Raw genomic sequence first — 72,089 nt, 5'->3', positions numbered from 1 at the left:
CCTACTGTACTTGTTTTAAGGCCAATCTAGATCCAGCATAGAGCTAAGCCCCGCCCATATTGCAGGCTGAGGCAGGCAATGCTTTAGATTCAACAACAGAAGGAAGAGCATAAGATTGATAGTTAAAATTTGTCTACAATACTAAAATTACTTGCAAATTTACGTATTTCGTGCGGCTCAGCTTCTTCACACAAAGAACGAAAAAAATAGAAGGAAAAGGAGTGGGACAAAGCCAAATTAGAAGTTCCCAACATGGAGGCAATAACTGAAAACCAATTCCACAGACGACACCCACATACTACAATGGCTAGCTTGTTTTGTTTGCAATCGTTGGGGTATTACAAGTATTTGATCAGAAGGTAAATGGCAACAACCAGAATCACGATACCGATAACAGCTAATAGCATGCACATACAGGAACAACCACCTTTTGTTCGCTTGTTCAAAATTGCCAGGTTTTTCTGCACTCTCTGTTATCAAAGAACACATAATTCTTAGAATCCACCATTATTGTATAATTTCATTTTGTTAGGAAACTCATGTGTATACTGTATAGTGTTAAAGAGCTAGAAAGTTAAACTTCTCTAGACTTTAAGCAGCAAGGAAAAACAAGAATCCATTTGAACAAGCAAATTGCAAGTAATCCATCATTTCTCACACCTCGGACTGAAACTCTTAACATTATCAGACATTCCATCTTGCTTTAATTTGCTTCAAGTCACAGTAGTCAAAGAATGCTACACAAACAGATTGGTTCTAACATAATTCAGTGGTTAAAAGTCATCTAATTCTTAGTTTACTTGAGGAGATCTTTATCTATTCAAACACACAGCTTGAATGACCATGAATTCTATCATTCCTCCCTGACGAGATTCATCACCAAAGATTTCCCACCAAATGACATGTTTGGTAGATTCTGAGGCTTAAATTCGTTACCATGAAGTGAAAAAAAAAAAAAAAAAGAGACGCATACCACTTTACAGGAATGCCTATTTCTAGTAGGGGTACCGGATAAATATATTAAACAGCAGTCATTGGATTTTGTTTCATACAAAAAGAAAAGGAAGATATTCTGCTGTGCATTTAAAATGTTAATTAATTATAAGTGTTTTACCCGTAGGCGAGAATCGGTAACATCCACATGTTGGTCCAGGTCATCCTGCATAGAGGGAGTAGACATATAAGGTAAAATTCACAAAAGATGAGTAATCTTCACTAAGCACTTATTTTAGAGGCAAAAGAGTAGAAGAAAAAAACAGTAAAATACGATGAGTCTGGTATGCAGATCAAGTTCTTCATTGACTGCCAATGCAATATGCTTTGTACTTGTAACTGTCTCCTCCAACTTCTCAAGACCCTCATCTTGCTCTGCTTCAAAAAGACACCTTCATAAGTAAAGGAACTAAAGCCACTTCACAAATTAGCAGGGATGCCATTTGAAACTAAAATACTTGCCTTTCATTATTTGTCGTTGAAGACCAACAAGGCCAGAGTTATCCAAACCTACTGTTCTACTCATGGCATCTTCCTTCGTTTCTGGCCCCAACAGGCTATCTCGGTTCGCAAAATTTGACATATTGAATGCAGAAGCCATCTGATTTGCTTTTGATCTCAAATTTGCAACCATATCCTTGCGACGGTTCATCTCCTTCTCTGTTCTGTGACCAAAAATATGAAGCATTGACAAAAAGACAGTTTATTCCTCATACTATAGCATATTCAATTTGCAAAGAACATCAAATTGACATATTAAAACCCCAGAGGTCATATGATCAAAATCAAATGCACCTCAATGAAGATGACTTACAAGGGCTTCCCAGTAGGTCTAGACATAAGGGACTGCAATCCATCAAGTCTAGTCCCTAAAATCGTAATCTTTCTTCTTATAGCCGATGCATGACGCTGAGTTTCTGGTCCGGATGCAGGCAAGGAAATTCTTTCAGATATCATGCCATTGATATCATCAGCAATTTTTACTGCTTCGTTATATTCTTTTATCCAAGGGTCTGATGAAGCTGCCATTGACCTTGAATGGTAATCAGGTTAAAAGATTATTTAAAGGACCAAAAAAGCATAAAGTATACACACAATCAGAGAATGAAAGAACAACAAATAAGAGCTAACAGAAGCTGAATTGAGCTTTCAAAATTAACCAGGAATGATTATGAGAAGAACCTTTCCCTTTTATTTTATCCCTTCAACGGCTTCTGTTGAAGAATTAGAGCATTACTCGCAAGAAAAAAAGTAAAAATTTCTTCTACAACTAGATATGATCTTCTATTGAAAACAGGATAAATATCAATAAAATCCAAAAAGAATTAAGCAATCAAATTATGCCCAATTGTTCACCTTGTAAAATTAACTTTACTTGGGCCATCGACAGAATTCCGCTTTTCCTTTAGATCATGCTAAAATAAGTCGAATTCAAAGAAAAATCTATATGTAATGGGTTCTTAAGAGACCTTAATTAAACTTTAAGAAAAAAAACCCTTTTTCGAACAGGGTATGCTCCCAATTATTCACAGCTGGATGAATATTTATATAAAAGAAATGAAAAACTTAGCAACCGAATTAACCTCAATAGAATAAATAAAAGACACAGAGGGAAACTTGAAGCAAAACCCAGCAATAAATTCCCAAATTCCGATGAAATTAAACAATGACCCATAGCATAAAATGAGAATTTAATGAAAAATAAACGAAATTCATCAGTAACTTACAACGAGGAGAAGTGAAATTGAATGAGCAGCTAATCAAACCCCAAAGAAAACGAAAAGCTTGAAAGATCGGGTCAAGAGAGGGAGATTGGATTGAATATAAGTAACAAAACAAAAATTGAAATTTCCTGAATTTGATTGAAATTTTGATTGTTGAATTGGGGAATTAAACGACAGCGTAGAGCCAAAGTAACCTCAGCGTCGTTTAGCACATTATTAGGGGCATTTTCTTTCCGTTAAATAAAAAAGTAGCCCTCCTCCACCCCCCACCCCTCCCAAATAAAAAGGAAATTGTCCATTTTCTTATTTTTCTAGTATTTATTACATAATGGGAGGGAGAGGTTGGATTCGAATGGCATTGTTTAAGATTGTTTTGATGACTTAAGAGAAGTATAGAAGATTCTTTGGATACTTTGAAAGTATTTTAAAGTAATTTCATCAAGTGGAGAAGATTTATTTGCTTCTCCAAACATGTGTTTTGAGGAGTAATTAAGGCTTGGTGGGTTTCCTGCATGTGTATTTGGATGTAATCACAGTGCTAGTTGTTTTGTTTTGAAATCTCAAGTGGATTCAATATGATTTGGAGTGTTGCCTACATGTTGCCCATACAAGAGATAAGTGTTGAGTATGATGATCATACAATGTCTGAAAGTGATTCCTTTGGGTGAAATAGTTCCTCAATTATAAGAAGCATGATCTCCTTATTCTCTTTTCTAGTTTGGGTTGTTGACTCGAACGAAGTGGTCATACTATAATTACTCGAACGAAGTGGTCACACTATAATTTCTCCCTAATCGATAGAAATTATAAATTACCCATAAAAGTTCATGGATATGTAACATACCCCTTACCCGTCTCAGTCGCTGGATTAGGGTTACGGAGCATTATTGTACAATTAGAAATATTAAAACATCATAACATTTAAGAACATAAATATATCATAAACCATTCAATATCATACATTTCGTCCCTAAATCGAGCCTTCGAGGCCTAAGAAATAGCTTGGAAACAATTCAGGACTAATTTGAAACAAATTGGAAAGTTTAGGAAAATTTTGTAAAAATTAAAAAACAGGGATCACACGGCCGTGTGACATAGCCCCAAGCAGTGTAACTTTCGAACAAGGGACACACGACTGTGTCCCAACCCCTGTCTTCACCCGTGTAACTCACTAAGTAAGGTCATACGGCTATGTTACACGCTCGTGTGCCAGGCTGTGACTCACTAACTTGAACCCTAAGTGATCCTTATATGAAATACGGCCGTGTCGCCAGATCGTGCTCCTCACACGGCCGTGTGGCAACTCGTGTTCTAGGCCGTGTGAACCCAAAATTTACCTAAAATCAAGCCACTTCAAAACCATTTCTTACCTAACCATTCTTACCATTTGGGCACACAAGCAAGAGGTTCAAATATTATCCAAACATACTGTTAGAATTAAATGGCTCGAATCCTTATTTAAATAAAATACAGTGGTAAAATAAAATAAAAGTAAAATCTATATAGAACTACACTTCTTTTATTTTATTTTAGAATAAGGTTTTTTAAACCTTATTAAAAACTCCATCTATTTTATATTGATTAGAATAAGGTGTTTCAATCTTACTACACTCCTATTAGAATATGGCTTTACAAGCCTATAAATAGACATAGTCTATTCCTCTTGTAATGATTCGAATTCGACATAGTGAATTTTCTTCTCCTCTACTCGTGGTTTTTTCCTGAAAAAGTTTTCACGTAAAATCTGTGTATTCATTATTATTTTATTTTATTTTATTTTCACAAATTGATATCAAAGCTTCCAGGTTATTTATCTTGATCACGGTAATGGCATCTTTGAAGTATGAAATTTCACTGTTGGATCAGAACACCAGATTTTCTTTGTGGCAGATAAAGATGCAATCATTTCTTGCGCAGATGGATCTAGAGGATGCCCTGCTAGGGATAGATAAGATGCTGCAGATGGATCTAGAATATGCCTTGCTAGGGATAGATAAGATGCTTTCTACATTAATAAATGAAGAGAAGAAGCGTAAGGATCGAAAGGCGTTAACACAATTACATCTACATTTGTCCAATGAAATTTTGTAGGATGTGATGAAGGAGAAGACCGCCGCTGTATTATGGAAGAGGCTAGAACAAATATATATGTCGAAAACTCTAACAAGCAAGTTGCATATGAAACAACTTCTTTATGCTCGTCGTTTGGAGGAAGGTGCGTCTGTATACAAAAATTTAACAGTGTTTAAAGAAATTTTCTCAAATTTAGAGGCCATGGAGTTTCAGTATGATAAGGAAGATCTAAGGTTGATTTTACTTTGTTCATTGCCACCGTCTTATTCAACCTTTAGAGACACAAATTTATATAGCCGCGAGTCTCTCACAGTTGATAAGGTTTATGATTCATTGACCTCGTATGATAAGATGAAACATATTGTGGTTAAACCCGACTCTTAGGGAGAGGGTTTCATTGTTTGTGAGAGACAAGATCAGAATGCTGATGATGATCGTGGAAGGACATAAGAACAAAATCCTCGCGGTAAATCTAAGGGTAGATCGAAGTCTTCAAACAGAGGTAAAACTTGTAACTTCTACAAGAAGAAATGACACATTAAATTTGAGTGCTATAAGCTAAAGAACAAAATTAAAAGGGAGGTTGGGAATCAAAAGAGAAAACAATCAAAAAATTTCGATGAAGCTGATGTTGTAGAAGATTACAGTGATGGTGAACTTCTAGTCGCTTCTGTCAACAATTCTAAAGTGAGCAATGAGTGGATACTTGATTCAGGCTGCACCTTCCATATGAGTCCCAATCGGGATTGGTTTACAACTAACAAAACAGTGTCTGAAGGTGTTGTTTTGATGGAAAAAAGACTTTCTGTAAAATCGCAGGTGTTGGAACAATTAAAGTTAAAATGTTTGATGGAATTTTCAAAACACTTAGTGACGTACTACATGTTCTAGAATTGAAGAGAAATTTAATTTCTTTGAGCACTTTTGATGCAAAAGGGTACAGATACACAGCTGAAAGTAAGGTTTTAAAGATTTTCAAAGGTTCCTTTGTTGTGATGAAAGGGCAGAGAAAGACTGCCAAGTTATATGTTTTGCAAGGTTCTACTATTACTGGTGATACAGCTGCCGCTTCCTCTTCCTTGTCAGATAATGATATTGCTAAACTTTGGCATATGCGCCTAGGGCATATGAGTGAGAATGGCATGGTAGAATTGAACAAAGGATGACTTCTTGATAGGCAAGAAATTTGCAAACTGAAGTTCTGTGAGCACTGTGTTTTTGGGAAGCAAAAGAGAGTTCGATTCACCAGAGGAATCCATAACATGAAGGGAACATTGGAGTATACTCATTCTGATCTGTGGGGGCCATCTATAGTGCCTTCGAAAGGTGGAGCTAATTATATGCTAACTTTTATTGATGCTTTTTCTAGAAAAGTTTGGGCGTTATTCTTGAAGCAGAAAAGCGATGTGTTTTTTGTATTTAAGTCTTGAAAAATTATGATTGAAAAACATATAGGAAAACAAATAAAATATCTCCGTACAGATAATGGCTTAGAGTTCTGTTTTGATGAGTTTAATAGACTGTACAAGTTAGAAGGGATTGTGAGACACTTGACAGTTTGTCATACTCCACAGCAAAATGGCGTTACAGAAAGAATGAATAGAACGATCATGGAGAAGGTTCGATGTATAATGTCAAATGCCAACTTACCAAAGTCATTTTGGGCAGAAGCAGCCTCTACTGCATTTTTTTGATCAACCGATCTCCACTCGTTGCCATTGAGAAAAAGACTCCACAAGAGACATGGTCTGGTAATCCTGCTAATTATTTTGATTTAAAAATCTTTGGGTGTCCTGCGTATGCTCATGTTGATAATGAAAAATTGGAACTGAGATCCATTAAATGTGTTTTTCTTGGTTATAAAGCTGGTGTAAAATAGTATAAGTTATGATGTCCTTAAAATAGAAAAGTTGTGATTAGCAGAGATGTTGTTTTTGATGAAATTACTATGCTACCTAACTTATCTCTTAAAGATTCTTCCAATAAAGAAAATCAAAAGCAGTTGGAGCATCAAATTAATACAGAGTCGACTCCTCAAGCCAGTACAAAAATTGAGAATAGAGTTGCTTCTTCACCACAATACTCTATCGCCAAAAACAGAACTAGAAGAGAAATTAAACCTTCAAAGAAGTATGCCGACGCTGATCTAGTAGCTTATGCTTTAAATGTGGCTGAAGATATAGATGGAAACCAAGAGCTATCTAATTATTCTAAGGCGGTTAGTTATGAAGACTCAGAAAAGTGAATGTTTGCTATGCAAGAGGAGATGAAATCACAGAACATGAGATCTTGTGAAACTTCCTAAAGGTAAAAAGGTTGTTCGTTGTAAATGGGTGTTTAAAAAGAAAGAAGGGACTCTAGGAGTTGAAGAACCAAGATATAAAGCAAGGCTTGTTGCAAAGGGTTACAGCCAAATTTCAAGAGTGGAGTTCACAGATTTGTTCTCCCCAATTGTGAAGCGTAGTTCTATTCGAGCTTTACTTGGTATTGTGGTTATGCATGATTTGGAGCTTGAGGAGTTAGATGTAAAAATTACATTTTTACATGGAGAACTTGAGGAGGATATTTACATGCAACAACCAGAGGGTTTTACAGTCTCAGAAAAAGAGGACTATGTTTGCTTACTGAAAAAGTCCCTTTACGGTTTGAAATAGTCACCAAGAAAGTGGTACAAGAGGTTTGATTCCTTTATGACTTCTCATGATTTCAAAAGAAGTAGTTTTGACAGTTGTGTTTACTTTAAGAAAAACAGTGATGGTTTTTTTGTATATCTACTTCTTTATGTTGATGACATATTGATAGCAGTAAAAGATAAATGAGAGATAAGAAAGGTCAAAGCCCAACTAAGTGAAGAATTTGAGATGAAAGATTTGGAACTAGCAAAGAAGATACTTGGTATGGAGATTTTTAGAGATAGAAAGCAAGTAAATTGTACTTAATTCAGAAGGAGTACATTGAGAAAGTTCTTTGCAGGTTTAATATGCAGAGTGCTAAGCCTGTTAGTACTCCTTTAGCAGCCCATTTCAGACTTTCATCGGCTTTGTCTCCACAATCAGATGATGAGATTGAGTATATGTCACATGTTTCATACTCTAGTGCAATGAGGTCTCTCATGTATGCTATGGTTTATTCACGTCCAAATTTATCATATGCAGTCAGAGCAGTTAGCAGATACATGGTGAATCCCGGTAAAGAACATTGGAAAGCGGATTTTAAGATACTTACGAGGTACTACTAATGTTTGCTTACAGTTTGGAAGAACTAGAGATGGAGTTATTGGGTATGTTGATGCTAATTTTGCTGGAGACCTTGATAGAATAAGATCTCTCACAGGTTATGTCTTTACAATCGGAGGTTGTGCAATCAGTTGGAAAGCCACTTTGCAAACTACAGTCGCTTTGTTACCACTGAAGCTGAGTACATGGCGATTATTGAGGCTTGTAAAGAAGCTATTTGGTTGAAGGGACTTTTTAGTAAACTCAATGAAGACCTTCAAACCAGTACAGTATTTTGTGACAGTTAGAGTGTAATCTTCCTTACAAAAGATCAAATGTTTCATGAGAGAACAAAATATATTAATGTTCGGTATCATTTTGTTTGTGATATTATTGCTCGTGGTGATATTGTTGTGAGCAAAATTAGTACTCATGAAAATCTTGTAGATATGATGACTAAGTCACTTCCTATAACCAAGTTTGAGCATTTCTTAGACTTGGTTGGTGTTCATTGTTGAAGTTAAACCCTTAAGGGGTTTTATAGAAGAGGTGGAGAACTTGTTCGTTGAGAGTTCGCGATGAAGAACTTGTTCATTGAGAATTTGTGTCAAGGTGGAGATTGTTAGAATTAAGTGACTCGAATCCTTATTTAAATAAAATAAAGTGGCAAAATAAAATAAAAGTAAAATCTATATAGGATTACACTTCTTTTATTTTATTTTAGAATAAAGTTTTTTAAACCTTATTAAACTCCATCTATTTTATATTGATTAGAATAAGGTGTTTCAATCTTACTACACTCCTTTTAGAATATGGCTTTACAAGCCTATAAATAGATATAGTCTATTCCTCTTGCAATGATTCGAATTCGACATAGTGAATTTTCTTCTCCTTTACCCATGGTTTTTTCCCGAAATGGTTTTCACGTACAATCTGTGTATTCTTTATTAGTTTATTTTATTTTATTTTATTTTCACACATACATAAATATACCATTTCAAACAACCTAATTCACCTAACCAATATGCCATTCAAATGCACCACAAGACTTAATTCCATTATGTGCCTAAAACAAATCACAAAAGACCATTTTCAAGCCAACATCAAGATACCGTATGACCATTGTAACACCCCTAACCCGTATCCTTCGTCGGAACAGGGTTACGGAGCATTACTGGAGTTCACAAATCAAATAAACAGACATTTTATATAATATAACTTTCATGACAAAAACTAATTGAAATCAAACATTTCGTCCCTTATACGAGCCCTCGCGGCCCAAAATACGCGTTAGGAGCAAGTCGGGACTAAATCGGGTACTCAAAGAATTTTTCTGAAAAAGTAGAAAAATTTTAAAGCTATAGGGGTCACACGGCCATGTGGCCAGACCGTGTGACTTACACGGTCAGGAGACAAGCTCATGTCTCAGGCCGTGTGGGCATTCGAAATAGGTACACACGGCTGTGTCCAGCCTATGTCCATACTTGTGTAACTCTCTAACTTAGGTCACATGGCCAAGTCACACGCTCGTGTGCTAGGCCGTGTGAGCATACTGACTTGCATTCCTAAAAGATACAGAGGACACACGGTCGTGTCACCTAGCTGTGTGTCACACATGGCTAGACACATGACCGTGTAGACGAAAATAGGCCATTTTCTAAGCCACATTTCTCATCCAGATTGACACCAACCTAGCCTCAACAAATTGCACATCAACAAGGCATAACAAGGCATTCAACACAAGCTAAAATCAAGTCTTAAATATGTATTATCACCACATACAACTAATAAACCCTTAGACATTTCAAATGAAAACTTAGAAAAATGTCAACCAAGTATCCAACCTTACCTAACTAGTTTATCTAACCAAGTTACTAAAGTTCACTATAACTCAATTACATACATACATACATATATCACTTATACTAACATCACAATCATACCTTAATTTCATACCAATATGTAAGTTGGTTATATAAAAAAAGGATTATTCATAATATTTTCATAAGCTAAACCTTGACTAAGTCCGTACAAAAGCTGATACATGCCATATAAACCGTATTTAATGTTTCAAAAACTACCGAGATAAGCTGGATAGTGTGACTTGAGCGTTGATCTGATCGTCCAACCTTCTAAAAATCTACAAAACATTAAACAATGCAAATAAGCTTAATGAAGCTTAGTAAGTTTAACGGGTTAAATAAAATCTTACTGAACCTACTATAACAAGTCAAATAAATAAAATCATTCATGTCAATTCCTTGTCATTCACCATCAATTTCTTGTCATTCACAACTTCTATTGATAAATACATCCATATTCAAATCAATATAAAAATAAATAACATCTCTTTAAAATTCATTTAATAAATCAGCTTACCGAAATTTTTCCATTCAAAAAACAACTTACAGATAAGAGTACATCGTCAATAGAAGCTCATAAGAGCTGGTCCATCTAAATATGCCAACAGAAGCTTGTAAGAGCTGAACAGAAGTTCGTAAGAGCTGATCCATCCAACTACTCCAAACAGAAAGTAAAACATGAGATTTCACAATAAATGCTAAATCCTGGTTTGCTTGGGTAAAATGTTGGTATCTCCCTCCAATACCATCATACACCAAATTACGAATGTACTTAAATACCGTGTTCAATTCAAACCGAATATCCAATTCAATATTATAATTCCAACAATAATTCATTTCCAAAAATAGAATAAACACATAATACCATTCATCAATTTATACAAATATTAAATTTTTAACAATACGACATTACCTAGATTGGATTGTAGTAATTGTAGAAGTTCAGGGACTATTCTACTATTTTTCCTTTTCACGAATATATACAGGATCTTGATCTAAAATATAAAATTATTCATTTATTAGCATATATTCCATTTCCAATTCATTTTACAATTAATACCCTTTTATTTTTGAATTTATATAATTACCTAAACTTTTACAATTTTTGTAATTTAATCCCTTAATTAGTTAATCTATCAAATTAACTAATTTTCTCAATAAATAATCTATCCAAATATTCTAGGCCTTCATACAGCCCTAAAACCCAAAAATTAACTATCAAACCCTAATATTTTAACCTTTTCACAATTTAATCCTAAAATCAATATTTAACAAAATTACTTTATAAAATCATCATACAACATAATCAAAGCTCTAAATCCATGTTATTCATAAAAAAATCTAATATTTATCAATGACAACTTCCAAAATTTTTAATAAAAAAAGATATCGTTTAGTTGGACCTAATTGTAACAATCTTAAAAAACATAAAAATTACAAGAAACAGGTAATAATTGAACTCACATGAAACAAAAATATGAAGAACCGGCTTAAAATCTCTCTCCTATGCTGTTTAGGCTGGATTTGAAGAAGAAATGTCTAGAAAACCTTTAAATTCAATTTGTTTGTTTTTTATTTCAAGTAAATTACAATTTTTCCATTGAATCATTTTATTTTATTATTTTTCCTTAATATGCCGCCTCATCTTTTTAATTTTGGTATAAATGTTTCTTAAGTCCTCCCTCATTTATTAATCAAGCCATTTAATCACTTAAATATTATAATTAACAAGTTTTGCATAATTTTTAATTTAGTCCTTTTTAATTAATTAACTATCGAAACGTTAAAAATTTTCAACGAAACTTTAATACAACCTTAATGACGTTCTGTAAATATTTATAAAAATATTTACGGCTTAGTTTACAAAAAAGAGGTCCTGATACCTCACTTTCTAAAATCACTTAACCTAATAAATCATTATAAAACACAAATTACCAATTCAAAAACCTTTTTAAAATCATATTTAACTCGTAAAAATTAAATATTAATATTTACGAACTTACTCGTCGGATTTGGTGGCCTCGAAACTACTGTTTGAAACACCACTGAAAAAATCAGGCTGTTATAACCATGCACATCAATTATCTAAAAGTGATCAAAGGAACTTAACATAACAAGCATTACAAGTCCATCAACCATACATAAACATCAAGACACAAACATACCAAATTACCATTTACACATTCTCGAAATATCATAACAAAACATCCTATACATGCTATTATAAATCTTGGTCAAAATGCTTAAAAACTACCAAATTGACCGTTGGATAGTGTGATAGGTCTCTGACGAGCTTCCAACCAAAATGAGATTCCAATGATCTAGAAAATAAAGAAAAGAAACTACGTAAGCAACGTGGGCTTAGTAAGCTCGTATAAACCTTAAACATAACTTACCATTTCTATAACACAATTCATAAAATAATTATAAACCAAAACCAATACCATAAGCTTAGTATAAGCTTATACAACATCATCAAACTCACAAGTTATTATACTTGTTCATGATATATATGAAATCAACCATAAGATATGTGGTTTACCATGTATAAACATAACATTTTACATCATCAATGTTACCATAATGTCATGATTCATTGCATTTGCATACTTACCATTTCCTTTTCCTTTTCTTACCCATTGAACCATCTAGAATTACATCGGATACTCGGGAAAGCTCACACCAAGTGTGCCTTTACATATAATTGTAATCTTTCCTTTACATCAATGCTCACACGAGCTGTGAAATAAGCCTGCTAACACGAGCTGTGGGTCAAAATGTAAACTACATGATGCTGCTCACACGAGCTGTGGAGTATTTGCAACAAATGTACGACCTCAGCCATCGGTAGGACATTCAAGACCAACACCTGAAACATGAAATCCCTAATAACATGTCATTTATATCCTAAGAATTTATAAGGTTCAACCGGGACTCAATTTCCATCAAATTCATCATAGCATTGATGCATTTGTATATATATAAGTTTTTTTTATATCAAATCAACATAATGAACGTTCAATTCAACTAGCATGAATCATTTATAGTTCATACGAACTTACCTCGATAATTAGAGTGTAGAAGTAAGATTGAGCTAATCCGAAACTTTAGCTTTTCTTCGATCTAGGTCCGAACGTGGTTTATTTTGATCTAAATAGATATTTTCAATCAATTAAATACTTAAAATATTCAATTTAATCCATATTTCATATTTATACAAAATTATCAATTTCCCCTAACATTTTAACATTTCACAATTTAGTCCTTAGGTTCATATCTTGCAATTTAACCATCTTAACTTAAATCCAACTTAACCATAATCACAAGGGACCTTGGAACAACTCATATTTACCATCATTTCATAAAAAAACCTATAATTTATACTTTTAACAATTTAATCCCTAATTCCAAAATTTATTAAAAATCACTTAACAAAACTTATTTATTTTTCAATAAAGATTCATAATCTATTAATAACATCAAAAAGCATTCAAAAACCATTCATGGAAAGACCCTCAACCTTTAACGATTTTCCAAATTAACCCCCGGGCTAGCTAAATTAAGCTAAAACGAACTTAAAAACATAAAAATCATTAAAAACAAGGTTTGAATACACTTACATGCAAACAAAAGAGCTTGACGGAATGCCCTAGCTTGTTTCAATGGTGGTTTTCGGTGGAGATGTGAACAAATGAAGAAGATGGACCTTATTTCTTTAGTTATTTTAATTTTATTTATCAAATTACTATTTTAACCTTTAAAATCTATCATATTTTCATCAAAACCATATCCATAACTATCAACTAATTCATTAAATGGTCTAATTACCATTTAATTCCGTTAGATTTCCTTTCCATAGTCTTTTAGCCCTTTTTACTAATAGAACTAAATTTTTACACCTTTTACAATAATTTAGTCATTTTTACATAATTAACTGGTTAAATGTCAAAATTTTTTAACGAAATTTTAATACGACCTTAATATAATCCCATAAACATTAAAATAATAACAAAACAATAACTCGCTCGATAGAACTGTTTTTGACATGTCTGAAAACATGCTGTTACAGATATCCTACGAAAGTTACACACATATGATAAATCATTGGACAAAGATTTTAAAATATAGTTTTTGTAATGGTATAATTTGAGATTTTAATCATGGTACATTTAATAGTCTGGCTCCATGGCTAATAATGAAAGATGGGCGTCAAATCCCTCAAATTTAATTTCTTATGGCAAAAATAAAAATAAACCTATTGTGAGCCAATTTTATTGTCTCGATTTAATTTAGTGAGATCAAGAGATAAATTGAACTAAATCTCCTAATTAGGTAAAATGATGACCAGAAGTTAAAATTGGACCAATTAGGAGTTTGAGTCATTTAGATCCATAATCCAAGAATTAACTAGCAATACAAATGTTAATCAACCACTTTAGCTCATTGAATTGATATTTGTCCACTTTTATCTATTATTCAATTTAATTATCCTAGGTGTAGCTTAGTGTAATTAACCTTTGATGATGATTTGTCATAATGTAATACGTAGTGATTAATTAGCTAAACTTCTTAATTACATGCGCTATATTGTTGGTCACCTTATCATCCAATCTCTCTTGGGTTCAATAATTGGAATGCTCTAAGTGCTCCATTATAACACTTACAAATATTACAACTAACCTGTCACACTTGTAATCAAGTCGTTTCAATTTTTAATATTTTGTGCTAATTCTCTGCTTGGCATTTGTACACAGTGGCGCGGTAACATAGAATGGATCTTGATTGTATTGATGGATGATATTTTATGATGATGTGGAACTTTGAGCTCAATTATCGTGTTTCTAATACAAAATTGATGTATTTCTTATTTATTATGATTGTGCACACATAATTTATTTGAAATTATTTAAAACAAGAAAGCCTTTATAAGATATTATTGTAACCATGATTTGATATGTATCTTACTTAAAAGATATGTTATATTGAGTTGTAATGTTATAGTTCATATAAGTATGAGACTTAAATTTATATATAATTGTCAAAACTCACATTTGTAATTCAATAATAATACAATTTTTGTCCCTAAATTTGACAATTAGATCCACTTTGGTATCTATATTTGTTTTTAATCCATTTTGATACTTAACCATGTTATCTAGATTCATTTTGATCATTAAACTTAAAAAATATAAAAGTTTAATTATGCGGATACTATGAGATTGTGTCACATTATTACTAAAAATTTTAAAAGTTTATATAAATTTTCATGTGATGACATGATATAATTTTAAAGTGCCACATATAATGTTCTAATAATCAAATAAATAATTAAATTAATCAAATTATTAATTCTCGATTCAATAGATTCTTTGACACCAAAGACAGATTCACTATTTATAACGTAGGATTAAAGAAAGTTTAACAGCACAATTGGTTTTTCGTTCAAAAAAAAAAACCCACAGCTGGCTTTTGAGCTTTCACTTCATGCGTAATGTAGTAGCTATACATAAATTAATGTCCAATTTAATTATATTGTACTATGTGGACTATTTATTTCACATGATGATTATAACAATAACAAATAAATGTGAAATCTAAGTTTTGTATATAACTTTTACTATTTGATTAAATTATTTTGACTTTTTTCATTTTTATTTTTAAGTAATAAATAAAGTTGAGGGTTCGATATTAGTCCTAGGTATAGAATAGTTTTAAAACTCGTGATAATATCTACTCTTTTAATGGGCTTACAAGATGTGAATAATTAGTTACTAGGTTAGCTCCAGTAGATACCTTAAAAAATTAAAAAAATTAAATAACTTTAAAAAAGTTAAAAGTTAATCTACTAAGGTTGTGTTTAGCAATACTATAGATAAATATTTTTGGTTTGAAAAACACTTTAAAAAAATTATGCTAAATAACGACTTTTGGTTAAAATTTTTTATTTTTCCAAAAGCACTTTTAGCCAAACGGAGAAATTTATTCTCCCCAAAGTACATTTGAGAGTTTAAATACTTTTTTTATCCCTCATCTCTCATCCCTTTCCTTTTCTTTTTTTTTTTCGCTACAAGAAGTAAGAAACCCATTATTTCGCAATATTATTTTTAAAATAATACAAATGTGTTAATATTTAATTAAAAATATTTAATGATTATATTTAAATATTTAAAATATAATTTATATATTCTAATTAAATTTTATAAGTAATTAATATTAATTGCTTAAAAATATTTAAAATTCATATTTCATATATTAAAATATTAATAACAAATTATAATAAATTATTTTTATATTCATATTAAAATATCATAATATTAACTAATTTAAATATTATTTAAATATATATTTATTACTTTATAATACTATATTTAAATTGAATATTTTATTTTAAAATATTTTTAACAATAATACTAAATATTTAAATCTTAAAAAATTAAAATACTTCTCAAAAATATTCTTCTATAATAGTTATTAAAAGTAATTCTCAAAAACAACACTATCTTCACAATCGATCGACAAGGTCCACCTTAGTTGGGGAAAGAAACGCAAACCTAAGAGAAAAACGTGAAGGGAGACAATATTTTCAGTGGGATATTTTTTTATCCATTAGCTTTTCAATTTCTTTTTCTTAAACGTCAAGTGAGTTAATGCATAAACTAAATAGTGTTAAAAGCTATGGGAAAATTGATACTGTGATACATGGAAATATTATTTACGTGGATGAAAATTTATGACAATAAACTATTAGGCAAATAACATTATGTATATTATTATTTAAGTTTTTATTAAATTAATGTCACGATTTAATTGGGTATCAACTCGGTTAAAAATTATAAAATATTCTTTCACAATTAAAATAAATTTTATTATTTAAGGATTTTTAGTCTTTTATTTGAAAATAAGTTATATTATGCATATAGAAGGATTTGAACCCACCCCAATTGCATTAGTAAAATCTTAAATTTATCACTCAACAAAAATTTTATTTTAATTTTTTTATACATACTTTATTATAAACCTACTCATGGGTCCGGCCACTCGGCCTAGCCCTAAGCCTGCTCGAAATGTGGGGAGATTTGGGCAAAAATAATGGCCCAAAAAATGGGCTTAGATAAAAAAATAAGGCTCGTTTAAAAAATGAGTCGGGCCTCGGGTAAGGCATTTTTGGTTAATATTATTTTTTTGTTGTTCTCTCCTTATTTTGCGACTATTTTACTATTATATTGCTACTATTTTGTTGTTATTGTTTGGATATTGTATAAAACTTTTTTTATTGTTAATTTTGTTATTATTTTAAAGACATTTGTTAAATTTATTATTATTTTAGATACATTTGCTTGTTAAGTTGCATTTATCTTAGTGTTATTTAAGTATACATATTTTTTAAATTTTATTTTTAATTTGTTGGAAGATATTTATTTTGATGTATTATATATATTTTAAAATTATATAAAAATTAATATGGGCCGGGTCGGGCGTGGGCAAAAATTTAGGCCTATTTTTAGGGCCGGGCAAGGCCTGAGCATAGCAAACGGGCCTAAATTTTTAATTGAGCCCGGCCCGGCTCGGCCCATGCACACCTCTACTTTAGTACCACCATCAATTGTATTTATGTACTTACTATTATTTTTTTTTATACAAAAACATTGACTATACCACTAAACCAAAGTGTTTTTTTTTTATACTTACTATTATCTAACTGAGTTGGTGTCACCAACTCGATTAGATAAATTACTTAACATGTCTTTCTGTTATTAAACTAATATTATTTAAATGTATTTGAATCTTTTTATTTAAAAACCAATAAAAAATTTGCATATGGTTGGATGTAAACACATACTGTTTGACTATTTGAGTAAATAGAACATTAACTATACCACTAAACCAAACCTTTGTTTTAACTAATTCTTTACTTTTTACTTTTGTTATGCATACTTCATTTCCTTCGTCAATTTTATACTATACTATTATGTAAGTTTTCAACTGAGTTGATTTTACAAGTTAATTCGATATCAACTCAAGATTAATGATAACGTTATGATAAACAATTGTAGTGCATTCAATATTCTTAATATATTGTTCTTATGTGTTTAATTTTCGTTTTACTCACAATTTAGTCTAAAATTTTCATTTTAATATTTGTACATGGTGCATGTGTTATTATTAATTTTAAACCTTACGTTTTAATTATTTATGATATGTTATATTTAAATGCACACATATATATTCTAAATACATAATTTTCACCCGCATATATAAATATATATGATATGAAAAAATTATAAAACTTATGTTGATCCCTTGAAAAACTCGACAAAAGCATTGTATTCTCTGATAACCTTATCATCAATACCATTTCTCAAGAGTTGTGATGTCACATCCCGAAAATCAGACTAGAAAGAATGGAGTAGTGAAACCAAGAGTGGTCACGTCCTGTTTTTGAATTAAACGTTGTGAAATTATGTTAAAGAATTTGATTTGGTTTAGTGGTTAAATGTTCTTGATTGTGTTGTTGAGGTCCTGTGTTAAAATCCCTTCCCTTGAATCTTTATTAATTTTTTCCCCAACCTTTATCAGTGAACATTTGGTTTATAAATTATTTTTGTTCAATTAATGATAGAATGAGCCTGCTGGTTCAGTGGTAAGGCTTTAGCTTACCTTAGGGTTGTGTATTCAAATCATGTGTGTGCAAAGTGGGAAATATCTTTGTTTATCTTACATTGTGCAGCCCATGTGGCAGAATTTGGGATAAATTCAAATTCTGGGGAAAACTCAATAAGTGGGTAGTTAAGAGATTTAGTGGGAGATGGGTAGTTGTTTGAAATTATTCCAAAATTTCTCTCCAAAAATCTCCCACTCACGTCCCCCATTCCCCACTTCTCTCTTTTCCCTAATTTTTGTTTCCAGTTTATCTATTATTGAAATTTTCTTTTTTGACATCATTTCTTTTGTTTTCTTTCTCTTTTGTGCACATTACCATTTTTTCTTTCCTTATTGGAAAACTTAGGTGTATTGTTTTTCTTTTTATTACTTTGATTTATCATTTGTTTCTACTTTGCTATGGTTATAGACGTTTAGTTTCTACGTTGTGCCATCATTACTGTTGTGCCATTTTTGTGGTGGGCTTCGTATACTATTTTTTTCCTTATTATTTGTTATGAATCGTTCTTTCACGTGAAGGATGGGTGGTTTATTTAAGTTTTTAGATTCAGTTGTAATCGTTTGTAAGATATTTTGTAGGTGACAGATGTGTGACATTTACTCCTTTGGCAAATAGTGAGCTTTAAGAATTGCTACTTTTATTTGTGGTAAGTGATCGAGTGCCTTGTAAAGGTTGTTTTGGGTTGTGTACAGACCGATTGTATTTTTCACTTATGGTCAAAATAGTGTTTGAATTTCATGTACCGATTGTTAATTAGTTCATTTTGAATGTCATTTTTAGGTGTTGGAATCGCAACTGTTGTGTTATTATCGAAAAACGATTAGGTGTGTAACAAAAAATTTGAAAAATAGCAAACGACTCAAAGTAAAAAATTTGACTATCGACACCACACAGTAATGTAATAGGCCGTGTGTCAGACCCTGTGAACACGGTCTGGGTCAATTAGGCTGTGTGGGCCATACGAGTATGTAAACTCATTTTCTGAAATTTCACACTATGGCCTTATCTGTCATGCGAATTGAATTTAGCCCTTCTGTAGGGTCCTATAGTATAAATATGACTATAAATTCTTCTATTTGATGCACTGTTTTTGTTTAATGTAACTTACGATCGCACGAGAGGTATGTTATACATTATAGCATGCTGTGTTTAATGCTAATGTGATCTAAATTTTCTTGTGAATAGCATGTATGACATTCACACATTCGACATCTATTTATTTATTGCAATTTTGGCAATTAAACCACAATATTTTTTGGCAACTCAGCTGCACTTTTATGAGTGGCATACCACCACAACCCGATGTGATTGGATGGAAGAACTTTTGTAGTCCTAATTGGTGTGATTGGTTGGACGGAGTTTGTGTGTAGCGAATGGGGGTAGGATCTGTGATTGCATTTGTTTCCCAATCTGAGTATGCATCTGTATCCGATTATGAAATGCATTTGATACTATATATGAGAATATGTTTATTTGAAAACGTATCTGTTTATTCATGTATATATAACTTGTTGCTTGGGATGTGTTACACACTAAGATTCTAGCTTACCCGTTTGATTAATACATTTCAAGTGATATTCAAACTTAGGAAAAACGGTGTGTAGGAGCTCAGATTGATTTCTCACTTTAAGCTTTCTGGGCTTTTGGGTTTTTGAACTAAATTTTCAGATTTGGTTTGTTTTTAGGTTTTTGCTTTGATCGTTGGGTTTTTTATTTTATTTTAATATGAAACTGCAAAATAATACGATTTACCATAGAATCCGATTTCAAAAATTAAAACTCTAAAATTTTCGTTTCGAAACTAAATAAGTTATTAAGTGATTTCACTGTACAAGAAGTGTTTCAAACATAAGATTTGACTAAAATTTGTAGGAGTTTTTCTGTGAAATAAATTAATATTTTCAAAATAACATGTAAGAGATTTGCTAAAAATTAATAATTTCAAATCATGCGAGTATTAAAGTTAGAGAGCAAATTTATGAAAGTTTTCACTGTTTTATAAGTAAATATTTAAGAGATTGTGTTGTGAAATAGATGTCGTCAAACTTGTGATTTTCTTAAAACCTATATAATCTAAGCTAAATTAAGATTTCAGATCATACGATGTCTAGGCTATAATTTTTAAATTAGTTTTTCATATGAGATGATGTAACTTATCTAGATTCAGCCATAACGTCTAGGCCGAGTTTGGGGTGTTACAAGCAATAAGATAAGCAGCTAACGGTGAATGCTATATTTGCCAAAGCCAAATGTTCTGAAATTGATTTGTGAAGCTGGAACTTCTTGGTGGCCACCAATATTTTCTTCAAAACAATCTCTATATAGACCAAAACTCATTGTAAAATGAAGAACCAAGTAACTTTCCACGTAGGGCTTTTGTAGATTATATTGTAATATATCATTTCATACATCAAACTTGAAGTGACAAATGTTGCAAAAGTAATAGGCAATGAAGCCCATCTGGATCTAATTACTAGTGTAGAAATGGATTTTACAAGACTGCATATGGCCGAATGAAGTATATTTGAGACTCTAAGGTTCAATCTATGTCCCCAAAAGTCTTGTAATGAAGTGGCTCGAACTGGTGCTTTGAACTGTGGCTCCAGTTCCATACTAGCAAGCAAGATCTCAACTGGTATTGTAGCCACAACTAACAAAAATTGAATTGTAAAATAAGTGTGGAAAAAGTGAATGATCAACAAAATATGCCTATAAAAATAATGCTTAAAGCTGTAGGAACAAAACAGTAAAACTAGCAATGTAGCTTTATTCTAGCCTCTCGGATTATAGTAGGAACTTTTGGTTCACTTTCCTAGAATGGGATTCCATCATTTTTAGTATTTACAAAGTATTGTTTGGTTTTGATTGGTAAACAAGCTGTGAGGATGAAAAGATGAGGTTTTGAAGGAAATGATGAAAGGGGAGCTTTATCGAAGGCAAATAAAAGAAGCTTAAAATTGGCCATCCATGAAAGGAAAAACATATGGGAAACTCCAAAATGGAAGGTGTGAATGTTAAAAAGGAGAAATGAAAATAGAATAATGACAGGGAAGATTGAGATAAGTCTTGAGAAGCCCTTTGAGATTTTTGATGAAATATAATATTTGACGATAACGTGGTGTTTGGCATAGGGATCACTTCACAACACGGGAAATTAATTTCATCATTTTGTTTGGTAAGTAGGGATCACTTCACAAAATGAGAAATTAATTTCATCATTTTGTTTGGTAAGTAGTTAATGATACTACATCTGAAAGTCATCAAATAAAGGAAGGTAAGGGAAAGAAATGTAAAAAAGAAAAGCAAGGAAATATTTATTTTTTATTTGGATAGCTAAAATTAATAAAATAAAGAAAAGGAACGTAATTTTAACATTTTCTATGTAGTTAAGGTATAAAAAGTTATTGTCTTTCATCTCACTTTCTTCAGTTTTCTATTTAGTTTTTAAAAATTATAATTTTTTTTTATTTTTAGAATTTGGACTAAGTTGACAAAATGTGCAAATATTGAGTGTGAAATCCCGACCGATAAAGCCCTAGTGCTCGAGTGTTGTTGTAGGAGTAAGTATTTCAGAATAGGTTTCCGGTAAGTAAGGTGTTAAATTTAATTAAGAAGTCTTAGTTAGGCGAATAAGTCATAAGGAAGCAGGGGTGTGGTTCTAACCGCCCAAATGATACTTTGGCGGATAGATTGCTCGAACTATTAACATTAGGATATTGAGTGAAAATGCCTCAGAAAGTAAGACATATCTAGGTGGAACTTTGTAAAATGTTAAGGAATTTCGAGTAATAATGATATCGTCGAAAGGTGTTGTATGCCAAGTTTGGCTAGTTAAGGTGTTGGTTATATTTAATGAGATGTATAAGAGCGAATGATGGATTTGACCCGAAAATATTTATTTATACATGTAACTATGGATTGTTGAACATGTTTCCCTAAAATTGTAAACCACCCATATGACAGATAGAGCAAGATTATGACGTGTGTCAAGTTTTCATAAGGACAAAGTTTGTATATCTAGATAGTCAAAAATTAAAAATGAGAGTTTTTCTTCAACCTTTTTTAGGAATTATTTCCCTGGTCTAGATCTAAACCAATCTGAAGTACTTCATTCCTTCACGAAAGTTGAGGGTTGATATAGATTTCCACCTATGGATGGTTCATGTCAACGTAAGGTTTATAATCTTTCATGCTATGTCGTAAGAGTAAGTCTGTTTCTACTGGATAAGGCTAAGGACCTAAAGCTTTATTTGGGGGATTTTAGCATTTGAAATAATGAAAAAGGGGGATATATGAGTGAGTGATCTTGATGATTTCCATGTTTTGGAATAGTAATTGTTTTTTATTGTTCGATTGAAGTTTGGATCTGGAGTTTGGAGCTAAAAAAGGGGTAAAAGTCAGGTGAGTCTTTAAACTGACTTTCACATGCATGTATGCCTTTTGGAAACTTCTATGCTAAGTGACCAAAGCATGAGACTGAAACTAGTAAAGTGTAATGTGACAAATCTGATAAGAAAAATGAAATTTAGGAATTTGAATGACTATGAGGGGCTTTTTTCTGAAAATAAGAACAAGTTTGATAGGAAGTGCATGTGTGTTTGGTAAGCATAAGAATGTTTGTCATGAGTGAGTCGATGCATGATAAGTCTGTGTTTGTCTCTAGAGTTGTCAAAGGGGTCCATTGGGACTAAAACACGAATATCTAAAAGGACAAGTCCATGGCCATGGCGTTAAAGACCATATCGTGTAAGACCGTGTAACACCTCTAACTTATATCCGTTGTCGAATTAGGATAACGAGGCATTATCGATCAAAAACACAGCTCCGAACAGTCATTTAATACAATTCAAGCATAAAGTTATATCAACTTCTTATAAACACTTCCAAACTTGAATAGCCACAATTGACAAAAACCAATGTTGCATATATGAATCATATAGCCAACCAAAATCAATCATGCTTTATTAATCAAATATCATATACAAAATATACTCCAAAAATCAATCATTTCGCTTATACTAATTATGCTTCAAAATTTAACCATTTCCATATCATTTGTCTATTCTAACTTTTTGAACTAACGATCATACATCAAAGCCATATTCGCATGCTTTATAATTACATCATTCGAACCATATGTTCAACAATTACATAGCAATCGAAAACCTAAATTATAAACAACTATATTTCATTTCATATATTAAGCTTACCTTAAAACATCCATTAGTGCAAATTTATTCCTTTAACTAAATACTAAATGTACCATTTTTGCATATTTTTGTACACTCACTTATTAAACCAATCACCCCATATCACACGGTATAATATTCATTAGCACAATAGGCAGTAGCTAGCATTACGACATGGCTAAATTTACTCTTATACATTACAAATTCATGCGCATTTACCATATCAATATGGACCATTTTTGAATACAAATGTCAAGTCTTATCATACCTAATTCACAAGATAAATAATATGTTTGACCATCATATATTCAACTATCCTATAAGCCATTTCTAAGCATAATTACCGAATCAAAACATACCAAAATTTATATGCTAGAATCATGTCAAAATTACAAGTACACAACTAATTCATTTCTCACCTATTCGGCTATCAAAATTAACCACATAATTTATACCAATTCTACCATTAAATCTTAAGTTAAAAATACCATTTCATAACCGAATGTAAATGTCAACTTGTCACTTTATAACTATCCATTTAGCTAACAAAATATACCTAATATATATTGTCATTATTTACCATTTAAACGCTGTACCAAAATAACCAACCAATATACAATTACCAATATATTCATAACTTAGCTTATAGGAACATATACATTATAGCAAAAACACATCCATCAACTAAATCATTACTCAATGTCGAATAATAAACCAAATACACCACACATATATACCACGAAATATACTTCTCAAATGAGCTTATAACATTACCAAATATACATCATAATTAACATCATGATCAAGCCATTTTCGCATGGCTATATATATACAGAAATTTCAAAACCAAACATATCAAAACTAGCCTATACATGTCATATGTCAAAGTTCAAGCTTTCAAAATACCAAATTAGTGATAGATAGTGTGATGATAATCCTTGACGATCCCCGAACTCGAGCTAGCTTTATATATCTATAAAACAGAAAAAGAATGCACAAAGTAAGCTTTGAAAGCTTAATAAGCCATAAGCAAATAGTTCATCACAAGAACATATATAATTCAATTCGAATATGCCAAATTTAGCTAATCTCATACACATATACAATCACTTTTCTCATATAATTCATATTACTAACATTAAGTAACTTCACTTACCTTATTTTAAATGAACATATAAACTTCATACGTACCTGAATCATTTAGCTCAAATTCACATTTGGTATCGTTTTGATATTGCCCGTTGAACCATTCGAAATCGTTAATGATACTCGAAAACACATATATCACATACGAAGACATATCCCATATATGGTATTATATATGGTGTTATATGTTATCACATATTGATGCCTCTGTCCCAAACAGGGTCTTACACGAATAATATACGATGCCAATGTCCCAGACATGGTCTTACACGAAATCACATCTCGAAAGCCTTATGTCATGACATTAGTTGTAACATCCTGATTTTCGGGTTTTCGCGATTCTTGGTATTTTAAGTAAATTTCTAAAATTTGGTATGTGATTATGGAATTCATAATGTGGGTATGTTAATGGGCTTATGGAAGGCCCATGAGTTGGCCAAAACCCGGTAGAATTTTTAAAATTTTGGACTTAGGAGTTAGGGGTTCTGGCTAGGTGCCCTTATATTAAGTTGTGGGTAAAATGTATCACAAAAAAGAGCTTTGGTAAAGTGGCAAGGGTGACGCCACTAAGCTCCTAAAAAGGTGGCGTGTGGAGCATAAGGGAAGTCTTGGGTTCGATTCCCTGTGTTGGCAAATAAGAGGATTTATTTTTATGTGCAGGAAGGGTAAGTGTTGGAACCTAAGTGGATTCTGTAAGAGGAGAGTTGGATCAAGTCAAATGCATAAATTAAGGAGGGATAAGGGAGAGATTTTAGGATTTGAGAGAAGGATAGAGCTTAGCCGTTTGGAAGGGAGATTTGAGAGGGGATTTTCGGCAGAAGGGTATGAGGCTAGTTAATTTCGGCATTAGGGTCTGAGTGTGCCGATTTCTTCTTTGTAAAAGCCGAACCTATCATTCTTCTCGTTTCTAATCGAATATCAATAAGCCAAATCCCGAAGGAGTCAAAGGAAGTCGATTGCTCTATAAAGTGACCCAAAAGCCAAAAGCACAGCACCCTTGGGTGACTTGGTGGCCGATTCGTAGGATCCTTGTGGTACGGGTTCTGCTAGTGTTTTAGAGCTGCGACTGCGTTGAATCGGAGTTAACACGGGATTGAAACCGTTTGGGTAAGTGAACCTTGGTAAGTGCTCGTAGCTTTAATCAATTCAATATTAGGGAGTTTAAGAAAAGCCGAAACCTCTCTAATTTAGGGAGATGGCCGAATATGGGCATAGACTTTATGGGGTCTTCTTTTAATATTTTTGGTTTATTTATTGAAGGAGCAGCAAGGTGTAGTGTCATTTTGGAGTAGCTTGGATCGCCGGAGTAGCTAGGCCTAGTCGTCAATCGCGACAAAGGTAAGGTGCCTAAGGCCATTATGGATGGTGGCCGAATGTGTAAGTGCTAATATTGGAAAGTTCTTAATTTGGTTCAATTATTGCGAGCTGATCTATTTAACAATTGATTATAGGAGAAATAGTGTAGGAGATCTCGTCAAGGAATATCGCAAATCAGGTGTGTAACGAACCCTTTTTCATAGCTTAAAGCGATAAATGCCGAAAAGCCGAAATGCCGAAATTCTGGCATTTCGAGGACTTGTGAGCAAGCGAACGCTCACTAGTTAGTTAGAATCGATGAGACGATGATCGAGAACGATGGAAACGGTAAGAGTGTGATTTTTGGCGTTCTCGGTAAGTTGGGCCTCGAGGGGTCGAAGTGGGGCCCATTGGGCTTTCGGGCCCATTTGGGTAAAAATTGGTAGTAAACGGAAATCTGTTATATGGCATGATAAGACTGTTAAAACCGTTATGGAATATAGGCTAAATGGGCCGAGATGACGAAATTGGCTAAGTAGGGCCCATTAAGGGTTTTAGGCCCAATAACTCGTTTCGCTAAAAATGGGCCGAATCACTGTTGCACCCATGAATTGTTAAGTAATCATTAATAAACATGGAAACCCTAATTTTGGTAAAATTACAAGATTACCCTTATACCATGAAAATGACCGTTTTGCCCTAGGTAAAATGACCATTATACCCCTAGGGTTTATGTATGATTTTAATACATGGGATTTTGATAAATATGGTATGTATGATATGCATATGAAATGTATGATACGCACATGATATGTATGATATGCACATGAGGTAATCATAAATGCATTGGGTTGGGTTTATATATGGATGGAGGAAGTGAAAAGGGCTTATGCCCCGATTATAAAAGGGCTTATGCCCTGCTTATTGAAAGGGCTTTGGCCCCATTATTAGAAGAGGCTAGGCCTCCGGTTATATGACAAAGCACTATCTTTGCCAGTGGAGAGTTTGGCGGGTGGGTCGAGTTAATCCCACATGGTGTGTTGGTTGGTACGGTGGAGAGTAGCGGATGGTGGGTTGAGTAGTCTCCCAAATGGGTTGCATTCTTTCATTGAAATTATATGTGACATTGAAATGGGCCTAAGGGCCATACCGCTTTCTGATAAAGGCTTCGCCCAAGATTATGAAATATGAAACATGAAAAGGCTTGACCAAAGAATATGAAATATGAAAAGGCTTGACCAAAGATATGAAATATGAAACATGAAAAGGCTTCGCCCAAGATTATGAAATATGAAATATGAAAAGGGCTACTGCCCAAAGGCATGATTGAGATTGGATTTGGGCTTAGACCCAATAGGCCGTTATTGTTTTGGGCTCGAGAGGGCTTGTTGCACACTGAGTTTCCAAACTCACCCCTTCCTTAACCTTGCAGTGAGCCTTGATGTGAGGACTTGGTAGGAGAGGATTCTTGAGTGGCCACGGTGATCATCTTTGGGCTTTTAAACAAGTATTGGTTTTCATTTTAATTACTTTAATTATTATTTACTTTTGGGTTGTAATAAGGCCAATTTTAACTTTCCTTTCATTTTTTTTTCCGGATTATTTTAATTTTAATAACTTTAAAAAATTGGTTAATAATTATTCAAATGGGCTAGACTTAGGGCGTGTTTTCAAAACGATATTTGTTTTAAAATATCTCAACATCTCGATTAATCGATTTATCAAAGACGTCCACTTAAACAAATTTAAACTCGATATAACAAAGTGTGGCTATGGTTGTGGGCATGTCTAGGATTGGTTCCAATCAAAGAGCTTGGTACTTAAGCGACCTTCATGGCTCACCTACTGTCTCGGATACCTACCGGTGCCCAGCTTCCATACACTTTGTTAACTCAATAAAATATATGGTTTTTAAAACATTAAAACGAAACGTGGGTTTTCAACTACAATGTGGCACGCCGATTCGCCATAACGTCTGGCCGGGTTTGGGGTGTTACATTTAGTGGTATCGAGCCTAGGTTGCAACAACTCTACTGTGGATCGGGTCCAAAAAAATGTTTTCGAAAACTTAGGCCTAAGAAGGGTATTTTTGGAAAATAGTTTTTGAAAAGTTCATTTTAAATATGGTTGCGGAGAAATATAGGTAAAAAGGGTACCAAATTTTTTCTGTTTTAAATCAAGAGTTCAAAATAAAGGGAGTTTTCAAATCAAAGTTTTCGAATTTCTATTTTCGATAATCAAAAACATGTTTTTCTAAATGGATTGGAGAAATAAGTGGCGCACTGAATCCCCGGCACCAAGTCTGTAAGTATATTTTCCTTACAATATATGATATTGATATTATGAATAGTGCTGAGACCCTACTATGAGACTTTAGCTAGGGTAGAGCTGTAAATGGTAGGAATGAGACTGTAGCTAGGCTACGATGATACGAAAAATCCTTGAACTGCTATATCTACATAAGACATTTTCTTAATAAACAGTGGAACGTTATACTAATTTCATAAAATTTATAAATCGATAATTCGATATGAGTACTAGAGGAGCTCAGGACGAGGCATGGACGTGGTCGCGAAGGGTGCAAGCTGAATCTTCATCCTCGGGGCATAGGCCAGTTGAGGAGCCAGCTGTGCCGCAAGCAACGGAGACTGGGTCTTATGATCGGGCTGCGGGGGATGACGCTTTATCCCAAGCTATGTTAAGGGTTTTAGAAAGAGTGGCTGGAGCTAGTACTGGGACGGTGAATAATGGGTCTATATCGGAGCGACTCCGGGCCAACAGAGCGGAGGTATTTAGGGGTGTTACATTTAGGCTATGATTCTGTGAAAATAGAAACTTGAAAATACTATCTCTGCATAAGACATGTGAATAAATAGTAAAATTTTTGAGATCTTTGTAGTTAATTGATATGTGTCTGGTAATGTAGAGTATTGATATGGATTCGAGGGTAAGAAAAGTCCACCAACTTGGTAGCGGTAACTCAGATCTTGGTACTGAGGCACTGGCCGAGTTAGTAAGGAAAGTGGTAGAGGAAGTATTGGATACAAAATTTAAGGAAATTAGAGAAGCGCTTCAAGCAGGGTGCTTGGAGTGTAAGAAAAGGAAGGATTCTAGTTCTCGAAAAACCAAGCCTCGCTTCGTGAAACATGTTAAGGCACGACCAAACTATCCAATCTGCAAAGATCGCAACGGACGTCATTCGGTGAATGCCATAGGAAGACAGAGCATGTCGTAGATGTGGGTCCAAGGAGCATCGAGCTCGGGATTGCCAAGTTTATTTTATTTAAACATATGTTACGAGTTGTATGCGTGCACGATAAACGTTTCTTTATTTGTAATTAGATGTTCGGGTCGTATTAAAATTATTTAGATCAGAGTCTTGCAGTATCATAGTAGCATAGTGGTTTGACTTATACAGTTAATTGATAGTTGGAAATTTCGAGGACGAAATTTTTTTTAGGGGGATAGAGTTATAACGCCCCAAAAATTGGGCCTAGAAGAGTTGGGCTTTGAGTCTGGGATTCGGATAGAAGAAAACCTGAATATTGAGAAGTTTTAAATATTACTAGTGTTTAAAAAATATATATATTGATAAAATATTTATGTTATTACTAATATTTTAATTTTTATGAAAATTATTATCATTATAATTATTAGATACAAATATATTTATAAAATTATTGTTGTTAATTTAGTGTTTAAATTAACATATTATTAGAAAATTTTACTGTATCTATTTTTATTGATTTATGGAAATTATAATTATTATTAGGAAAATATATATATATTATCGTATTTGAAATTTTCATTATTATGGTTATTATTATTATTTTTAAATAAATTACAATGTAATTAAAGTGTGGGAAAAATTTGGACCAAGACTTTAGCAAAATTATTATTTTGCTCCTTTAGGGATCTGGGCATTAAGGTTTATTAATAGGTTGGGCTAAACTGGACATAAGGAGGAATCGCCTAGTGGTTAGGCGTGTTAAGCAGTAGGTAGTGACATAATGGACCTTGTGCTATGCATCCAGGAGGGAGTAAGTTGTATCGAGACTTGCGAGAGCAATATTGGTGGCCTGGGCTTAAGCGAGAAGTGACCGAATTTGTTGGGAGATGTTTGACATGTCAACAAGTGAAGGCCGAGCATCAACTACCTTCGGGATTGTTACAGCCGGTAAAGATACCACTTTGGAAGTGGGAAAGGGTAACTATGGACTTTGTAAGTGGGTTGCCGTTGACACCTTCTAGGAAGGATTCGGTTTGGGTGATTGTGGATAGACTCACGAAATCTGCTCATTTCATACCTGTCCGAACCGATTACTCACTTCAGAAGTTGGCCAGATTGTATGTGGCGGAAATAGTGCGATTGCATGGTGTGCCAGTATCGATAATTTCAGACCGAGACCCAAGGTTTACATCTCGGTTTTGGCAGAAGTTGCATGAGGCATTGGGAACGCGATTGGATTTCAGTACGGCTTTTCACCCTCAGTCGGATGGGCAGTCAGAGTGGGTTATTCAGATTTTAGAGGATATGTTGAGGGGTTGTGCTATTGAGTTTAAAGGCAGTTGGGAGGACCATTTGCCCTTAGCGGAGTTCGCGTATAACAATAGTTATCAAGCAAGTATTCAGATGGCTCCATATGAGGCACTATATGGGCGAAGGTGTCGCTCGCCTACTTGTTGGGCAGAATTGGGGGAAAGGCAAATACTTGGACCAGAGTTGGTAGCAGATACTGAAGACAAGATTAAGGTAATCAGGAAGAGGTTAAAAGAGGCAGCGGATCGACAAAAGTCTTATGCCGATCTGAAGCGTAAGGATATTGAATATGCGGTAGGAGACATGGTCTTTTTGAAAGTTTCGCCTTAGAAGAAGATCTTGAGATTTGGTAAGAAGGGTAAGTTGAGCCCACGGTTTATTGGGCCTTACCGAATCATTGCGAATAGGGCGGTGGCTTATCACTAGAGTTACCTCCAGAATCGGATCGCATTCACGATGTCTTCCATGTGTCCATGCTAAGGCGATATCGTTCGACCCAACTCATATCGTGCGATTCACGTAAATTGAGGTACAATGGATTTGACCTTTGAAGAGGAACTCGTGCAAATACTTGATCGTGATGTCAAGGTGTTGAGAAGGAGGTCATCCGTTGGTGAAGGTACTTTGGAGGAACCATGGCAAGGAAGAAGCTACTTGGGAGACCAAGAGGCAATGCGTCGTGATACCCTCAACTGTTTGGACCGAGTAAATTTCGAGGCCGAAATTTCTATAAGGAGGGTAGAGTTGTAACATCCTGATTTTCGGGTTTTCGCGATTCTTGATATTTTAAGTAAATTTCTAAAATTTGGTATGTGATTATGGAATTCATAATGTGGGTATGTTAATGGGCTTATGGAAGGCCCATGAGTTGGCCAAACCCTAGAATTTTTAAAATTTTGGACTTAGGAGTTAGGGGTTCGGCTAGGTGCCCTTATATTAAGTTGTGGGTAAAATGTATCACAAAAAGAGCTTTGGTAAAGTGGCAAGGGTGACGCCACTAAGCTCCTAAAAGGTGGCGTGTGGAGCATAAGGAAGTCCCGGGTTCGATTCCTGTGTTGGCAAATAAGAGGATTTATTTTTATGTGCAGGAAGGGTAAGTGTTGGAACCTAAGTGGATTCTGAAAGAGGAGAGTTGGATCAAGTCAAATGCATAAATTAAGGAGGGATAAGGGGAGAGATTTTAGGGATTTGAGAGAAGGATAGAGCTTAGCCGTTTGGAAGGGAGATTTGAGAGGGGATTTTCGGCAGAAGGGTATGAGGCTAGTTAATTTCGGCATTAGGGTCTGAGTGTGCCGATTTCTTCTTTGTAAAAGCCGAACCTATCATTCTTCTCGTTTCTAACCAAATATCAATAAGCCAAATCCCGAAAGAGTCAAAGGAAGTCGATTGCTCTATAAAGTGACCCAAAAGCCAAAAGCACAGCACTCTTGGGTGACTTGGTGGCCGATTCGTAGGATCCTTGTGGTACGGGTTCTGCTAGTGTTTTAGAGCTGCGACTGCGTTGAATCGAAGTTAACACGGGATTGAAACCGTTTGGGTAAGTGAACCTTGGTAAGTGCTCGTAGCTTTAATCAATTCAATATTAGGGAGTTTAAGAAAAGCCAAAACCTCTCTAATTTAGGGAGATGGCCGAATATGGGCATAGACTTTATGGGGTCTTCTTTTAATATTTTTCGTTTATTTATTGAAGGAGCAGCAAGGTGTAATGTCGTTTTGGAGTAGCTTGGATCGCCGGAGTAGCTAGGCCTAGTCGTCAATCGCGACAAAGGTGAGGTGCCTAAGGCCATTATGGATGGTGGCCGAATGTGTAAGTGCTAATATTGGAAAGTTCTTAATTTGGTTCAATTATTGCGAGCTGATCTATTTAACAATTGATTATAGGAGAAATCGTGTAGGAGATCTCGTCAAGGAATATCGCAAATCAGGTGTGTAACGAACCCTTTTTCATAGCTTAAAGCGATAAATGCCGAAAAGCCGAAATGCCGAAATTCTGGCATTTCGAGGACTTGTGAGCAAGCGAACGCTCACTAGTTAGTTAGAATCGATGAGACGATGATCGAGAACGATGGAAACGGTAAGAGTGTGATTTTTGGCGTTCTCGGTAAGTTGGGCCTTGAGGGGTCGAAGTAGGGCCCATTGGGCTTTCGGGCCCATTTGGGTAAAAATTGGTAGTAAACGGAAATCTGTTATATGGCATGATAAGACTGTTAAAACCGTTATGGAATATAGGCTAAATGGGCCGAGATGACGAAATTGGCTAAGTAGGGCCCATTAAGGGTTTTAGGCCCAATAACTCGTTTTCGCTAAAAATGGGCCAGAATCACTGTTTGCACCCATGAATTGTTAAGTAATCATTAATAAACATGGAAACCCTAATTTTTGGTAAAATTACAAGATTACCCTTATACCATGAAAATGACCGTTTTGCCCCTAGGTAAAAATGACCATTATACCCCTAGGGTTTATGTATGATTTTAATACATGGGATTTTGATAAATATGGTATGTATGATATGCACATGAAATGTATGATACGCACATGATATGTATGATATGCACATGAGGTAATCATAAATGCATTGGGTTGGGTTTTTATATGGATGGAGGAAGTGAAAAAGGGCTTATGCCCCAGTTATAAAAGGGCTTATGCCCCAGTTATTGAAAGGGCTTTGGCCCCAGTTATTAAAAGAGGCTAGGCCTCCAGTTATATGATAAAGCAGCTATGCTGCCAGTGGAGAGTTTGGCGGGGTGGGTCGAGTTAATCCCCACATGGTGTGTTGGTTGGTACGGGTGGAGAGTAGCGGATGGTGGGTTGAGTAGTCTCCCCAAATGGGTTGCATTCTTTCATTGAAATTATATGTGACATTGAAATGGGCCTAAGGGCCATACCGTTTACAGTAAAGGCTTCGGCCCAGTATTATGAAATATGAAACATGAAAAGGCTTCGGCCCAGTAATATGAAATATGAAAAGGCTTCGGCCCAGTATTATGAAATATGAAACATGAAAAGGCTTCGGCCCAGTATTATGAAATATGAAATATGAAAAGGGCTACGGCCCAGTGCATGATTGAGATTGGATTTGGGCTTAGACCCAATAGGCCGTTATTGTTTTAGGCTCGAGAGGGCTTGTTGCACATGAGTTTCCAAACTCACCCCTTCCTTAACCTTGCAGTGAGCCTTGATGTGAGGACTTGGGCGGAGAGGATTTGAGTGGCCACGGTGATCATCTTTGGGCTTTAAACAAGTATTGGTTTTCATTTTAATTACTTTAATTATTATTTACTTTTGGGTTGTAATAAGGCCAATTTTAACTTTCCTTTCATTTTTTTTCCGGGATTATTTTAATTTTAATAACTTTAAAAATTGGTTAATAATTATTCAAATGGGCTAGACTTAGGGCGTGTTTTCAAAACGATATTTGTTTTAAAATATCTCAACATCTCGATTAATCGATTTATCAAAGACGCCCACTTAAACAAATTTAAACTCGATATAACAAAGTGTGGCTATGGTTGTGGGCATGTCTAGGATTGGTTCCAATCAAAGAGCTTGGTACTTAAGCGACCTTCATGGCTCACCTCCTCATCTCGGATACCTACCGGTGCCCACTTCCATACACTTTGTTAACTCAATAAAATATATGGTTTTAAAACATTAAAACGAAACGTGGGTTTTCAACTACAATGTGGCACGTCAGATTCGGCCATAACGTCTGGGCCGGGTTTGGGGTGTTACATTAGTATTCGATACACGTTTGGGGCTTACGACTTCGTAATTAAATCAATTCAAGCTTGAAATAAGTCCTTCAATGCTCAATTAAATTCGGCAACATATATATATATATATATATATATATATATATATATATTTTATAATTCAATTCAACAACATATAATATATACATTTGAATTTAAGAACATTTATTTACTTATGAACTTACCTCGTTCAGAAACGACCGGATCGGAACGACTATTCAACAACTTTTGACTTCCCTTGATCCAGATCCGATTTCTTCTTTTCTTGATCTAAATCAATTCAAATTTAACTTATTTAATGACATATTTATTCAATTTCATCTAAAAACACATAAATGGGCATTTTACATTTTAGCCCCTAACTTTTCACATTTTCACAATTTAGTCTCTATGTCAAAACAACACAAAATACTCAAAATTTCATTTAATCCCTATTTGGCCGAATATTCCTTAGGTCCCTAGCAGCCCATTAATTTCATTTATTTCACAATTTGATCCACTCAATTTACAAATTTGACAATTTAGTCCTTAATAAGCGTTTTTATCAAAAATCACTTAATAGACTATGATAATCCAACAACAAATATTTATTTTTCATCATCAAACAACAAAAACATCAAGCTATCAACAATGGTAAATCAAAAATTCATCAACCAATCCAAAAATTAGGGCATGGGTTAGCTAGATTACGAAGCAACAATCTCATAAATTTAAAAATTATAAAAAACCGAGATCAAAATCACTTACATTTTTAATTATGCAAGGCCGAACCTAAGCGAGCTTCTATGGCTTCTTTTTTCTTCTCAATATTCAGCCAAAAGATGAACATGCATGATGATTTTTTTATGTTTTGTTTTATTTATTTAACTATTATTACTAAATTACCTAATTAACCTTTATAATTAAGTAACAAAACATATAATGGTTGTCCATCTTTGTCCAATCAAATATTCAATGGTCAAATCAAAACATAAGGACATCACATTTAATTAATCAAAGCAAATAAGCACTTTAACTTATAGCATGCTACTTTTACATTTTACACGATTAAATTATTTTATCAAATTAAACAACTAATCGATAAAATTATTTCACGAAACTTTCACACATATTAATTCACATGCTGTGAACATATAAAATAATATACAAATAATTTTACAACCTCGAATTTGTGGTTCCGAAACCACTGTTCTGATTTAGCTAAAATCGGGCTGTTACAGACCGTAAGTGGTGGGTTATGACATCATATGGAAGAATTTAAGGAAGGTTATTTACTTAATATGGTTCCTTATGTGTCCTACGATGATGATGGGAAAACATCACTAAGTATGAGTCTAGGCAAAACCCTATCGCCTAAATCACCAAAATAAGGACAGTCTTTGTGGCAAAACTCTGGATAAGAGAGTCTTCGTAGTGAGTACTGAATGTTAAAGAACGCCTTGTGGTAAAACTCTAGACAGGAAAGCCTTTATAGTGAGTACTGAATGTTAAGGAACGCCTTTGTGGCAAAACTTAGGAAATGTAAGCATATGTGGCGAATCTCTGCAAGGAAATGCCTTTGTGGCAAATCTCTGGACATGGAAGCCTTTGTGGTTATCTCTAAAAAGCAAAGTCTTAGTGGCGCGGTCTAAAGTATGATAATTGTGGCAACCATTTGAAAGAAATGCCTCTGTGGCGGACTCTAAACGAAAAGAAAGGAATCCATGGCGAACTCTAATAAAACAACGTATGAAGTTTTTTGAAGGAACGATAAGTATGGCTAATTCTAAAAAAAAGTTCTATATGAAGTGTTAAGGTGAACCCCATATAGTATCAAGGTAAGAACAGAGAAGCTTGAGAGTGTTAGTGCAAGTGGCGAGCCAAGAGTATTCTATTTGTAAGGTCCTTTGAAGTAGGAATGGTTAACGGAATCATGAGAGGTATGTTATGATCTTAGCGCGTAGCGTGACACCTATGGTATGGTGAATGGAACCTTAGAGATGTATTTGTCAGAGACAAATCAAAGAAATGATACAAGGAGATAGAAGAAAATGGAGTTTTCGAAAAGAAAATGGAGTTTTCGAATATGACTTAGGTAAAAGAAGGTTTTCTCACTAAGTTTGCATGAACTTACTTCTATGCTTTTATGTCATAGGTAAGCTGAGATGGGATTACGCCAAGAAGCCAGGGCTACGCCAAGGGTTTGGCGAGATGAGCTATTATGCAGATAGAGCGAGCTTGGGTTGGGGTGATCAAGTCTGATGGATATAATGTAAACCACTAAGAGAATCGTTTATAAGGCTTAGGATTGTATACATACCATGTCAGTAATACGGTCGAGCCGATAATAGCACCTAAAAATAAATATTAGAACTATGTAACTAAAGCATACTATCATCATGTAAACCCCATCATGGTCAATATAATTATATACTGTGCCTCAGATGCAAATTCAGTTAAAAGATATTTCAATTGAGTTTTAAATTTTATAAGTCAGCAAAAAGTCTGTAATGGAAAATGTAACACCTGAGATTCAAATCTGGAGAATCGGATCAGGTTTAGGGCGTTACATTGAGGGTTAAATTTGTTGAATTTTTTTAGAATTAGGACCAAATTGACAAAATATGCAAAGTGTTAAGGGTTAAATTTTTTATTATACCAATCAAAAGGCTATCACGTCAACATTCTATCTAGTGATCAAAGGCATTTAATGGTAGAATCACTAAAATTGATAGCTTATTTAACAGGAGTGACTAAAATAACAAATTTTTGAAATTGGTGACCAAAATAGGAACACGTGTAAATTTAGGTGACTATATAGATAGTTTCCAAAAGGGTCAAGGTGACCAATATTAACAATTTATTTAACTCAGGTGACTAAAATAACAAAGTTTTAAAATAAATTTGTTTTACGATTAAGGTTCATAATTGTCCCTTTCAAAAATGTCATTTTCAAAATTTAAACTTTGTTCTTCCCTTGGAAATGCGGCTTATTTTTTAAATATGAAAAAAAGGGATGGAACAAAAGCATGGAAGCTGATAATTATTTCCCCGGTTATAAGATTTCTGATGTCACCACACTCTACATTTGGTAGCATTACAATTATCTAACCTCTTAGATGAGTCATGAAGTTATGTGACCAGCATTTCTATTTTCAATTTCAATTGATATCCTTTAACTATGCTCTAAAGCATAACTAATCAAAGAAAGGGAGAAAAGCTGAGTGCAACGTTTGAGAATGGTCGTCAAAGCTCTTTCATCCACATATGGTTTGCTCATAGTGAAGTCAAAAAATTTGTGTGCGTTGAAATTAAATTATATATTTTATTATAGTAAAAATATAATAAGTTATATTTTATAATTTTAAAAAATCAAATCAAGTATTTATTATTTTTAAAAGAGTTAAAAGTGTAAAATTATCATTATTAATTTAAAATTTTGTAAACTATAAAAAATTTAAATTAAAAATTTTCTATTTTATGAACGTTGGATAATGATTTTCTATTTTATATGTAACATGTTTGGTTTCATAAAACAAAAGTCGGATCATTTCATTACTGAATTCCTTTAAATAACACTTTTTTATTATTGTGTAGTGATTATAACACTTTTTTTTTTAAATAAAACTGCAGGATAGAATCATAACTCTGAAATTGGTTATTTAGCATTGATTATAACAAAAAAAGAAAAAAAAAAGCCTAAGTAGTGAAAATGAAAGCTTGTTAGAATGTGGCTTGATTGACAACGACGGAAAAGTATTTGATCTGGAGGTTCATCCATCCACTAATCTTCAAACAAAGTTATACATTCTTTTCATCGATAAAACCATCAATGAAGACATTATAAAACTTACGTTGATCTCTTAAAAAACTCCACAATCGCATTGAATTCTTTGATAACCTTTTCATCCACACCATTTCTCAAGAGTTGCGTATAAGATAACCAACCAGCAGTGAGTGCTATATTTGCCAGGGCCAAGGGTCCTGAAATCGCCTCGTGTAGCCGGAACTTCTCGGTGGCCACCAATTTTTTCTTCAAAAAAATCTCTATATCAACCAAAACTCCTTGTAAAACGAAGAACCAAGTAATTTCCCACGTAGGCTTTTTGCGGATTATATGATAATATATCAGTTCATGCATAAAACCCGAAGTGACAAATGTTGCGAAAACAGCAGGCAATGAAGCCCATCTGGATCCAATTACACGGGAAGAAATGGTTTTTATAGGGCTGTATATGGTCAGACGAAGTGCCTCTGAGACCCTAAGGTTCCATCTACGTCCCCAAAAGTCTTGCAATGAAGTGGCTCGAACTGGTGCATTGAACTGTGGTTCGAGTTCCACACCAGGAAGACAGATCTGAGCTGGGATTGCAGCCACAGCCAACAAAAACTGAATTGTAAGATAAGTATGGAAGAAGTAAAGGATCAACAGGACATGTTTATGAAAGTATTGCTTAAAGTTATAAGAATAAAAAAGTAATGTCAGCAACGAAGCTTTATTTACAGCCTCTAGGATCAAACTGGGAACTACTCTTGGTTCATTTCCCTGAAATGGGGTTTCACACTTCAGAACCTTGACTGATTTTTCTTTGATTTTGAAGGGTGAACAAGCTGCGAGGAGGAAAAGAATAAGGTTTGCAGGAGGGGGTGAAAGGGGACCTCGATCAAAGGCAAATAAAAGAAGCTTGAAATTGGCCATCCATGAAAAGACAAACACATGGGCTGCTCCAAGATGGAAACCATGAATGTTAAAGGGGAGAATTGACAATAGAAAGATGACAGGGAAGATTGAAACAAGCCTTGGGAAGCCCTTTGATATCTTTGCTGAAATATGATAAGAATAAGACAATGAAAATGTTGTTAAGACCCATAACTTAATTAAGTTATTGAGCTCACTCTCCATTTCTCACCCTTTTAGTTTTCTTGATGTATAATACGACAGTATATATAAAGAATTGGACAATTAATTAATATAGTTAATGCTGTCAGAAGAAAAAAAACACCTTTTAAGGTTCTTTTGCTAAAGATGGGAAGCCTGGGAGACGAGGGATGGCCAAATTGCAGAGCAGTCTCATAGGTTGCCAAATTAAACCTAATTTCTGTAAACTATGACCTCCGTTTTTATTTGACAGCTCCATACTAATAAATTAAATATTAAATAGTAATTATAATTGCCAACCGACTCCGTAGATATCAATAATCTTGTTTAGTGGGTTGGAATACGTGTTAATCTTTTTATTTATTCAAGGGTCAGAAAGAGTAGACTCATTCTATCAAAAATAGTAATTATAATTATTATATTTTTTTCCTGTTAGGTGTTTATATTTTTTATTTTTAGTTTAAGATTTATATTTAAATTAGGGACAGTCTATTGTTAAGTATCTATTGAGTAAAAAAAAAATAAGAGTTTAGTTGCTTTATTTAAAAATTTTAAAAATCTTTTGATACATTTTAAAATTCACGTGCTTAACCGAATACATAAAAAAAATAAGAATTTAATTGTCTACATATTTAAACTTAATTCTTTTAGTTATATATTTTTATTGTAACTATATAAGGTAAGTATTGATGATTAAAATCATGATATATATTCAGGGACGAAATTATAAGATTTGCTTAGATAGTTAAAATTAAATTATAATTTTATCATAATAAAATATAACTTTAAAAGATTATGTCAAAATTTTATAAAAAGAAGATTAAAATATAATTTTATACCTATTAATTTAAAATTTTTAGGAGGAGAAGTCACATCCTCAATTCGCTTTTGGATATATCTCTGATGAAATCGTAACTTCCGCAGCTACCTCTGACGCTCTTCACCTACCATAGCTGCCCATTTTTAATGAGAAAACTGTGATATACGAGGCATAGTGCTGCCGCAATAAGTGCCACAGATGCCTTGTCCTTCAATCCTCTCAGACAAAAATGCATTCAAAGGATCATCTACCATCACCTTCACATATTGTCTAATGGTTTAATAGGGTCGAAAACGATTTAAATTTTTGTACTTTTATCATTCTAGTGTTAAATATTTTATCAGTATTTTTAATATTAAAATTTAAGTAAATTACAACGAAAGTCATTAAATTATTAGTGAAGTTATATTTTAGTCATTCATTATGAATTTATCAATCAAAATTTAAATAATTTTTTCTTCGATCTCTAATACTGAATCAAGATAAACTTAAATCTAAAGTATATTTTACTTTTGATGAATCTTGATTTATCAGTATCAATCGTCAAATTATAACTTAAAGTTTATTAGTTAAATTTTAAAAAAATTTAATAACGTAAAGACTCAAATAATTTTTATAAATAATTCAATGACCTAAATGTTATCATGAAAATCATGATAGTGATGGCGAATTGAAATCTGACATCCCTCTCCCATCTTGTATTTGCTAACACAAAAGCTCTTTAGTACCTAATGTTTGAGTTATCTTTCCTTAATTTGTTGTCTTAGCATTTCATTCTAAGTAGTTAGCTTTTAGCTTCTCACTCCGGAACATATTTTTACATTTTATCATTTTAGTTCACATTTTAAACATTTAAATATCAAGCAATACTTCTATCCCAAATAATTGATAAAATTTAAAGTAAAAATAAATTACATTAAATAGATTTTTAAAGCTAAGAAATAATAGTCACTACATAAAAGTTCAATTGATTTATTATATTGACTAAAGTCATAATACTATATACATTCCACATTAGTAAGTACAAAAGTATGATTAAGTACATCTGAATTTTATTAACTACATAGACAAAAAAAAAATGTATTCATCAAGATTATTTGTGTCACATTAAAATCATTTATGTACTTGTGAGTTCATGTATCAAAAGAGTAAGAATAAACATGTATGATGGGTTGTGCCTTATGGAACTTTTGATCTCTCTGCACTCAATCAAGTTTGAGAGTTTTTTTCTCACTTGATATCAAATATCAAAAGTGAACAATGAGAGAGAACATTATGTATGCATCGAATTTCTACAAGATCTACAGTAAATTGTAGTCCAAAGTTCATGACTCAATATGTCTCGAGGCCTGTACTTATTTTATTTACAAATGTATATGAAAACTATTATGTTTATGAATCACAAAATTAGCCAAAGATCCTTAGGTGGTCTTTCTTTTATACAAAACAACTTCCGACAAATAATTTTTGGAAAATTGATTAATTTTTATAAATTTGATATTTTCTAGTGTTTAGATTAATTTGTGTAAAATATTTTTCATTATTTGATAAATTTTCTTAAAATCATTTTTAAAGTTAATTTCCATGAAACAAACAAAACATAAATTATATTTGTTACAAAATAGTATAGAAACATTTCCTTGTGACAAATGAAATTTATTTTATAATAAGATAATACTTCATATCTTATATAGACTGAATAAGAATGAATGATTAATTAAAAGTTACATATATTAAATATATGAGACTAGATAATGGCATATTGAAGTTGGAAGAAATAAACGAAGCTAAAGCATGCTTTCAACTAGAGGTGCTCATGGGTAAGGTCGGGTCGGGTCCAACAAAAATTAAGGCCCGCTTGTTGGCTCGCTCGGCCCTAAAAACGGGCTTAAAAATTTTCTCAAGCTTAACTCAAATAAAAATGCTAAAATCCGGGCCCGACCGACTTGGTATATTAAATTTTTATATTATTTTTATATAATTTTAAAATATATATAATACATCAAAATACTAAAAATATTAAAATAAATATTTCTCAACAAATTGAAAATAAAATTTAAAAATATGTATACTTAAATATTTCAGTGTGTATCTTCCCTATCAGATTATTAGCTTTTTAAAAATAAATTCAAAGGGATAATTTTTGGAAATATTTGACTAATCGGTCTAGATATTTCGCGTTGCCCACATCGTGCAGTGTGTCCCAACCCCGGCAAGTTTGGATTTGTATCCCCTGCATGCGAGGGAGAGTATTAGTTTAGTCATTCAATAACCACCAAGTTGGTTCTCATATATAAACATATTCCACTTTTGATATCTAACCAATGTGAGACTAAGCTTTTCATTTTCCTCAACTTAATTCACAAGTGGCTTACTTTAAGCTTCAATTTCTCATTCATTACTCAACCACTTTGAGCATATGATATACCATTGTAAAGATCTCATAAAGTAGAATATGAAACCATAGTTCTATGATTTAAATATCCACTTTTACTAATTGAAAATATGCCTTAAAGCTTCCAAAGTATCCATTTTTTTCAACAAACTTTTGCTAGAGTAAAACACTCGTCATTATTATCATATTGTAGTGAATTACAGAAGTAAGTTATAACAGTTGTATATATTGCTACCTTAAGTTGCCTATTTGCTTAAAATGACATGAAATGGATGTGTTAAACCACAATGGCCACTATGACTTGACACTGCCAAAAATTGGGCAAACAAAATAGAAACAACACCAAGGTTTATTTACATAGTTTGGTTTCCCTACATCTAAAAGCCTAGCTTAATAAGCAATTTCATTATCTTTTATCACAAATACAATAAGTGATTCACGCTCTATCACTCCCCAAGTATAGAGATATCACATTTGTACCTAAAGACTATAACACTCGCCTCCAAATTTCCCCTTGAGAACTTGGGTAGTAAACACTCAACAATGTTTACAATAACATATTTTCACTTTCTCACAAAAAATTCCTTAATAAACAAATTAGAATGCACTCAATAAGCTCTTGTTACATAACCTATACAAGTCTCAAGCATATATCAATTTCAACTTTCTAACATAGAATCAATTAAAGATCTAATTTCCAAAACAGTTGCATAGTCTCCATCAATTTTCCATGTTTCAAGGGTTTATTTGATTCACACAAATCCAATCCAATCTCCAGACTATCAAAGATTAGTTTTCAAAATAGACCAAAGTATCTTCAATATAACCACACATAATCAAGTCCAAAGATTTTCTTTGTTAAATTGTCAAACCAAATAAGACAAGTTTTTAACCACCTCAGCGATAGTCTGCAATTGGCACTGCCACGTGCCACTTAGCAACTCTTAGCTCATGTTGCCTAGACAATATATTTTTAAGTTACATATTTCCTTAGATATACTACAACATTAAAACTTAATATAATAGGACCTTAAGTATCACATCATGATCGCAATGATATTTTATAAAGATTTTTCTATTTCAAATAATTTCAAAATTTATGTGCACATAATCATAATAAACAAAAAATACATCAATTTTATATTAAGAACACAATAGTTGAGCTCAGGGTGTCACATTATCATAAATATCATTCATCAATGCAACTAAGACTCATTCTATGTACATGTTTTTTAAATGTCTTTGATTGTAAGAATTTAGTTAACGAATTTGCAATTATGAGATTAGTTCTAATGTGTTTTATAAACACTTTTTGTTTTTGAACTTTGTTAGTTCTAATGTGTTTTATAAACACTTTTTGTTTTTGAACTTTGTTAGTTCTAATGTGTTTTATAAACACTTTTTTGTTTTTGAACTTTATCATGCCCAAATCTTTAAAGACTCAAATTTAGAGGAATTTTGGGACCTAATTGTACTCATGGAAAGATGGTGAAATCTACAAGAAATTTTGGGAAAAATTTGTGCTTTACGAGTAAATAGTTAGGATTCAATTCTAGTTTGGTTAGGATTGAATTAGCTTGTTTCATAGTGGGAGACATAATGATTAATAGTGATTGGTTAAAATGGACTAGTAGACCATGCAAACTTTGGTTGTATATATATATATATATGAGTAGTGAGGAGAAAATTCTCTTGAATATTAGTTAGAAATCTCTGCATGAGGTGCCAAATATGAGGTTTGAAGTTTGGGGAGATAAGAATTTGATAATCTGGTAAGCCCTAAGCCTTCCTGTACTTGTGGATTAGAGAAAAGAGAAGTAAGGATTCTTGAAAAGTGTTGTATAATTATGGATTCTAGGTTTTTAAGGTTTGAGTACTTTCAAGTTAACCAAAAAATAATTGTTATGCTTAGCTGCCAGGATAAAAGAAGCTCTAGCATTTGGACAAGTTAAGTTGTCCAGGATAAAGGAAGTAAGGCGAGTCTCTGCACTTGACTTTTGGATGATTATTGATGTTGTGCTATTTGTTTAAACCATATTCGTGGCTACTTTTAGTTGTGCATTAAACCATGGTCGTGCATTATGATACAGGTTAAGTAAGCTGTGCATGCATATGATTGCAAGTATATTTTATGAGTGTTATATGGTAGCAAAATATCGAATAGATGCATGATGAAACGTATGTGATAGCCACTAGCTCGATAAATTACATGAAATACATTAATATAGTATATGCGGAGTACGGAGGTATTTTACCTTGACAGGGTAGATGAAGTTAGGAATATCAGTGGAATGAAAGAATGGGCGGATTGTTAAGGGAATACATAAGAGTATGGTTGTGCCGTGGAATGATATTGTCTAGCTCGCTAGAATGAAACCATGACGATGGTTATCGATTAGTCCTTCAGGGCGACACCGTGAAAACAGTTAAAGGTTCCATAAAGTAACATTACAAGGACAGTCTGTAGGTTCTATCGGGTGAAACCGTGACTATGGTCTACAAGTACTATAGGGTGACATCTCAAAAGAGGTTCAAGGTGTAACACCCCTTACCCGCATCCGATACCGGAACAGGGTACGAGGCATTACCGGAATTAAACTCAAATAAACATTCAAAATCGAGACATGAATTTCCTCTCAATTTTAAAAATTTTCATAAACATTCATACCGTCCCTTAAATGAGCCTATAAGGCTCAAAACGTGCTTTGGAAGCGTTTTGGGACTAAACCGAGAACTTTCAAAATTTTTACAACACTTAGAAAATTTTCATGCTTTGGAGGGTTACACGCCCGTGTGGGTAGGCCGTGTGGCTTGGGACACGCCCGTGTCCTCAACCTGTGTAACTCTCTGTTTATGACGTTATCAACAAATTAGGGTCATACAGCCGAGGCACACGCCCGTGTGCTATTCCGCGTGGGCGACTCAATTTCATAATTTTCCCTAAAATAGGTGCAAACTTCACACGCCCTGAGCACATGCCCATGTCCCTAGGTCGTGTCCTTCACATGGCTGAGACACACGACCGTGTCTCTGCCCGTGTGGCCAATTCGAAGCTAAAATTTTCAATACAGGGACACATGGTTGGATCACACACTCATAGGGCAAGCGTGTGTCACACACGGCCTAGACACACGCCCGTGTGTTTACCAGTGTGGACAAAAATAAGGCTATTTACTAAGCCTTTTTGCCACCCTTACTTGCACCAACCTACATAACACCAAACAACACCAATCCAAGTATATACACACTACCAATTCAACCACAACCAAGACATCCATACATCAATTTCATGCTAATTTCTATCACATTCAACATCTCATACTTATCATCACAAATCATGCAATAACCACATCCATGGAAGGCATTATCATATGTATACATACCTAACCAATATTAGCCAATACCAAATGGTCATTTACAAAATGAATCAATTACCATTACAAGCCAACACATTTGGCCAAATTAATAATGACACATATCACAAAAAGACCAAGTCCCTATACATACCATATTCAAAATAACTAAACCAGTTATACCCAATGGATTAATTTGATAGTGTGAATCGAGCTCCGACGTCCTTCGATTCTCGAGCTAGCTTGCGATACTATAAGAAAATGGAAAGGAAGGGGAGTAAGTATAAAACTTAGTAAGTTCACATGCAATAATAAACAATATTAAACAAAATTTAGCATGAATATCATACAATTTAACTTAACATAAATCATAAATTTATCATTATGGTTTCATAAGCATAACTTTATCACTATTAATCTTACCAAAAGCTTATCACTTAACTAGCTTATTCTTATGAGTTCTTCGTACATGCCTGTACCAACTTGTGACTTAACATACTCTTTCTCGTTCTTGACATACCCGTTGAACACTTGGAATACTAAACAGATACAAGGAAGGTCATTGCACACAAGTGCCACATATGTAGCCAAAGCTACCTCATATTTCATACACATAAAGGCTCGCTCTCGAGCTAATCACGGGTCTGTTCACACAAGCTGACGGTCAAGACGTAGCTACACGGGCTGCTCACACAAGCTGTCAGGTATCCTCAACACATACCAGACAACCTAACCACCGGTAGAACGTACATGACCAGCACCCGGATCATATAGTCATATACATCACATGGGGTCCCAGTGACATGACACTCGTATCCTATTATATTCCTAAGGTTCAAACGGGATTCTCTCTCTCTAGTTGGAACTTGTCGAATGTTTTCATCGAATCAATTATAAAATTCATACAATATTAATGCATTAAAAATATGTTCATGATATTGCATTATTTACACATGAACTTACCTCGGTACAGATTATGGCTAACTAATTCGATTTAGTCCACAACCTTGTTCTTTCACCAGTCTAGGTCTGGACTCTGTTTTTCTTAATCTACAATAAAAAATTTAGCTTATTTAATTACCAGATTATTCAAATCAGTCCAGAAACCATATTTTTGCAAAATTATAATTGTCCTTAAACTTTCACATATTTACAAATTAATCCTTAGGCTCCCAAAATGAAATGCATTCAATTTCTTTTGCTCAAGCCTAGCCGACCCACACACATGCTCATATTTGCCCACATTTTTCATCAAATCAATTTTTTACCGCACATTTTACAAATTTTACAAATAGGTCCCTTTTAGGTATTTTCATGAAAAATCACCTAGTAAAAGTTGTTTATTACAAATCAAATTTTCATTTTCCACCATTAAACATCAAAATACATGCATGTCACACATGGGTAAATTTTTAAACATAAACCCTATTTCAAAATAATGGTAGAAATGGAAAGATCGGGTGAATACGACTTAAAAAACGTAAAGAGCATTGAAAACGGGGCTAGGATGCACTTATTATCAAGCTTGAAAGTTGAAGAAACCCTAGCTATGTTGTCTTGGAAATTTTGGCTAAGGGAGGAAGAAGATGGACACAACTTTGACTTGTTTTTTCCTTTTTATTATTTTATTTACCAAATTACCAAAATGTCCTTTTAGCCTTTCTTTGAAATTTCATCTCTCAATACCCATTTTTGTCCAATAGCTTAAAAAATGGTCTAATTACCATCTAAGTACCTCTAATTTAAAATCTCATATCAATTGGACACTTCTAATATGTAGAACTCAACTTTTACACTTTTTACAATTTAGTCCTTTTGACTAAACTGAGTGCCCAAACGTCAGAATTTTTGAATGAAATTTTCACGAAACTATTCCATGAAACTGTAGACCATGAAAATATAATAAAAACAAGATTTATTACGTCGAATTCGTGGTCTCGAGACCACTGTTCTGACTAGGCCCAAAATCGGGATATTACATAAAGTGTAAGACCATAGCTCAGGTATGGTAACAAATAAAGTCCATCAAGACGTTAAACATGGGGTTATAATGTGTAAGACCACAGCTCGGCTATGACAACCAATAAAGTTCGCCAAGACGTTAAACATGGGGTTACAAGGTGTAAGACCAACTCGACTATGGCGTCAGGTGAAGTCTGCCAAAAAGGTTGGGCTAGGGAGATAACAGGACAAGGTAAGGAAGATAGAAGTATGACCCACTTGGAGAGTAACATGAACAGACGAGTACAACACATTTGAGGACTCGGGTAAATAGGATAGCCCAAGGATCCACCAAATTAAAAAGATGAAAAAAAAGTAAGTAGGAACATCTAAGAATACAGGTAAGCTATTGACAAGGGATAACTATTTAGAGATATGAGTCTATTAATTTTAGCAAGTAAACCAAAATTGAGGGTGATAGTGAAATGATCAAGTAGAACCTAAGTTTAAGGGTCCGCGAGTAAAGGTTAGCCAGTAACAGAACAGATCACAAAGGTTAATAGAAGAAGAGGGCCTTCAAGGGCTACCTTGGACGGGCAGTCCGTTGGGAAGTAATGGAGGATATGGCTCGTTAAGAACTATGTATTAATTTAAATTTCTAGAAGATTGAAACAAGGTGAACTAGCAACTTAGGGCAAGTTGTAAAGTATGAATCTGCTAGGGTGATGGGGCTTCTAATCGATTAGCTTATCATCATGTTTAAAACAGTGAGTTGGATTAGAAGGAGTGTTAAAGCGAAAAAAATCTCAAGGTTAATCTAGTATGGGATGAATGGATCAGGGTAAGGATTTGAATTTAAAAAATAAGTGAAAGTTAGCCAGTAATAGGCAACGAACCTTATGCCCAAGGAATCTGACATGAGACAGAATTAGGAAAGAACCATAGCGGACCATTTCCGTAAAGGTCACATTCACATCTAAGATAGAGACTAAGTCCGCTAGCGATGAACGATAGAAAAAGGGCAAGGTAAAAACTATGTCAGTGAAATCTGCGAAAGGCCAAAGATAAATAAGGAGTTGAAATCTCAGCTTTAAAATTTTGTTTCTTGAAGACTTTGAATTATTTCCATTACATTGGTTTTACAGAATCTCACTAAGTTCACTTGAACTTATGAATTTATTGCTTATTTGTAGGATATAGGTTTGACTTGAGGATCAAGTGGAAAGACCAAGTTAGACACCTCCAATTTATGGGATAGACATGGATGTCGTTCATGTGTATAGAGGGCCTCCCTTAGAGGCCATGCCTCGAGGGTTAAGTCGAGGAAAATAAATTTAAAGTTTAAATTTAGAATTGTAAATACTACCAAGATTATAGGGTAGTAACTTTTAGAAGATATGTTTCTTAATATAGTTTAATGTGTAATTTGAACGTTTAAGAAAGTGAGGAGATTCAAATCCAAAATATCATCAAGTTATTCAGTTTTTTGTATCATCCAGCACCTGAACCTGGTGATCGGGTCGGGTATAGAGTGTTACAAACTTGCTCTTTAACGACAAGATATTTTAATTCCATATGATTTGCACATTAGAATATTTGTCAGTCTTCGAGAAAATTATTATTGTGAAATTATCACGATAAATTTTCAATGGCTTGGTAATGGTAACTACCCTATGTCTGAAAGTAAAATTCCACAACCATAATGCATGAATTGTAGCCTCAAAACATCCCACTAATTTCACTTTCATCATAAATGATGCAATGACAGATTGCTTAACACTTTCCCAAGATATGGCTCTACCAACTAGATAAATAAATAGCAAAAAGTGCATCTCCAACTGTTAAGATAACTAGTAAAATATGAACCCAAATATCAAATCACTTTCAACCACTACAGGAAAATAGGGCTTTAGCGGCGTTTTTAGTGGCGTTTGAACAAAAAACGCCACAAATATTATACATTAACGGCATTTGCAATAAAACGCCGCAAAAAACCGAGCAATAGCGGCGTTTTTTATCCAAACGCCACTAAAAACTGAGCAATAGCAGCATTTTTGGCCCAAACGCCGCTAAAAACTGAGCAATAGCGGCGCTTTTGGAAAAACGCCGCTATAGGTCGAAGTTTTAGCGGCACTTTTGGAAAAACGCCGCAGAAAAAGTAATTTAGTTTATGGGTTATGGTTTAGTGTTTAGGGCCTATAGTTTAGGATTTAGGGTTTGGGGTTTGGAATTTAGAGGTAAATATGGTAAACTACTTAACTTGTGTATCTTGGATTTTTTATAATATAAATCTAAATAAGATAAATATAATATTCAATATAAAAATATATTGATGTATTTATTTTTAAAATGTGTATGATTAAATCAAAATTAAAGTTTCAATTATACATTTAAACCACAATTAGAATTTCACATCTACAATTACACATTAAATCGAAATTCATATATAATTATGATATGTATCTCTATCAAAATTTAGGTGTATACATATAATTAAATATCTAATTATGGTTTAAGGGTTGGGGTTAAAGGTTTATGGTTTATGTTTTATGGTTTAGAGTTTAGGGGAGAGGGGTTATGATATAATGTTTATTATTTTGGGGTTTAGAATTTATGATTTAAGATTTAAGGTTTAATGTCCATGGTTTAAGAGTTTAGGGTTTATGATATAATGTTTATTGTTTTTGGTTTAGAGTTTGTGGTTTTTTGTTTTACAGTTAGGATCGTAGTACTGTTCATGGATTTAGGGGTTAGGCTATTAAGGTTTAAGAGTTAGGATTTTTGATAAGATAACAAAAAATCAAATTATTTTTGGGATTAGGTAAGTAATAAGATTCTTTTTTAATTACTTTTATCCCTTGTAATATATATATTTAGGGTTTAGGATATAGGTTTATAGTTTGGGGTTTAAGTTTAGGGTTTACTGTTGGAAAATTGAAGCAACATTTGGATTTTATGGAAAAAAATTTAAAAGTAAAAATATAGAAAAACACATGTCAAAAATGAAAATATTGATATAATTGTAAAGAGACAATATTAATTTTAAAATATTGAATTAATTATCGTTATAGGTTAGGGTTTACGGTTTAAAGTATATGGTTAAGGGTTTAAGATTTATAAGTTACTATTTTAAAGTTTATGGATTGTGGTTTAAGAGTTGGGGTTTAAATATTAGATTTAAAAAAATTGATAAATAAATAAAAATATAGATAACAAAAAAAATAAAATACAAAAATAAAAATAAAATATAAAATAGAGATTAATGGCGTTTTTATGAAAAATGTCGCAAAAAAAAGTAATAACGGCGTTTTTTATAAAAACGCCGCAAAAATCATTTTAATTAAAAAATGGCGCCTTTTTATCCCCAACTTCCCTCCCCCCTGAAACCCCTAATTTTTCCCCCTAACATGGTATCCTCAAAACACCCTTTCTCTCTGCCGCTTTTGCTACTTTAAGCTCCTCTTCTTCTCAATCACCCTCATCAACAGCAGTAACTCTAGAAGAAAAGCAAATGGAGAGTGAGATTATCTTTGTTGCTCGTTCTTCCGTATTTGCTGCTTTTTTACTCCCTTCATCGGACTCTCTCTCGTTTTATTTTATTTTATTTTTTTATCTTCAAGCTATTTATATAAGAAATATCGAACCCGATAAAAGAAGAAGAAGAAGAAGTTAGAACGAGTAGCCATGGAATCGTTGAGTGAGCTTGATAGGAACGAGCAGCCATGGAATCGTCGAGTGAGCTTGATAGGCTGCTCTTTTTCGAGCAAGCTCGTAAAATTTTCGAAGCTACTTATGCTTCCAATCCTTTCGATACTGACGTTGGCTTCATCATTCTGTTGATCTGTTTTTCTCTTCTTCTTCTTCATCTTTTTTTTTTCAATTAAAATTGATTTTTGGCTAATTTATATTTATTGTTTGCAGAACTTAACAAGATGGGCTAGAGCTTTACTTGAGTTGTCTCAGTTTCAAAGCGTTCCAGGTTCACAGAAAATGATTCAAGGTTCTCATAATATATATGCACATAATAAATTTAATTTCATTCATTAGTAATTCAAATATTAATTTTCTTGGTTATTAAAAATTAATTGTGAATAGATGCTATTTCAAAGCTAGAGGAGGCTTTGTCGATTAACCCTAAGAAGCATGATGCTTTATGGTGTTTGGGAAATGCTCAGACTTCTTTTGCATTTTTGACTAACAAGGAAAGATGAGGCCAGGCCTTACTTCGAAAAGGCAGCTCAATATTTCTAGCAAGCAGTTGATGAGGTTTTTTTCTGTAGTTTTGTTTGGCTAAAGTATCAATTACTGCATTATCAAAAGGTTCTTTTAATACCGCTTTATACGAATTGCAAAAGTCGAAATTATGTTTAAGTAAATAAATGATTTGCTATTAATAAATTATTTGCTATTTTTCTTAGGTTGCGGATAAGAGAATTTTAGAGCTCGAATCTACACGTGACCTTTCTAGGATTAGGTTACATGTAGATATGGATGCTTTTTATGCGGCTGTTGAAACTTTGAGTAATCCTTTGTTGAAGGGTAAACCGATGGCTGTTGGTAGTATGTCTATGATTTCCATTGCTAATTATGAGGTTTGAATCGCTTCACACAATTAAATTGGTGAAAACTGATTTGTTTCTGTAAAAATTACTCTTACTTTCATTCACTCTGTAGGCTCGCAAATTTGGCGTTCGTGCTGCCATGACGGGGTTCATTGCGCTTAAATTATGTCCAGACTTGATATTTATTCCCACAGGTTAAACTCCCATTGACTTGGTAAAAATTACTTTTACTTTCATTCACTCTGTAGGCTCGCAAATTTGGCGTTTGTGCTGCCATGACTGGGTTCATTGTGCTTAAATTATGGCCAGACTTGATATTTTATGATTTTTAAACAGAGTTCTTGATGCAATTTTGGGTTATGGTTTGCTGATCCATTATATTGCATATGTTCCTCTATGATAGTTTTTTGGGACTATGATCCTAATTTCATGGCTGCCAGTTTGGATGAAGCTTACCTTGATATTACTAAGGTTTGCGAAAAAAGAAGCATTACTGGTGTAGAAGTAAGTTTGTACTATCAGTTTGTTTTACCGGCTGCTTAACTGAGGATCTTTTAAGCTGATGCCATCTTTTGTCTTTCTATTTAGATTGCTAAAGAACTCAGATCTAGAGTATATGAAGAGACTGGTTTGATATGTAGTGCTGGAGTGGCTCCAAATCGCTTACTTGCTAAGGTTCTATTTTCTGTTCTTGGCACATAATTGCAGTTGAGAAGGTGCATCTGCAATTGTCATCACTATGAATTTAGCTATTGTAGCATTGTCAAATCAAAATTTGAATATTGCATTTTATGCAGAAATTCTACAATTTTCCATAGGATGTTATTTCTTCAAATTGATGAAGTCAGTAGTGATGTTGGATGAAAATGTGACAACTCTTTTGTTGATTAACAATACTTTGTTCTTGACTGTTAACTTGTTTGGATTATGTTTACCAGATTTAGTTTTACGAATATAGAATATTTCAAATTCGGTTTGCTCATCACGGTTTACGTGTGTAGTCAAATCATCAAAAGCAAAGAAATCACAGTGGACATTTCATTTTATGTTATTGTTAGAAGATCGAAGAGGAACTACTATAGCTTGTACAGCCATGATTATTATGTTGAATACCATGATCGGATAAGGTATTTTGCTTAATATTTTGTGATAGGCATTGCAGAGTGGAAGCTGATGTGGGTGATTGGTGCTGCATATACAAGAGAGTTTAGCAGGTTTCTTCAAGTATTAATGCTGATTATATTCTTGGTCTAGTTGAAGCAGCCATTAGTTAACAATGGCAAGCCATCTTTGTTTCTTCTAAAGCCGTGCCAATTTCCTTTTTCTTATCAATATTTTTTGTTAACCCTTTTGGGGTACCCTTTTTTTGGCTATTCTAGGATATAGTTTCCCAGATGATACTTGTTTTATTTGTCCTTGTTTTATTGTTGCTAAATGTTCTATATTGTAGCTATTACAATTTAGTACAATCTCAACTAGTTTAAGGGACATCTTTTATAATGCATTGATAAGGAAAATTTTTGGTGTGTTAAATTTTCTATGTGTTCAATATCTTAATATAATTGTTAATAAAAATTTCAAAAAGAAAAAATATTGAATAGGATAAAATATTACAAAGAAGATAGTATCTTGTTCAATTATTACATCTATTGTATTATCATCTTTAAATGTATACATTGAGTCACTTTAAATATATATATTTAGTTTTAAAGTTAAAATTTTAATAGAAAATTTAATTTAATTAATATTTTTATTTACCCTTAAAAGTATATAGTTTAAAGTTTCAAAAATAAAATATAATATAAAAAATAAATATTATTTAATAAAAATATATATTTTTAAAGGTTATATTCTTTAGCGGCGTTTGTGAGAAAAGCGCCGTTAAAGGTTTATTCTATAGCGGCGTTTGTAAAAAAAGCGTCGCTAAAGGTCATAGTTTTTAGCGGCGTTTGTGAAAAAAGTGCCGCTAAAGGTCATGGTCTTTAGCGGCATTTTTGGGAAAAGCGCCGCTAAAGGCCATGGCCTTTAGCGGCGTTTGTAGGAAAAGTGCCGCTAAAGGTCATGGTCTTTAGCTGCGTTTACGGGAAAAGCGCCGCTAAAGGTCATGATCTTTAGCGGCGTTTTTTAAATAAACGCTGCTAAAAGTCTATTCTCCTGTAGTGAACCAATTGGATCTTTTATACATGAGTATGTAAATCTTTATCACATAAAGAACTCTGAAGGCTAGGAGTTTTGAGAAACATGTATAAGGTATAAGAATGCGAAACATGACTCATCTACTTCACCAAGGCAAGTTGGAGATTGTTAAGATTTAGTGCCCTAAGTGTAGTATATTCATCAATTTATACTTATAATTTTTAAAACAAATTGGTTTAAATAAAATTTCATTATACATTAATATCATTTGTATATGTCCTCAACTATTTTTGCTTGCTAAGCAAAATATAAGAAAATATTGGCTCATTGATTATCTAATGTTTAACTAATATTAATGTAACAATCTATTTTTCAGTGGTGTTGAAAATGGTGGTTTTGGAACCCCATTTCCAACGAGTGAGTATATAAATATTATATTTAATATTTACGAGGTTAGTGTAAAGTTTAATTAAAGTTTGGTCCATTTAATTTTTTCAATTGGATAGTTAATTAAGGTACAATGATTAAATTGTAAAAGTGGTAACTAAGGATTTTTAATTAATCAAAGGACTGATTGAGTAATTAGACCCTTCCAAATGTGCCAAACTGTGGTGGATGAGCTAGAATCCATAAATTTTGATTAATCATGTGTATGCTTTATTAATTAAAAATTAATAAAATTAGTTTTGATTAATTAGTTAATAATCAAGTATAAAAGACAAATTAAATGAAACAAAAGTCATTTTATTTTCTTCTCTTCATCTTTCTCCACCGAAATCACCATGGATGATAAGTTATCAAGGTATGAACATTTGATTCTCAAATTTCTATGGTAATTTCAAGTCCCTTTCTTATAACATTTATGTTTTTAGGTCCCGAGAGCTTGATTTAGCTAGCCTATGTATAAATTTGCAAAAATTTTGAAGTGTTAAAAAGTTGCTTGAAGAAATTTGTACTAAATTGTTAGATTTTAAACTTAAAAGTGAAAAAGGACTAATTTGTAAAGTATAATTGCTAGTTTTTGAATATAGAAACTAAAGTGTGTAAATTTCAAAATTGATGTTAAATTTCTATAAATATAGATAATAGAGAACTGTAGAACGATGAAATTTAGACTGGTTTCGAAATCAAAGCTTAAATTTGAAAGTTATGACAATTTCAATTTTAGAGACTAAATTGCATAAAATGCAAAATTTTAGAGGCATTTGGAAGATGAAATTGAATTGGCATATTCATATAATAAGATGATATAAAGTATTTAGAATTTATAAATTGAAATGAATTGTTGCATAGATTGAGAATTGAACCAAACCGAAGACAATTGGGGAAAAGACAAAATTATTGATTAGTTCTTGAGATTCAACTTGTTTGTTGATTTAATCAGGTAAGTTCATATGGCGCAGTTATATGTAATTGTAATGTATATTTTTTTAAATTACGAATTTGTTTATGTGTAAATGTAATTTAAATTGTTCACGTTTTGGTACAAAAAGGTGAGATATGGACTAAATTGTAAAGAAATGGTTATATGTGTTAAATGTGCCCGAGCGAACATATTAAAGGATATGATATGATTGAAATGCCAATAGGGTTATTTGAGTTCTTGTACAGGTTCAGCACTTCGGTGCTTTCTGCTTATCACTTTTGTGTTCTCTATTGAGCACTATGATGTTTTCTGGTGTGGTGTAGTTGCCCGTGTATCCGAATCTATGTATTATATTTCATCAGGCTAATTGATTAATGAAAAAGAAAAATAACAATGAAATATTACGAGTTTAATGTTCAAATTGTTATATGATGATTAGATAATGCAAATGGTATTGAATTGTGGATTCTATGTGTATGATATTAAATTGAATAGCATATTAAATGTTGAATTAATTATATGATTCGGTTATATGATGAACTCACCTTATTGTTGTAAAATGTTATGTCATGTAAATTGTGTCAAGTTAGTTAGTTTAATACATTTAATTGTAAATCGAGCTAAGTTTATTGTTTTAACACCTATGAACTTACTAAGCATTTGAATTGTTTACCTAGTTGTTTTTCCTTTTTTGTAGATTGTCGATTTGTAGGACGCGCCGATCGAATTACATCAAAGCTCACACTATCATGCTATTGACTCCATAGACTTTTGGTCATTTTAATCTCGGTTATGTGGCATGTAGATAGGTGTTATATATATGAGTTTTCTTGAAAATGATAGTTAGGTTTGAATCTTGGCTAATGGTTGAATTTGAGAAATTTAATGTTCATATTTATATGTATGTGTGTTCGGTAATATGTTAAGTTATAAATGTGGTACATGTCTGACACATTGCTTGATGAATTGATATGGTATATGAGGGTATGGAATAGCTTAAAAGCATGATAAAATAAGTTGAATTTGATCAAGTTGGATTGATAAGTTGACGTCAAATTGTGGAATAGTTGCATTGGACAATTTTTGCAAATGGTTAAATACATGAATTAGAATGGTTTTGGTTAGTTTTTATACAAGTATAACTGTGCCTTTAAGTACCATTTGAGTGTGTTGATATCTTAGCATGAAAGGGGTACCAAAATGCAAGTTTTTGACATTTTTGGCTCAAAGGCATTAATACCTTAGAAAGGGGTATCGGTACAATAGTGATTTTTCTTAAAATTTCAAACATCGAACCTAAAAATGGTATTGATACAGAGATGAGGTGTTGCTGCCTTGCTAAAGGTATCAGTACTTTATACCTAGTATCAACACTTTTATTTTTAATTCAATTTTTCTAAGATATCGAAGCTCGAAATGGTATTGGTACTGATATGGGGTATTGATACCCGTTCTAAAAACTTTGAAAATATTGTAATTTGGCCCTATTTCATGCTCGAGTCTACAAAAAAGCTTTCGTAAACTCGATTAAGACCTAGATTTAATTGTGTATCATAATATCTAGGTGTTCTAGGCACGATTGAACATTTGAATGATTTATTTATTGTGTATTTGGTCTAAATTTTTTTAAATGTTTCAAACCGTCTCGATTTATCTCGTGGTTGTCTTTAAAGCATTTTTATATTCGTATAAGACCCAAGAAAGAATGCCTATGATATTCTATGTTATATCATTGTTGATTGCATGAATGATGATTTTACTTTGAGTTTATCAGTAGTTGCTCTGGCAATGATTGTAGCATCTCGTAGTTCAGACCCAGCGATCGGGTCGGGTAAGGGTTCTTACAATTAAGTTGCATTATATGGTTGGATCATAGTGCAAGAAGACAACTTATATTAGTGGATAATCTAAATAGTTTGTAGTCTAATTGAAAATGAGTAAATCGATTGAAAAACTATTATATATATTCTGTTAAGTATAATTGAAGAGATTCTTTGTTTAGGGCATCATAGCGGATGACTCCCAGAAGATAGATACACAGATGTCATTGTTTAGACTGACAATACATCGGGCAAAACCCAAGTTGAATTTATCTTATATCTGTTTATGGATTTATTTACTTGTAACATTCGTAGTAAGGCATATCTTAATCTTGAGTGAATGATGGATTATGTATGCGTGACTCGTATACTTTGATGTAAATGAAAGTTTGAGTTCAAACAGATAAGGAACCAAAAGCTGGTGCATTGAGTATACGACTTCTACATGATGTAGAATCGTTCCACAATAGTGGAATTCATAACCCAATAAAGGGTAAATGATATCCTCTCATTAGCATACATGATTGATGAAAAATGAAGGTCATTTGTCATAAGAAAAATGATGTGATATCTATATGTTAGTAATTGACTTTTTCATATCAAAAGATGTAATGGAAACCATGAGATAAAATAGGATAACATTGAGAGAATGGATTTTTTCCCAAAGAGATTAAAAATATCCTATGAAGGTACACACTTATGACAAAGTCATTGGACAAGCACTAAATAAAGTAGCTTTCGTAATGGTATGTAATAAGAGAAAGTTCAGTCATGGTACTTTAATGCGATGACTCCATGATCAAATAAGTTCTAAGTAATAGGCAAAGAGTCAGAACCTAATTACAAATTATTTGAGCCCTAATTATATATGTCCAATCACTCTAGGAGCTTATTCTCAAGCTATTTAGGTGTTTTTTTTTCTATATTTTTGTTGATTTTTAGTATTCATTATTAATAAACATTTTTGTTTAGTTTTGTTCTTTGGTGCCATGGAGGACTTAACAAGGTGTTTGAGTTGGTGTAGGGAGACAAGAATGGATCAACCTTGAGGAAAAAAAACATTCAACGAAGGTGTCGCGACACTGAGTTCCTTTGTTTCGAGGGTGCAAAAATTCAACAAGAAATCAACCTAAAGCCGGCTATCAAAAAAGTCATGCATTGAAGGTATGATGTCGCAACATCGAGCCTCCAAGGTTGTGATATCCCTGAAGGTGTTGAAATGAAGAAATCATGGCCACCATCGAGGATTTTGCAACATCGAGAACCCCTAAAGCCAAGATCATGCCCACTGCCACAGATGTTGTGACCTTGATGCCTAGGTGTCGCGACACTGAAGTTTGACGTGTAAAACATTGCAGGGGCAATTTTGTGCCCAAACAAGCTTAATTAATTTCTCATTTAAAGGCATAATTGTCAATGTAAGGTTAAATGTTAGTAGACTATAAATACTACCTTATAAGCTTTTAAGAGTAGATTTTGGTGGCTAAACATTTTTCTTTAGTTTCCATAGTTTTAGGTTAGGTTTCCATTCTTTTTCTTTTCTTTTCATTTTTAGATTAGGTTTTATCTTTTCATTTTAGAATAGAATTTATTTTTGTTGTTTTATTTCTTCCATCCTGTTGAAAACTATGCAAAAGAGAGATGATCAAACTTTTGGGCTTCATTGGATTCCCATCAATTTTGACTCAACAAAGTTTGTATAGTTCGTTCATTTTGGTCTCGTGGCATGTACCTAGGGACATTTAGCTAAATGTTCAAATGGTTAAGTTGTATATGATATGATCCTATGCAAATGTTCAAATGGTCCACATTGCGACAACGTAGCTCTAAGTCACGACGAATCCTAATCACAGAGTCACGTCACGATGAGAAAATCCTCGAAGTCACAACATCAAATCAAAATTTTGTAATCATTAAAATTTGATCCATTTCGACCCCTGGTTAATAAAAGAGCTATCATAGGCTCGTATAAGACCTGGAAATGATAATGCAATGTATGCACATGATTTATTTGTATTTAATTGTATAATGATATTGGATTACATATTACTAATTATAGTTGCTCTAAGAACGAATATGGCACTTTATAACTCGAACCCAACAATCGGGTCAAATATCGGGGTGTTACAGCATCAATGTCGACATTAAGCATGTGGGGTAGACATTCATACATTGTAAAATCTGGTTGTGTTCAAAACCACTCCTTTTCAGTTCAATAGGAATGACTTCTAGTTCAGAAAATAATGCAATTCCTAAACCATCTAGCCCAGATTCCCGGACTGGATCATCATCGATTTCTACTTCCTTCGTTATGAGCTTTCTCTTTGTTCTCAACTTCCTTTTCATTATCAACCGCAGTTGTAGTTTCATGTCTAGAATTGGATGTCCCTTCGTTGGTGCAAGCTGTAAGGAGAAAACCATTCATTCTCATCAATCCTATGTTAAAACCAATATTACTTATGGATTGTCTAATCTGTTGTAATTTGATATGTCAAATCAGGCTTTCCATTACACTTAATGAGCTTGTTTTTGAGTAATTTAAATGTTTTTTTAGTGTTTTTCCTTAGTTTTAATTCTTTGTTTTAATAAGTTAATTAATGCATTTTATGCTACTTTTAAGACCCGAATTGGCCAAATGCACCATAGGGCCCTAACGGTTGATTGAGTGTTGTAGGGAGTCAATGGTGGCCTAAACGTGAACGAAAACATCACCTAGAAGAATATATTACAGTATCGAAGTATAGAAGTCGTAATACCCTTGACAATGTTGAAACGAGAAGAATTCAGACCATCTATAGTGATATCGCGATACCCAACCTCCTAAGGACCTCCATTTCAAGACTATCATGGATATCGCAATACCGAACCATGGGTATCGTCATACCCTTGTCGAGCAGAGACAAAATATTCCTGCAGGGGTAGTCCTTGTCCAACTCCAGCACCAATCAAAAACACATGTTGAGGAATATTTTGGGCACAATTTTTGGGTTGTAATTAGATAAAAAGCCTTCTTTTGGCTGAGAGAAAGAAAAGACTTTAAATTATTCATTTTTTTCACTTTTTTTTAGCTTAGGGTTTAGTTGTTTTCTTCATCTTTTAGGGTTAAAGCTTGTTCTTTTTTGGTTTTATGGTTAGTTAGTTAGTGGTTAGTTAACATTGTAGCTCGGTGTTAATTGCGTTTTAATACCTTAACTTTCTTTGTATTCACACTCTAATCCTTAGTTTCATTTTACCTATTAAAAATCCTTTATTTGGTGTCTTTATTAATCTTTCTTGTTGCAATTGTTGTTTTTTCCAAGCTTTTGCAAGAAAGTTTGGGTTTTTATTGCTTTACTTTGCTTTGTGATTAAGAAAGCTTGGGTTTTTAATGTTGAAATTTAACTATGAAAACTTTCTCCTGCCATGTCACTCAAAAATGCTACCAGCAGGTTGGAGTATTCAAATTTCAGTTAAAATCAAATTAACCAACTGAACCGATCTAATTTAGTTAATCAGTAGATGGTCGAACTTAATGCGATCGAAGATCGATTAATAGTTTTTTAAAATTTCAGTTACCGATTAATTCAGTTTGAAATTAGGTAATTAACCGAATTTAATAATTATGTAATGCTTCAAGACTTACAATTTCGATTAACTTTCAAAACAAATTAATATTATCAATATATTTTTTATATGTTTTATATTTGTTTTAATCAAAAGATAAAAACATCAATTTCTTCTAATTATGTTAATTAACCAAATTAACAGAAATATTTCCATTCAATTAATTTTTTTTAATTTCAATTCAATTAACATATAAAGGATTATATAGTTCAATTAATAATCATACCAACCATTTCGACACCCCAGCTGCAAGGAACATTTTTTTCCTAAATTTCAAACGAAATGACCTAAAACCTTAGATGGCACATACGACTAATTTTGCCGAAAATTAAACGGCAAACATAAGATCAGAAATAATTCTAACTCAGCCACAAGCCACAATAGTTCAAAATCTATCAAATTTAACAAGAAGTTGACTTGGTGGTGGCATAAGTTTTTCTTTAAGTGCTTTATATGCATAATTAGATAGCAAAATATGACCCTGTCCTTTCACAAACACTTACTAAAAAAAAAACAACATTTGATCATGCACACTAAAATCTGCGCATTGGAACAATCATAATCTGGAAAAATAAAAGCAGAAGATCTGCATCTTTACCAACCAAAATAAGCTGCATTTATAAAGTTCAAAGATAATCTAAATTCCAATACAAAAATAATAACTCTCAGGGATCCAGATTAAAAGTTCAATGCTAACACAATTTTAAATGTTCTGGAAATGTGAAAGGCAAAAACTCAGGGCGGCATTCTGATATGAAAGCTGAAAACTCATGCAATAAATTTTTAAGCAGCTCCCTTCCCCTTCTTTCTCTGGATCTTCTTCATGTAGAACTCCAGCTCTTTGCCCTCCAAGATGTATCTGAAAAACCCATTTCACTAATGTTAGAATGAAATCAATCATAGCTTGTAAGACGAACAAAATAGTTGGTGGATGGGAAAGCTATTAGTTATTCAAAAATTTATTCTTTTTCTTGCAATTCCATTTGAGAAGCCTAGAATAAAAAGAGAGGTTGAGGCTTAACATACCCATCTGCACGGCCACATTGACCAGGCCGTGAAGAGATACAAGCCAACAGTCGACCACTGCCAAATTGTTCCTCAATATGTGGGTCAAGCGTGCGATTTTGTTGACGCTTCTCCAGCTTCCTCAATACATGGTTGCTTTTCTTCACCTCCTCAGTAGCAGTTTCACCTTCCTATACACGAAATAAGTTGAACGGCATAAAAATGCAAGCAGTGCCATAGTCAGTCAGATATTTATAACATCAAAAAGATAAAATCTTTATTATACTCAAGCAGAAGCCCTGAATACAATATTAACGACTATTTCTACTTTTATGAACCCAAGTTGGAGAAGGTGCAGACATCAACTGAAATACATATGCTCGCTTGATGGTAACAACCTCTCATATGCACAGACAACAAAATAGCAATATCAAAATCAGTTTAGACAAGTGAAACGATGCAAAGACAAGAATAGCCACTTGCAGGAAAGGGCAAAAGAGAATTACAAAATAGTTTCATTCTAAGCAAAACAGATTTATGTTTATTGGATCATATCCAGGTTCAATTACAATGACACCAAAACATTAAGGGAAGAATACATACCAAAACAACTACCAAAGCTTTTAAAATGATTCACACATCGGCATAGGAAGTAATTATAGATGTGAACCGAACAAATAAACAATCCCATACCTCTCCTTCTTTCTTGGCTGCAGCTGATTTCTTCTTGCGACCAATGTCAATGCCATAGTGCTGGAGATACCACTGCTTGAATGGAGCAGCATCAACTTGAACAATAGCACTCTTCACCAGAGTTTGAGTGCGAACCAGCTCATTGTTGGATGCATTGTACACCACATCCAAAATCCTGGTCTTACGAGTCAGAGCCTCACTTCCCCATGAGTAGTTTCCGGTGTCGAGCCTCAGAGCACGCCACTTCACATTCCCACCACGAACCCTAATCCTCCTGACTGTCTTGTTGCTTGACAGCTTTGTGTTAGCAGGTTGCCTTCCAAGCTCATACCTTAAAAGAAACCACTAAAACTTAGATTACTCGATAAACCAATATTGGAAACATTAAGTGAAACGCAACCCAATACGAAAGAAAACCAGGCATCTAAACATACAAGAAATAAATTTTAAATATAAAAACAGACAAAGTTCAATAAATGGCTCTGAAATCCTCATATGACAATAAAATGAAGCTAAATCTAAAAGTAAAGGCCAAAACTAGATTACAAAATCAGGTAAAACACAAGATCAGAATCCCATTCTTTTAATCATTCAAAATCAACTTTCTAAGCAACCAGAGAAAAAAATGATCAGGAAAAGTAAAAACAGAAAACAAAAAAGGCAAAGGAAATCAAGGGTTTCGCTTATTACTTTCTCTTCTTCCTCCAAGCCTTCTTTTTGCCACCAGTGGCACGCCTCTTGTGCATTGAATCACGAGAAATACCTAAAATAAAATGGCAGTAAACACATTAAGCAAAGAACACGAATTACATAATTCAAAGAGAAATGAAAGTTTACAGGAATTTGAGACATACCCATTTTGGCTGAAGAACAGTTCAAGCCTTAATGGGATTTTTATTTTTTATTTTTTTAAAAAAAGGGAAGCAACAAGAAGGAAGCTCAGGAATGACGGGCGGAGAGTTGAAGCAGGGAAGGGATATACACACCAGAAAACCCTAGTTTTATGAAATTACCTTTACATCCTTAATGGACTTTGGGCTGGGTTTAAGTTTCGTAGGGTGTAGTCGTCAATGGGTAACATGTTGGGCTTCATATTAAAAGCCCAACTATTATTGAATGCTTTGATTTGTTTTTATGATTCTTCATCTTCATTAACGAGTAATACTCGTGAATTGTATTATTTGGTAATTTCTTTTATATCGATTATTAAATATAATCTTTAAATTGCCAAAGAAAAATATAATATTAAAATGTTTTTAAAAATAAAATATAATATTAAAATGTTTTTAAAAATAAATTCCATTTTTAATTTTCTTTTCTTTCCCACGTTGATATTTCTCTCTCATGAAGAATGTGATTTTAAGAAATCTAGTAGGTTTTTTTTTTTAATAAAGTCTATTTGAATGGACAGTAAGATTAAAATTAATGGTGATGGTGAGATTATTATTGCAGTAGTAAGATTAAAAACAATAATAAGTTATGCATTTAGATTCAATTGGAACATAGGTGATGAGATGAATTATATTGAGAAAAAATATCATTAAAGACATTCTTTAAAATTTATAAATATAACAAAATTGTATTTTATTGATATTTATTAAATTAATAATTAAGTCAAATTTATTTATCAGAAGGATAAATAAGTCAAACTTTTAGAATTATATTTATATAAGATAATAAAATTTTAATAAATAATTAAAAATACCTTCAAACTATAACGTTTTTCCCCACTTAGACATTTAAACTTTTCTTTTTGCTAGAAGTAGTATTTAAACTTTCATTCCGTTAACAATTTTGGTCCAATTGATTAAAAAGATCTCCAAACCAATCAAAATTTAACACCTAGCATTTATAATTAAATTGTAGTTTAATATTACATATCTCTTTCATCTTCATCTTTCTCCTTGTTGATTCAAAGATACAAAATCAAGATGTTATGATTTAGCTCTTCAGATACTTGTTTAATAGTTTCCTTGAATTTGCTTTCTTACCATGGGCCAAGCATAAAAGGCTTTTTCTTCTTATTTTGGATTTCTTTCCTCCATTAAAGCTGCATAATAGGATATTGGTTTTGTTAGTGAGCTTTAATCTTTTGACTTTGGTGGTGGCTCTCTAACTATCTTTCGGCTTCAATTATTTTTGTTGAGATGTAGTCATAATGGGTTTGGGGAATGGGGTCCGAATGATGTTCAAGGTAAGGTCTGGGTTGTTGGAATTTTTATCATTATATGTTTTTTTAAGGGTTTACGAAACAATTTTGGATTCTATCACATATTCAAATGCTTTAATTAGGTGGTTGTCAAACATAGTTTCCTTTTGCTAGGGCTATAGGTGATTGCTATAACTTCTTGTTTTTTGTTTTAAAGGGGAGTTGTAGTAGAATGAACAGATTTTGTGAGAAGAAGAGGTTATTGAGAAAATCTGGGAAATGACAAGAAAATATATAAATAATTTATCTTTTTAATTTCATTATAAATATATAACTAAAATTTTAATTTAATTTTCAAAACAATATTATTGGAGATGGAAATTTTCTTAATGGTGTAAACATATCCACTTTGGGGAAAAAAAAAGTGCTGAGGGCATTTTTTGGTTTAAGCCATAGTAATTAAAAATTGCTTTTATACAACTTTTTTTTTTGGAAAAGTTAATTAAAAATGATAGTATTGTTTGAACTACTATTTTATTTATGTTTAACTTAAAATAAATATAACTTTTTTAGTCTATCCTTTAAAAATGCAAGTATTCATTGAATAATTATAATAAAATAGTAGGAAATAAAAGTTGCGGTGGAAGGGGGCTTGGAAAAAAAGGCTATGGTGCCCGTTCTCATTCAAACCATAGACTACCACTTCTCTATCCTATAATAGTTTTCAAGTTAAACACACCTTAATAGAGGTCGTAAAGTGGGGGGAAAACTTATTATAAAATGTCCTAACCTGCCATTTCTACCCAAAAATGACTTTCTTTCTTATACTAGTAAGTTGAAAGTAATCATAATCATAGGTTAAGGGGCTATGATTAGTATTTATCAACCGATGAAGGAATTTAATTCTGCATAAATGGGGTCACAAGTTAGTCCATGCTCTCGCTCAAGGCCACCTTTGCATACAACATATAATCCATTAATAAGCTAGGTATCAAAGTGGCCACAGTCAGAAAATCAGTACTTTGGATCCAGTTGATCAACGATTTGTTTTGTCTTCACAAATAATCAAAATTTGATTCATTCTAACTACTGAACCAGACAGATAATATAATTGAATCAACACAAGAAAAGAAGCAATTTCATCTTTCTGCTTGTAAAAAGCTTCAAATCTCTGACAAAACTTTCAGTTTACTTTCTCAACACTTGCAAAATTCTACAAACAACAGGAAAAATGAAAAATGGCCCACCTACTCCTTAGTTACCTGTAGGAAACCTACCTTTATTTGGTTTTACCAAGGACTTGCAGAATGAAGAAAAAGCTCCTTTCAGCTCATCCGGAATAGGGATAGAAAGGGGTAGTGCTAAAGGATGAGGTCCTTTGTGGTGTGCACTCTCGTTTCTTGCAGAAAATGAATGTGCCAATGCTGGCTGCTGCTTGTTAAGCCCTTCGATGATAAATGAGAATGCCCCAAAGGTGAGACAGCTCTGTAGAAGTGCCTGAGGTGCACCTGCATAACCAACCATTTCAAGCCAAAATGAGGTTCAAACTGAAACTGATATTTTTATAAGATAAGAATAAGACTTGAGATTCTCATACCCGGGAAACTTAGAGCAAGTCCAGTGCAGCATCCAGCTACACCGGCATTAATAACTACAGAGAATGGTAATAACTCTATATCAGCAAAACAAGCACAAAAAAAAAAAAAGGGCAATGTTACTCTGATTTTACAAGGCATACCATCATCTTTTCCCCGAAGCCTCTTCAAAAAGCAAACAACCAAACTGTGAACGCCGGACAAAACTGCAAATGTCTATAAAGAGAATATAATGTGATATAACCAAAAGATTTGTACACTCAAGAGGGGAAAAACTAGAATTGCATTATTTTTTGATCATGAGATTCTCATACCTTGGCATAAGATCCTGCCTCCACAAAGGATCCTTTAAAGCCTTTCTTTTTAATCAATCCTGACCCTAAGACAGACATAGAAAGAGAAAATTTAAAGTATAGACCTGATTTCAAGCACACGATGAGCCACAGAAAAAATAAATGTTAATTACAAGTCCAAGATCAGATGGTCTAGTTGAAAATACTGCCCAAAAGAAAGCTCAGCCACTATTGGTCAAGCCCTAACCTTGAAACAAAATTTTCAGGACATTGAACATGCATTTTAGGACAACCAAGAACCTAAATGAAAGCATAAAATCCTACTTCTCACACAAAATCAAATACATAATAGCTCAATCTTTTAAAAATCTAAAGTTCTCAAAAGGGTTAATGTTCAAGCTTAAAGACAGAAGCCAAAGGAAATTACTTAATCTAAATTACAATTAGAAATGCACAAAAACAGAATAATCCACTGTTCAAATATAATGACTATCTTCTCCACTCAATTACTATCAATATTCCATAGGTACATACATTATTATAAGTTTAAACTCATATGTACTAAAATTAAAAAGTTCATGCAAAAAAATAAAATTACAAAAAGAAAAAAAAAATTCTGATCTGATTTAAAATTTCCAAAAACCTAGATTCACAAATAACATCAAAACTAAACTTACCAAGAAATTCAATGGAAAAATTCCCAAAAATTTGTTCTTTACCAAACTTACCAACAACGCCAAAAAAAACACTGAGAGAGGGAAAAATCATAAAATATTTAGCAAGGAAAAGAGAAAAATGATACCGTAGCCAAAGATTGAGCCCATGAAGGCACCGGCGGCGGAGTCTCCTGCGAATTGGAAGAGGCATACGGCAGGGGAATTGGAATTGGATGGTGTTGGGATTATGGCTTTTGAAGAATTAGGATTAGGGTTTGTTTCAATATCAGACTCAGCTGAAGTGTTTGGAGAATCCGAAGTAGCCATTTTTGTCCAAAAACTACTATGAGTTCTTTTTTTCCCCTTTCTCGACGTACCTATCTATCTTTTCTTTACAAGATATCCGATATTTTGTTTTGCTTATCTGCAAACGACGGCGTTTTATGAAGCTTATATTTAATTTTTTTTGGGTAAACTACACTATTAGTCACTAAACTACAGTTATGTTTTTGTTTTGTGTACTTAACTAAAAAAAGTTACAATTTGGTCATTGAACTATTAGAAATGTCTAAACTATTCAAAAATTTTATTCAAGTCGTTAGGTTAAGTTTTTTTTTTTAAGTTCCACCAAAAAACTCCAAGTAACGATTTGTTGTTCGATACAATAGATTAGTACCTATTGACAAATAGAAGAACATATCTTGAATCCAAGTTAATTTAACAGTTAGTGTCAGAAATCAAAAAATTAAATTGTTTGAATTTTTGTCCACAAATTCGTAATATCTAAAGTTATTTTACGAAAAAAAAAACTAAACTATAAAAGAGAAGTGAAAAGAGAACTTTCGATTTTAATAGCTGAAAACTTTTGAATAATTCAAAAGTAAATTGAAAACCTATTAGTAATACCCAAAAAATGCGTTGCTGACATCACATCGTAGACTCAAAAAATAAAAATTATTAGAGATGATGCATTCAATACAAGAATAGTAGTATTTTGATCAAAAATAAAAAATAAAAATACAAGAATAGTAGTATGTGTCCCTCTTGCTCTAACCCATGTCCAACATACATATATCCGGATATGGGTATAAGATTGACTTGTAACTTTTACACACCAAAAAAAAAAAACATTTTAAAAGAATTAAATTGTGTAAGATACATATTCGTATCCGACACTCACAAACAACATAGGTATACATATCTTCATTCTGACCAAAGTAAGGTCAGATTTGTTTTAGATGAATTAGTAATGTTCTTGATATATTAGTCCGAATTCTGCTCTCCAAGCCTGATCATCATATGGAATTGCACTGCTGTTGTGTGATGCTGCTACATCTGAATCCTCTCGGTATAATGGTTGTAGTGCAGATTCTGGCAATCTGCTCTCTGCAAGGTACTGTTTCATGGTCACCATTTCCATCTTGTGTTTTCTTTTCAACTTATCCGCTTGCTTTTTCAACTTTTCATTCTCTTGCTGAACATTACTAAAGTTCTCCTGTAAAAAAAAAAAATCAAGTTAGGATCAATAAAAAAAAAATCAAGTTAGGATCAATTCTGCAGTTCCTTTTTTTTAGCAGTATAGATGTAGAAGTTAGTTTACCTCAGCAATTGAGGCAGCTTGCTCAGCTTCTCTCAGCCTAACTAGGAGTTCTCCAGCAGCATGAACTGCCTCTGCTGTGTCTCTTAGCTGGATTCTGAGACTTTTGTTCTCTTTTTTCAATTGTTCTTTCTCCCTTTCCCTTTCCACTCTAATAGCTGAGAGCTCAGCCGCCAGGGATTTGGCAAAACGTGCACCATGACCTTTGCTTCCTGCCTTTGCTGCTGCCTTCTTTATCTCTGCTATGCCTTCCATTATCGCCCGGTGCTTCGAAACCAGATCATTGTATTTTTCTTGAAGATCAGCATAGTGTTCAACCATTCTAGCATGACCGAGGACAGCTCTGCTAAGAGCATCATCTAACTCCTCGGTGCACTTCTTCTCTAATTTCAGTTCCATCTCTACTTTTTCGGCACGGCAGCGGTTAGATTCCAGATCCATCCTGAGCTCATCGGTCAGGGATATCCAGTCACTTTCCATTTCCATCCATCTTTGTCTTTCTCGCTCAAGTTCTTCCTCGCTGTTATTACGACAGTCTACACTTTTTCGCAATTGAATGGAACGTGACAACAAAGAGGACCTCAGTATTTCAGTAGACTTGTTTGGAGATGGAGAAGCAGTATATGACTGCAATTTACTTTTCAATGTCTGAATCTCCTGAAGAAGTGCTTCCTTTTCAGTCATATCAAAATATTCTTTTCCATTTTCACCATTGTTGGACTGCTCATCAAACAGTATTATTTCATTCTTCAGAGGCTCAGGAGCATGTTCAATTGCAGAATTTTCTCTTTCAAGTTTGTATTTTTTCACCTGTAGAAGTTTTAAGCCATGATTTAATCCAGTTATGCATGTTCTTATTTCTAAAGACTAAAGAGGTCAATAAAATTATTACCAGCTGGGTTAACTGCTCAATTTTGGCTGCTTGCTCCTTACAAACACTTTCAAGTGTTTTCTCTTTTTTGGAGGCTTCTTCCACCTGAATTGGAAGCAACAAAAAACTAATAAGTATGGAACAAGCAAACCATAAAAGAGAAAATGTTCCCTTGAACCAGAGCAAGTCTTGAACATACTGTGTTCCTGCCATCTCTCTGTTGGTTATCAACCGTTACAATCCATGTCTTCAAGCTATCCTGAACCTCATCAGGGTGGTTATTGTCAAACTTCCTTTGGCAAGATGAACAAAACAAAGGAGTAGAAGAACCATCCGGAGATGGTTTGTCATTTGGTAATGTTTGAACAGAAGCATTGGCCTTGTCTGCTTCTGGAGAAGGTTTCAGCATCAGGTGTTCGAAAGAGAAGGCAACTGAAGATCTGTTGGGAACTGAACTATGCTGGTGTTGATCAATAATCTGCAGGCCCCTTTGAAGGCTTGCAGCCAAAGACTCTGTAGGTCCTAAAAACGTCTTGCTTGTACGTAATGAGGACCTGATGTGGTCACTATATTTGAGCAACTCTCGTAATACCTCTGACTCTGAACTCTCTGATACATTTTTCTGACTGGCCAAAAGTGCTGACGGAACAGCCATGCTTTTCCTTAGATTATTTGCAATTTTCGGAGATTCAGACAATGTAGGCTCTTCAAGGATTGAAGACCGACGATGTGGGCTGATGGAGATGCTATTTCTAATTGAAGGATCAACAGCCTTCAAAGTTTTTGATGTAACTGAAAGGTCATCAGCTGGCTCAGGACTGGACATGGGAGGAACTTCCACTTCATCAATTTCTTCTATCTCTGTTTCCTTTGGGCAATGAATGTCATATTCACTCAGCAAGTCTGTCTCACAACTTTCTTTTACAGAAGATTGAATGGAACCTCTCTTGTCCGATGGATCTCTTAAGTTTGTCTCACAAGAGCTATCTAAATAATCTAGCTGCTGACGTAGTTCCTTTACATCATCCTCGCCAATATTAATCTCTTCCTCGTATTCGTTATCTATGCGTGGAAGGATCAGAGAGCGGTTAAGGCTTATTCTTAACTGGTTCAAGCTTTCACGTGCATTCCACCCTTTAAAATATCCACTTTTACTCCCAACTGAGCTATATGCATCAGACTTTGCTCTTATAAGCTCTTCCTGTAATTGATATAACAGCAAGTCAAGTTATGATTAAGTACAATAAAAAGGGCAACTAATGTAGAAACTTTTCGACCTTCAGTTGACGAATCTGATCACTCAAGCCATTTACATCATCTTCAGATATTTCATTTATTACTGGCTCGTTTCTGACAGCTTTAACCCTTTGCCCAAATCTAAGAGTGCTCAGTATTTCACTTGTATTTCTGCTGTCAAAAACAATAAGCTTAGCTTAAATAATGACCTCAGAAAAAAAATTGCAGCTTTTCGATTAATAAGGTTCTGTACATAAAGAACAAAGACAAAAACTGTAATTCGACTAGAATACCTGTTGTCTGCAGAAATATTGCATATAACTGTGAGTTTGGCATTGCCACCAAGGGATTCTCTCAATATACGTGTTAAACAGGAACCCCCATATGGAACATCTTCAGGTTTTTCAGGTTGAGTTTCTTTTGCAAGAGTGTTCACCAAATACCTACACCGATGAAACAAGAAAAGATTATATCAATCAGCTCTAGCCATACGCAATAATAGCTTCCAGATTATATAAAGGTAATGATAAACATACCCAAGTTGTGATAAGGACTTCTTGACATTTTTGCCTTCCTGTAAATGTTGTCTACCAACATCTTCAAGTTTGTTTCTATCCAATCCTGCAAGGTCAATCAGGCTGATTCTGCTTGTTTTTGAACTGCTGAAACATTTTGATGAAGCTCC

At 33.3% G+C, this 72,089-nt stretch overlaps 6 protein-coding genes across 9 annotated transcripts in view; all 6 read right to left on the bottom strand.

The window, feature by feature from the left end:
• Positions 1 to 82: 82 nt before the first annotated feature.
• On the bottom strand, positions 83 to 2,972 carry LOC108461491 (syntaxin-51-like). Its single transcript, XM_017761348.2, has 6 exons — positions 2,721 to 2,972; positions 1,808 to 2,026; positions 1,456 to 1,658; positions 1,268 to 1,368; positions 1,115 to 1,159; positions 83 to 470 (listed from the first exon to the last, which is right to left on the bottom strand). Exons 2-6 carry the CDS (start codon positions 2,020 to 2,022, stop codon positions 339 to 341), a joined length of 696 nt encoding a protein of 231 aa, XP_017616837.1. The 5' UTR covers positions 2,023 to 2,026; positions 2,721 to 2,972; the 3' UTR covers positions 83 to 338.
• Positions 2,973 to 20,862: 17,890 nt separating this feature from the next.
• On the bottom strand, positions 20,863 to 21,572 carry LOC108462507 (probable long-chain-alcohol O-fatty-acyltransferase 2). The gene is made up of 2 exons (XM_053024584.1): positions 21,404 to 21,572; positions 20,863 to 21,179 (listed from the first exon to the last, which is right to left on the bottom strand). Exons 1-2 carry the CDS (start codon positions 21,510 to 21,512, stop codon positions 20,863 to 20,865), a joined length of 426 nt encoding a protein of 141 aa, XP_052880544.1. The 5' UTR covers positions 21,513 to 21,572.
• Positions 21,573 to 38,193: 16,621 nt separating this feature from the next.
• On the bottom strand, positions 38,194 to 39,372 carry LOC108461785 (probable long-chain-alcohol O-fatty-acyltransferase 5). Its single transcript, XM_017761717.2, has one exon. The coding sequence runs from the start codon at positions 39,335 to 39,337 to the stop codon at positions 38,285 to 38,287; it is 1,053 nt and encodes a 350-aa protein (XP_017617206.1). The 5' UTR covers positions 39,338 to 39,372; the 3' UTR covers positions 38,194 to 38,284.
• A 22,530-nt stretch (positions 39,373 to 61,902) lies between these two features.
• Positions 61,903 to 64,013, bottom strand: LOC108461260 (40S ribosomal protein S8). The gene is made up of 5 exons (XM_017761047.2): positions 63,862 to 64,013; positions 63,698 to 63,770; positions 63,008 to 63,338; positions 62,336 to 62,505; positions 61,903 to 62,168 (listed from the first exon to the last, which is right to left on the bottom strand). Exons 1-5 carry the CDS (start codon positions 63,863 to 63,865, stop codon positions 62,093 to 62,095), a joined length of 654 nt encoding a protein of 217 aa, XP_017616536.1. The 5' UTR covers positions 63,866 to 64,013; the 3' UTR covers positions 61,903 to 62,092.
• Positions 64,014 to 66,188: 2,175 nt separating this feature from the next.
• LOC108461677 (chloroplastic import inner membrane translocase subunit TIM22-2-like) lies at positions 66,189 to 68,126 on the bottom strand. The gene is made up of 5 exons (XM_017761582.2): positions 67,847 to 68,126; positions 67,066 to 67,130; positions 66,895 to 66,967; positions 66,754 to 66,807; positions 66,189 to 66,664 (listed from the first exon to the last, which is right to left on the bottom strand). The coding sequence occupies exons 1-5, from the start codon at positions 68,025 to 68,027 to the stop codon at positions 66,411 to 66,413; spliced, it is 627 nt and encodes a 208-aa protein (XP_017617071.1). The 5' UTR covers positions 68,028 to 68,126; the 3' UTR covers positions 66,189 to 66,410.
• A 545-nt stretch (positions 68,127 to 68,671) lies between these two features.
• LOC108464288 (kinesin-like protein KIN-12F) overlaps positions 68,672 to 72,089 on the bottom strand; it is a 6,147-nt gene continuing 2,729 nt past the window's right edge. For 2 of the 4 annotated variants that reach the window (XM_017764499.2, XM_017764501.2), the window contains exons 10-16: positions 71,941 to 72,089; positions 71,698 to 71,847; positions 71,446 to 71,578; positions 70,368 to 71,369; positions 70,190 to 70,273; positions 69,301 to 70,107; positions 68,672 to 69,195 (exon numbers count right to left, since the gene is read on the bottom strand). The exon at positions 71,941 to 72,089 ends at the window's right edge or, in 1 of these variants, runs on beyond it. In XM_017764499.2, coding sequence (XP_017619988.1) covers positions 68,944 to 69,195; positions 69,301 to 70,107; positions 70,190 to 70,273; positions 70,368 to 71,369; positions 71,446 to 71,578; positions 71,698 to 71,847; positions 71,941 to 72,089 — 2,577 coding nt within the window. In that variant the 3' untranslated portion in view covers positions 68,672 to 68,943. The remainder of the gene's footprint in view (positions 69,196 to 69,300; positions 70,108 to 70,189; positions 70,274 to 70,367; positions 71,370 to 71,445; positions 71,579 to 71,697; positions 71,848 to 71,940) is intronic. The other 2 variants (XM_017764500.2, XM_017764502.2) reach the window with 1 other exon arrangement.

Source organism: Gossypium arboreum, chromosome 13 (assembly GCF_025698485.1).
Source record: "Gossypium arboreum isolate Shixiya-1 chromosome 13, ASM2569848v2, whole genome shotgun sequence".
Classification (NCBI taxonomy): Eukaryota; Viridiplantae; Streptophyta; class Magnoliopsida; order Malvales; family Malvaceae; genus Gossypium; species Gossypium arboreum.
Note: the sequence above shows the minus strand (reverse complement) of the source record. Positions and strands in the feature narration are given on the sequence as shown.

What these genes read in the sequence shown, in the direction of transcription:
- LOC108461491 (XM_017761348.2), bottom strand. Translation starts at nt 2,022, where the DNA reads ATGGCAGCTTCATCAGACCCTTGGATAAAAGAATATAACGAAGCAGTA. An exon ending in AGACCTACTGGGAAGCCCTT is followed by an intron (nt 1,659 to 1,807) that starts GTAAGTCATCTT and finishes TTTTGGTCACAG; the next exon opens with AACAGAGAAGGAGATGAACC. An exon ending in ATCTGCATACCAGACTCATC is followed by an intron (nt 1,160 to 1,267) that starts GTATTTTACTGT and finishes CCCTCTATGCAG; the next exon opens with GATGACCTGGACCAACATGT.
- LOC108462507 (XM_053024584.1), bottom strand. Translation starts at nt 21,512, where the DNA reads ATGTTTTTCCTTTCATGGATGGCCAATTTTAAGCTTCTTTTATTTGCC. An exon ending in TCTTTTCATCCTCACAGCTT is followed by an intron (nt 21,180 to 21,403) that starts GTTTACCAATCA and finishes AATTTTTGTTAG; the next exon opens with TTGTGGCTACAATACCAGTT.
- LOC108461785 (XM_017761717.2), bottom strand. Translation starts at nt 39,337, where the DNA reads ATGGAGAGTGAGCTCAATAACTTAATTAAGTTATGGGTCTTAACAACA.
- LOC108461260 (XM_017761047.2), bottom strand. An exon ending in CAGCCAAGAAAGAAGGAGAG is followed by an intron (nt 62,506 to 63,007) that starts GTATGGGATTGT and finishes TTTCGTGTATAG; the next exon opens with GAAGGTGAAACTGCTACTGA. An exon ending in CAATGTGGCCGTGCAGATGG is followed by an intron (nt 62,169 to 62,335) that starts GTATGTTAAGCC and finishes TGGGTTTTTCAG; the next exon opens with ATACATCTTGGAGGGCAAAG.
- LOC108461677 (XM_017761582.2), bottom strand. Translation starts at nt 68,027, where the DNA reads ATGGCTACTTCGGATTCTCCAAACACTTCAGCTGAGTCTGATATTGAA. An exon ending in GGGCTCAATCTTTGGCTACG is followed by an intron (nt 67,131 to 67,846) that starts GTATCATTTTTC and finishes TGTCTGTCTTAG; the next exon opens with GGTCAGGATTGATTAAAAAG. An exon ending in ACTTGCTCTAAGTTTCCCGG is followed by an intron (nt 66,665 to 66,753) that starts GTATGAGAATCT and finishes TTGGTTATGCAG; the next exon opens with GTGCACCTCAGGCACTTCTA.